At 40.5% G+C, this 72089-nt stretch overlaps 1 protein-coding gene and 2 non-coding genes across 4 annotated transcripts; 1 reads left to right on the top strand and 2 right to left on the bottom strand.

Moving 5' to 3' along the window:
• Positions 1–9488: 9488 nt before the first annotated feature.
• On the bottom strand, positions 9489–54038 carry LOC136886777 (uncharacterized). Of its 2 annotated transcripts, XM_067159583.2 has the most exons (4): positions 53967–54038; positions 41603–41689; positions 34074–34202; positions 9489–12507 (listed from the first exon to the last, which is right to left on the bottom strand). In XM_067159583.2, exons 1-4 carry the CDS (start codon positions 54018–54020, stop codon positions 11386–11388), a joined length of 1392 nt encoding a protein of 463 aa, XP_067015684.2. In that variant the 5' UTR covers positions 54021–54038; the 3' UTR covers positions 9489–11385. The 2 variants fall into 2 exon arrangements, with proteins under 2 accessions (XP_067015684.2, XP_068086813.1); XM_068230712.1 differs by lacking the exon at positions 34074–34202.
• Positions 15379–15455, bottom strand: TRNAS-CGA (transfer RNA serine (anticodon CGA)). The gene has a single exon. It is a non-coding gene; the product is annotated as a tRNA-Ser (tRNA).
• Positions 15768–15844, top strand: TRNAS-CGA (transfer RNA serine (anticodon CGA)). Its single transcript has one exon. It is a non-coding gene; the product is annotated as a tRNA-Ser (tRNA).
• Positions 54039–72089: the final 18051 nt, after the last annotated feature.

Consider the following 72089-nt stretch of genomic DNA (forward strand, 5'->3'; position numbering starts at 1 on the left):
CTGGGGCTGTACCTTAATGAAGGCCACGGTCGCTTCCTTCGCACTCCTAGCCCTTTCCTGTCCCACCGTCGCCATAAGTATTATCTGTGTCGATGTGACGTAAAGCAAATTGAGAAAAAAATACTTTTATTAAATTATACATTCATTTTATTCCAAATTATCAGTGAAGAGGGGGATTTCTCCTCTGACTTGGAGGAAACATTTGCCTCCAAGTCAGATAGATTTTTCCGCCGCCAGTGTAGTGAATTGATATTTTCCGACTCATCGGGTACTCCTAGGAAACAGATTAGTAAAAGGGCATAGTTTTGGCCCTGAAAGTCTCCACTATTCGACCCTCTCCCCGCCGAAAAAAGACGAAGCGTGTTCACGAATCAGGGCTGTTTGCGGCTTGGTCATTCCAGTTCTGGAACTTTGGACTGTTAGCAGTGTAGTCCTGTTGGTTAAAAGTGAGAAAATGTGTGGTGTTTCATTTGATCGAGTATTTCATATGAAAGCATAGCTTTTAATTACACCATTCCTACTGACGTCATTGTAATGAATGGTCATTTCAGTTGGGAAAACCACTAAGGCAGTCTTTCTGAGGATGTAAAAAGGCAGGTGGAGAGTGAGTGTCTACCATTATAATGAAAACTCCCCAATCTGATTGTGACTGATGGCATGCAAGTGGGTCTACCATTACAGTAAAAATTCCCTAAGTCAGTCTTCATATGAGAAAAGATGTTTGGTGACTTCCCCATCGCGTTTCTAGGGTACCGTTAAGAGCTATGCAATGAATTACAATCTTGCTCACAACGTCTACACTAGAATTCCGTAGCGAAGCACGGGTACATCTGCTAGTATCTATATATATACACTGACTGACAGTGATAATGCAACACCAAGAAGGAGTGGTTCGAAAGGGATGAAAGTTGGGGAAAAAACAGAGACGGCACGGACGAATAATTGATGTTTATTTCAAACCGATATGCAGGTTACACAATGCGCACGGCATCGACTCAGTAGGATGTAGGACCACCGCGAGCGGCGATGCACGCAGAAACACGTCGAGATACAGAGTCAATAAGAGTGCGGATGGTGTCCTGACGGATGGTTCTCCATTCTCTGTCAACCATTTGCCACAGTTGGTCGTCCGTACGAGGCTGGGGCAGAGTTTGCAAACGGCATCCAATGAGATCCCACACGTGTTCGATTGGTGAGAGATCCGGAGAGTACGCTGGCCACGGAAGCATCTGTACACCTCGTAGAGCCTGTTGGGAGATGCGAGCAGTGTGTGGGCGGGCATTATCCTGCTGAAACAGAGCATTGGGCAGCCCCTGAAGGTACGGGAGTGCCACCGGCCGCAGCACATGCTGCACGTAGCGGTGGGCATTTAACGTGCCTTGAATACGCACTAGAGGTGACGTGGAATCATACGCAATAGCGCCCCAAACCATGATGCCGCGTTGTCTAGCGGTAGGGCGCTCCACAGTTACTGCCGGATTTGACCTTTCTCCACGCCGACGCCACACTCGTCTGCGGTGACTATCACTGACAGAACAGAAGCGTGACTCATCGGAGAACACGACGTTCCGCCATTCCCTCATCCAAGTCGCTCTAGCCCGGCACCATGCCAGGCGTGCACGTCTATGCTGTGGAGTCAATGGTAGTCTTCCGAGCGGACGCCGGGAGTGCAGGCCTCCTTCAACCAATCGACGGGAAATTGTTCTGGTCGATATTGGAACAGCCAGGGTGTCTTGCACATGCTGAAGAATGGCGGTTGACGTGGCGTGCGGGGCTGCCACCGCTTGGCGGCGGATGCGCCGATCCTCGCGTGCTGACGTCACTCGAGCTGCGCCTGGACCCCTCGCACGTGCCACATGTCCCTGCGCCAACCATCTTGGCCACAGGCGCTGCACCGTGGACACATCCCTATGGGTATCGGCTGCGATTTGACGAAGCGACCAACCTGCCCTTCTCAGCCCGATCACCATACCCCTCGTAAAGTCGTCTGTCTGCTGGAAATGCCTCCGTTGATGGCGGCCTGGCATTCTTAGCTATACACGTGTCCTGTGGCACACGACAACACGTTCTACAATGACTGTCGGCTGAGAAATCACGGTACGAAGTGGGCCATTCGCCAACACCGTGTCCCATTTATCGTTCGCTACGTGCGCAGCACAGCGGCGCATTTCACATCATGAGCATACCTCAGTGACGTCAGTCTACCCTGCAATTGGCATAAAGTTCTGACCACTCCTTCTTGGTGTTGCATTTGCTCTGTCAGTCAGTGTATAAAATAAGAGTTTTGTGTGTACATTGCTCAGAATTTATAAAGGATGGTATTTCTGTATCGGTCGTGTCCATAGTAACAACGAAATGCACTTTTTAATTTCCGTAATGTCTGTCTGTCTGTCTGTCTGTCTGTCTGTCTGTCTGTCTGTCTGTCTGTCTGTCTGTCTGTCTGTCTGTCTGTCTGTCTGTCTGTCTGTCTGTCTGTCTGTCTGTCTGTCTGTCTGTCTGTCTGTCTGTCTGTCTGTCTGTCTGTCTGTCTGTCTGTACACGCATCACGAGAAAACGGCTGAAGAAAATTTAATGAAAATCGGTATGTAAAGTGGGGAAATAAGTCGCTACAATCTAGGCCATAAATAATTTTACTCTCGATGAAAGAAATGGTAGTTTAGGGAGGGCCTTAAATTTAATTCTCAAATATTTATGTTATTAGTGGTCCTATCTTAATGAAAATCGGTACGCAAAGTTGGGAAGTAAGACGTTACAATGTATGCCATAAATCATCTTATTCACGCCGAAAGAAATGATGGTTTAGGGGAAGGCCAAAACTTAAATTCTCAAATACTATGGACAAATACTACATGACTAAAGTTATATAGTATTAAATATCTGATCATTTATGTCGTACATTTTTACCGTACCAGCTATGATAACAGTGATATTCATGATTTTGGATTTTTGTTGCGAAAGTCCATATCAGAGCCAAGTCACGAGAAAATGGGTAGATAGAATTTAATGAAAATCGTTATGTAAAGTCGGAGAATAAGGAACTACAGTCTACGCTATAAATAATTTCGTAAGACGCCCTAATATCAAAAAGTCGAAAGAAAACTAAATGTGAAGGCCTACAATAAAGAAAGCTCATAACTTTGAACAACTATAACATTACATTGACCATTGTTTGTTGTGATGTAGTTTGTGTCTTCTGTTGCCAGTCATGTCCGATAGATGAGATTACTGCTTTATACCGAGTATTTCTTTTTTTTATTTGCTTTACGTCGCACCGACACAGATAGGTATTATGGCGACGATGGGATAGGAAAGGGCTAGGAGTGGAACGGAAGCGGCCCTGGCGTTAATTACGGTACAGCCCCAGCAATTCCGTGGTGTGAAAACGGGAGATCGCGGAAAACCATCTTCACGGCTGTCGATTGTGGTTTTCGAACCCACTACCTCCCGAATGTAAAGTCACAGCTGCGCACCCCTAACCGCACTGCCAACTCGCCCGGTCGTACCGAGTATAACAGCCTGCCTGAATATTGGCGGGAAGTAGCTGGCGAGTTAGATAACTTTCTTTTTAGCATACCATTCCCCTGATTCATACATTTTCTGATACCAACAAACTGGTTCATCATAGCATTGCAGCTATTCAGTCCCTACTCTGAGGCACTGATTGGAATTAGCAGTGTGTATATTTAACGGAATAATGGCAGAGGAGTGTTCACGGCTGTCTGCGGCCTGATCATACCAGCACTGGAACTTTGGACTGTTAGATCGACACCGTAAATACTGTTCGTTAAAAGTGAGAAAATGTACGGTTTTTCATTTGAGCGAGTATTTTATATGATATCATTACTTTTAATCCCTACATTCCTACTGACGTTTTTGTAATGGCCTAAGTTAACTAACTGTAGTTAGGAAAACCACAAAGACAGTCTTTCTTAGAATCCCGTAGCGAAGCACGGGTACATCAGCTAGTCATTTATATACACTGCCTGGCAAAAAAAAAAAAAAAGTTAAGCACCCACAAGGAGTGGTTGAAAGTGAATGAAACTAGATAAGCTGAAAGACCATGTGCCTGTATAGAACTGAGTACAATATGAGATGGAAAAGACAAGACAAGACCGTTGGCAGTTACAAGTGGAATGTTGGCGCCAGGTCAGTAGGGTGTCACACTCCCCCCCAACCCCCAACCCCCCACCCCATACCTCCCCCCTGGTCGCAATGCATGCCCTGAATGGTGTCAAACAGCCTTTGGATCCTCTCCTGAGGTAAATTCATCCACGGTTGTCGCAGCTGTCCCTCCAGATCCCGCAGGTTGGTACTAGGACGGAGCCCCCTTCCACGTGTTCAATGATGGAGAAGTCCAGGGATGTTGCTTGCCACGGGAGGACCTCAACATGCTCTAGGCAGTGCTGTGTGTGGACGGGCATTATCTTGTTAGAACACTGTCCCAGGGTGCTGTGCCATAAGGGGTAGGACGTGCGGACGAAGAATGTCTGTGCCGTATCGCTACGCCGTCAAAGTCTGCCGAGGTGACCTGACCGCATATCCTATGGCTCCCCACACCATGATGCCAGGGATTAACTCTTTCCCACGCATTGCGTAGTAAAGAGTACTGGAGTCGCACGTTGTCTCCCGCGGGTTGCGTAGTAAAGCGTACTCGAATTCCAAACCGACTTCCTCTGCCATCTGTCTGATAAACATATAACTTTTTGGAACCAGTGAATTCCCTGCGCTTCCTAGATACCACTGGCATGCACGGAATCCTATAATAAAGTGTTCTTTTTATACGTTTTCTTAGATAGAACAGACAGCTGACTGAATGTTAACACATTGCAGCAACATGGCTGCTCATGACGAGTTGAATGCGGAGGATATTTGTTACAAATTAGATCAATATGTTGACAAATACAACGGTAGTGAGTTTGAAGTTGTAGGTATGATAATAAAACTGGTATGGGAAGCATTTGGGACAGGATATGAATCTGAGAGAAATCGAAATATGGCTCAGAACAGGAAATGTTCATTCAGGTACCGTCTCCGTTTAAAATATTAGGCCTACTTGTAAAAACATAATTATCAGTTTTAATTCTTCAGTTAATTCTGTTTCGGACTTTGAGCCTCTACTTAAGTACATAATAGCCTATTCCAACTAATGTCAATTTATCTTCCAATCCCATTCAGTCAAAAATTGTTTATAGTTTGTATGTCCGAGAGGAAGCACGATTTGCTATCTAAATATCTTCATCCGACTGATCCCGACAATGAAATAAATTGGGAGATTTAGGGTGAATTCCTGCGTTCTCTGCATTATCAAGAAAATAAGAGCCCCATCATGTCCAGTAATTTAGACTGACTTCAAGAACAAGCAATTTAACATTATGCACAATATTGGATGCTTCGTGATGTATCATTCTGAACGGGGGGGGGGGTGTTGCGTGTAATTAGGTTATCTCATTGTATCATTTTAGAATAACCATAGTGTATTTTCTATTGTTACAAAATTTGAAACTGATATATTAAGTGGTTTTTACAGAATAAATTATTTAGTGAAGGTACTCCACAATTATACCTGACAAGCAAATTATTACTCTAGGTTTCGCCCGACAGTGAGTCAAAGATATTCCGTGGGAAAGGGTTAAGCCTGTGTGTCATTCCACAATATGTGCAGGATCTACCCTCTGCCATCGACGCCGCCAAACCCGCATACGATGGTCATCGGATGTTATGGAGAAGGAGGACTCATCACTGAACATGATGCGACGCCTGTCGTCCCTGGCAAGGCACCACTCCAAACGCAGGCGTTGGTGTTTTGTCAGTGGAAGCCGATGCATAGGGCGGTAGGACTCCAATCCGGTGGATGCAAGTCGTCGAGACACTGTGCAGGATCTCACAGGATGTTGTAGAGTCTCCAGTACATGTTCGCGGATGGTAGGTGCCGAAGTGACGGGATCCCGCAATGCTTGGCGCATCATACGACGGTCCTCCCTCGGGGTGGTGTTTCTTGGTCGACCGGAACCTGCACGACGTGATGGGGTGCCATCATGTACCCATTGAGTCCAAATCGGGCCACTGTGACATCTGAATGACCCACATGCCTGGCAATTGCACAATACGAGCAACCAGCCTCATGCAGTCCCAGAAATGCTGTCAATTTGTGGATAGGCTGTCTAACGCTTCCTACTGTGTGTATAGTCCTCTCTGCACGTCTTGCTTAACTGCCTGACTCATAGCAGTTGACTGGTAACAACTTATCAACAACAGGACGGTGCTATCACGTTACACATTACAGATCGTTGTAAATCTAATAATTTACTCACACATCAATGGTATGAATGTATGACGAAATGGGATTATAGTGGACCGCTCCTTCTGGGTGCTTAGCTTTTTTGTCAGGCAGTGTATATAAGAAAATATAAAGGTCCAATATTACTGCACTGCGGTACCTGCCGCTTAACCATTACAGGATCAAATAACGCTTCACATAGGTCTACTCTGATTCTATGAGTTCTATTTTCTAGAAATGTTGTCTTGTCCAATAGCCCACATTTTAATCAGCACAGTAATCTCCCAGTTCATCTGACTTCGGGAATCTAAAATACCTGCTATAATACAATCACAACAATCAATACTGATCTGCATTTAGGGCAGTCGCCCTGGTGGCAGATTCCCTAACTGTTGTTTCCCTAGCCATTTCTTAAATGATTTCAAAGAAATTGGAAATTAATTGAACCTCTCCCTCCGTAAGTTATTCAAATCCCTAACTCCCCTTCCTACATACGAATATGTGCCTCAGTTTGTCCTCTTGAACTCATATTGTGATGTTTTCTACTCTTAAAGTCACCACTCAGACTTATTCGTCCACTAATGTCATTCCACGCCATTTCTCCACTGACAGCTCGGAGCATACAACTTAGTCGAGCAGCTCGTTTTCTTTCTCCCAAGTCTTCCCAGCCCAAACTTTGCAACATTATTGGAAAGCTGCTCTTTTGTCGGAAATCATCCAGAACAAATCGAGCTGCTTTTCTTTAGATTTTTTTCCAGTTCTTAAATCAAGTAATCCTGGTGAGGGTCCCATACACTGGAACCATACTCTATTTGGGGTCTTACCAAAACCTCCAAAATATCCTCATAACCATGTGCAGAGATCTGTGCCCTTTATTTACAATCCCATTTATGTGATTGTCTTGCTGGAATTCTACAAGTTGAGCTTCACTGGAGCAACCTTTCCCAAACACGAACTGCCTTCCATCAAACTAGTTCGTAATTTCGCTAGCGTGTATAACGTAATTAGAAGGAACACTTTCCAAGAGTTTACAAACAACGCATGCCGACTGGCCTGCAATTATTCGCTTTGTGTTTCACTCCTTCCCCCGTACACTGGGGCTTCTATTGCAACTCTCCATTCATTTGGTATAGCTCCTTCGTGCAAACAGTAATCAGATAAGTACTTCAGATATGGTACTATATCTCAGTAGTATTTATAGGACGAGATAAGGTATTGGAATACTTTATCAAGGGAAATGTTCGATAAATTTTCAAGCTCTTTGAAAATGTTTAAGAAGAGGCTAGGTAAACAACTGATAGGGAATCTGCCACCTGGGCAAGAGCCCTAAATGGATATCATTGATTGATTGATTGATTGATTGATTGATTGATTGATTGATTGATTGATTGATTGATACCGAGCTGGATAGCTGTAGTCGCTTAAGTGCGGCCAGTATCCAGTATTCGGGAGATAGTAGTTTCGAACCCCACTGTCGGCAGCCTTGAAGATGGTTTTCCGTGATTTCCCATTTTCACACCAGGCAAATGCTGGAGCTATACCTTAATTAATTAAGGCCAGGGCCGCTTCCTTCCCAGTTATAGCCCTTTCCTGTCCCATCGTCGCCATAAGACATATCTGTGTCGGTGCGACGTAAAGCCAATAGCAAAAAATTGATTGATTGATTGATTGATTGATTGATTGATTGATTGATTGATTGATTGATTGATTGATTGATTGATTGATTGATTGATTGATTGATTGATTGATTGATTGATTGATTGATTGATTGATTGATTGATTGATTGATTGATTGATTGATTGATTGATTGATTGATTGATTGATTGATTGATTGATTGATTGATTGATTGATTGATTGATTGATTGATTGATTGATTGATAGTACATCAGAGGATTGACCCTACCGTGTTCAGATGAGAAAGAAGAGAGTAACTTTGAAAGCCTCTCCTGATGATCGCGCAGAGCAATGGCTCTCAATCCAGATCTGAGACAGTGATGTAGAATTTAACTGCATTATATGAGGGTCATTCAAAAAGAAACGAGCGGAAGAAGGTGCGGTCCCTATAAGAGCGCAGAGGTCCTAAACTCGCCGCTGGAGGGACACGGGTGCACACAACGTGACGACAGAGCGAGCACGCATGCGTTGATCATCTACTGCATTCAGTCGTGCTGAAAACGGTGAAATGAACGCTTCAAAGCGAGAACAAAGGTGTATACAGCGTTTCCTGACAGCAGAAGGAGTGAGGGGAACGAAAATTCATCGAAGAATGGCACAAGTGTACGGAGAACACTGCATGTCCGTTGCAGGCGTCAAGGCGTGGCAGAAGCGATTCAGGGAAGGACGCATGTCGTTGGCCGATGATGCACGGTCTGGAACGCCGCGCCGCATCACCGACGCCATTGTCCAACAAGTGGATGTCCTCATTATTCAAGACCGGTGAGTTACTGTAGCAGCCATTGCCGCAGAGGTCGGGGTGAGCGTCGGAAATGTTCACGCCATCACTAAGGACAAAGTGAAATTTCGCTAAAACTGCGTCCAATGAGTACCTGACAGTATTCAATCAGCACAGGAAGAATGTCGAATCGACCTCTCTGTTCAACATCTCCTGCGCTGTGCCAAGGAAAGGGATGAGTTCCTGTCACGAGTGGTCGCTGGAGACGAGACATGGTGTCATCACTTCGAACCCGAGTCAAAACAATGAAGTCTCCACTGGGCGCATGCAGGGTCGTCGCCAGGACCACAAAAGAAATCCAAAATGAGCTAAAGAGGGCACTGAGAGGCAAACGATTTACCTCGCACGATGACGTCAAGCAGTGCGTTCGGAACTGGTTCACAACGCAGTCCCAGGAATTTTACAGGTTTTCATTTTATAGCCACCGGCTCGTTTCTTTTTGAACGCCCCTTATATTTTTAAGATTATTAAATAATAGGTATTAAAATAATCCAGGCAGATATATGGGTTGGCAATAATACAAATATTAGATTAATGTATTTATTTACAAAATATAAAAATACAAGTACAATAGAAAAATGTTTTATTTACAAAATAGAAAAAAACTTCGTTAAGATATGATTGGAGTCAGTGTAAAGAAACAGGCATTCAGCAGAAAATTATTTAATAGAGAAAACTGATAACAATGATGATGATGATGGTGGTGGTGGTGGTGGTGGTGGTGGGTGCTTGACATATAAACATATAATCCTTATAAACCGTACGGTTCGGCGAAATGTTAATTTAACCTTTTTTTATTATTGGAAATGTTCAGATTTTGTATGCAATGTTTTTTCTCCTGTTTGAACATACCTAATTTCTCGGACATGTACGACGTAGCCTCCATTTCTCGAGCGGACTCCCAAGCTTTGTATGTTGTGATTCACCTTTGAGCTCGTTTCAGATCAACCAATGAAGCGCCTGAATTGTCTGACACGTGGTATTTCTCTGCGGCCGGGATTTCCCTACTGCAATCTTTTTCAACTGTGGAGCTCGTAGTTGTATATTTGTTCACAGTCACGCTCTTGAATCAGCCCACACCGAACTCCGCCAATCGTTTCTTAACCAGTGTGAAGTGTGGTGTAACATCAAACATGTAACAGTGCAGCGTCTAGTAGTAAATCTTACGGATAACGTGATTTCGTCAGACTTATGAATAAGATTGTGAAGTTACATACAAGTGCAGTGCTTCAATTTCTTGTTGGTTAGCTCATTATGTATTCATTAATTATTTTTGGGTGTTTATTTTGAATGTTAAATAAGGAAAGATTCCAAAAATAAAATAAAGCAGGTCCTTCGACACACCCAAAAAAAAAAACTTTCTGTTAAAACACCCAGAAGGAAACACAAGTTCCGGCAGTCGTGGGAGAGTATAGACAGTATAGGAAGTAGTTGCGTCCTGATCCAACATGTGGAAGAAACGGCAAGTGTATACCAGTATGTTGAATTTTCTTACTTCTGGTAATACGTTTGAGTCAAGTATTCATATTTGATATTATTGCTAATTCTATTGAATTTTAGTGTGTTTTGGGTAAATATTAAGTACTGTAAGGTTTTACGGTAAAGAGTATGGTTTATTTTGAATTTCTGTGCGGTTTTTCAATTTTCGGAGGTTGGCAGTTACGTGCTATCCGCGAAACTTTTAATGACACTTCGTTTTACGGGGTTGAGGGGCGAGAAGGGAGCGGCTTCAGCGGTGCTGATCAAACTGCCAGCTGAACGCAACTGAAATATGAATTGAATCGATAGTATGATCGACATGAACTTTCCAAACGTTATTATCTAAAACCTACAACTGCGTCACACAGACGTACATGTCTCACTGTGAGTTATTTTTATTTATTGTCCATAATAATATCGGCCATAATAAAATAGTTAGACTGGCGTACCTCGTTTTACCAGGGGTGCCTGGAGTTTTGCTTGGGTGAGAAGCAGAAAATGTTTTAATGATCTTAATCGTGGAAACAGATTTTCCCGTATAAGCGGCAGCTCGTTCCATCGACTTGCTGAGGATGAAGAGCAACAGGTTGGTTTTTTTTTTTTTTTCGATATCATAGTAAACTGCTTCTTTTGCTATTACTTTTCTGTCCTCACTGCCCGTGGTGTTCATTTCCGAATAGGAGTTCTAAGGTGTCTCTATGATGTACTTCGATTCTCCTCAGCCATTGCAATAGGTTTCAAAGTTTCAGATTTTACTTATATTCCTTTGCTTTTCTGTATAAATAACAACAGTATTCAAAGTTTTACGATTACACCGCCAGATGTCTCACAACGATGCATAATCGATTCATTTTTGGTGTCAAGAGGTTGCCAATCCGTATATCGAAGATAACCGAGGTCTACCGATTCAGCACTAGGGAGCCGAAGTGTCACTAAAAGTTATGTGGATAGAAAATAACTACTTAATATTTTTGGGCCATTTCTTCGCACATGTTGAGTCTTTTGACGGCTTTTAGATCATTTTATTGGCATTTATGAGGACAGCAAAAACCGCGCAAGAAGCTTAATTGGTGAGTTCAAACGATTGGAGAAAAGTAGTGCTCTGTATGGAATATGGCATTAAACATGGACATCTTAGCGAAGTTTTGCTGTATAAACTATTAAAATAACATTATTTAACCCGCGGCTACAAGAGCTACCCTGCTGACAAAGCCCCCTTTATTGGAAGTTTTACAGGGTGTTGTAGGTTGTGGTGCAGGTGTGGGGGGCGCTGCGTATCCCTGGTGATCGTATGCAAGTGGTGGGGGTGCTGGAGCATATCCCTGGTGATCGTATGCAGGTGGTGGGGGCGCTGGGGCATATCCCTGGTGATCGTATGCATAGTCTTTACCTTCATAATCATAATACTCGGCTGCAGCATCGTAGCCGTACCCATCAAGTGGAGCACTGTGCTGGCTGACATCGGCTGTGGAATAGGGTGTTGCACTGTGAGCTGCTCCAGCAGCGTGGTCAGTGGCGTAATTGGTGTTGTATTGAGTGTACCCAGCGTGGGCATGAGCGGCCTGGTAGGAGGATTCTCCATAATGCACGACAGGTGTCACCTCGGCTGAAATCGTCGCAGATACTTTGGGTGGAGGCAATGGATGGGGCGCCGGCAATGGGTGAGGTGGAGGTACTGGGTGGGCGTCTAACCCTCCGTGAGCGACCACGAACTGAGGCCCTGGTTTGTGTTTCTCAGGGAGGTAGCCTACGTCAGCATAGCTCAGATGAGCAGGAGCCTCAACTTCAAGATCCAGCTGTAACAGGTGATTCTTCTCCTGGGCCAAATGCAATGCTGCGTGCGCTTCTTCCTCCACAGTAGCGTGCTTTCCGAAAGTCTTCAACTCCACTACCTGTTTGTCGAAGCTTAGCAAGCCATCCTCAGGAATATTCAATGCTGGCTTCACTACTGTTCCGTCTTTTGGAATCGCAATCGGACCAAACGCAATGGCATCTTCTTTGATCTGCCGTTTCTGTGCGTTGCGATAAGCGATGCTGAGGGATACGGGGTCAGCCACGAGGGTCTTGGCGTTGTGATATGATCCCACGTGGTTTGTCACGTGAGCATCAAGAACGGCACCAGTGTGGACGCTGTGAACTGGACTTGCGTGAGGATGCACCACCTCTAAATCAAGGACAGGCTTGTGAACACCGTTGTCTGGCGGCGGAGGGTAGAATATGTTCGGAGGACTGTGGAGAAGTTTGGAGTCTTTGTCGCAGAGAGAACAGAAGGGTTTGGCAAGTAGAGCTGGCTTCATCTGGAAAAAAGAAGGAAGGCATTTCTGTTAAACATGAACTTCGATCATCACTACATGAAGCGCTGAAAATAAAAGTAGCTCAAGTTACGTTTAGGGGACACTCCACCCTAAAGCATTTCTTTTTCAAAACGATGCAATGGCAATTTCAGATCTTTGCGGTGTTTACTCTTAGAACTTAAAACGTTTCGGCTGTACAGTGGAACCTCGATATCTCGAATCATCTCGAGGTATCGAAATTTCGAGATGTAGAGAATATATGGCGCACAATTGAATCATATGTATCTAAGGGCTTACTGAATACAGTACTTTTTACAATATTTAGAAATATACTAACAAACACGTACTTTACGGCATCACTGTAATTATAACCCTTATTAAAATAACTTTTTGGAAGATAGAATACAGTACAAGAAACATACTTCCACCGAGCTCGATAGCTGTAATCGCTTAAGTGCGGCCAGTATCCAGTATTCGGGAGATAGTGGGTTCGAACCCCACTGTCGGCAGCCCTGAAGATGGTTTTCCGTGGTTTCCCATTTTCACACCAGGCAAATGCCGGGGCTGTACCTTAATTAAGGCCACGGCCGCTTCCTTCCCAGTCCTAGCCCTTTCCTGCCCCATCGTCGCCATAAGACCTATCTGTGTCGGTGCGACGTAAAGCCAATACCAAAAAAAAACATACTTCCATTAACACATTTGGAAAAAAAAACACGTTAGTTTCTTACTGTTAACCTTCTTTTCTTCCGCATACTTTTCAACAATATTTATTTCTATGAGAAGCACTGCCATTTATATTCGACTGACTTTGTATGTAGGTTCGAAACCACGCATCCAAGATTCGTAAATGGAGCTTGTCATTCACAACTTCCGGGGTTGCTTTCGTACGTGACCGGTAATGAATTCACTCCCGAAAAACAACGAGGCTCAGCCGATTTTCCGATCACTAGAAGTTTGTTTTTCGGTTCCCGTCATATTAGCTCCCGGTATCAGTGCAACCCTTTCTCTACTTTTTAACTGTTCCTCACAAACTATGAGTGCTGTATTGCACAGTCAGTGTTGTACAAAATTCGAGTTACAGTGGCTTTAACGGAGGAAACGTTTGCTTCGAGAAATCGAGAAATTCGTGTAACCGAATTTCGAGTAATGCAGAAATAAATACACGTGAAGAATAGGTCAAACGGCCGGGAGAATGAAGTTACTTCGAGATACTGAAAATTCGAATAATGGAGATTCAAGATATTGAAGTTCGACTGTATTTGAATTACAAATATGTCTTTAAAATATTTTGAAATATGGGCTGCATGACGGGGCATAACACATTGACAGCTGCCAAATACAGTATATGCCGGGTTTCTTCAAATCTGTATTAAAATCTGTAATAAATGTTCACTACAAATTGTTAGTAATTTAATATTTCGGTTAAAAGCAAATGCACGATAGAGAATGCGTGCCACTTTGCGAGATATCGCAAGACATTGATCGCCAGCGCACCTAGCGTCGCGGCCTTGAAACTGAGTGTAGTAGTGCACTATACACTCTGAATTATGCCGAAAGTGTCAGGTTCCAAGACGTCTTTAATTAAAGAGTGGTTACAGGAGTTTCCCCGTTTCACATCGGATGGTAAAATTATATTCTGTGACGTTTGCAGCAAAGAGGTGAGTGAAAGTTGTTTTATATATTTCCCCATAACAAGTTATTATCAATTTAGCGAAATAAACATGGTATTTTAATTGATGCCTATTAAAACACGTAAAACTGAAGGTGCCTAAAAGTATTTTATAACCTACTTGAGAGTATATTTCAGGCAGCTAAAATGATAATTAAGCATCTAAAATCCGAGGTCTAGTAATCACTACCGCATGTTTCTCTGGTGGTTGGAAGTGTAGTGTATTGTTTGTCAGCATGTCTCTCAGTTTAGTACGGGAGAATACGGAAGTTTCCAGTATTGTCTGTTGTGTATTAGTTAAAAGTCCGCAGTTTCGCCCACATATTTCCAACATCTGTTGCAAAACAATTGTTAAAGACAAATTAACACGTTTCCTTGAGATTTCTGAACGCGTTTGGCAGTGAGCCTCTTTCGTTTATTTACATACAGCGCTCAGAACCAAGACCACTACAATAGTATCCGACCTTAATACAAAATCAACACGGCCGACGCATCGGTTGAGTATAAACAAGCCTGTGATACATAAACAGAACCTTCTGATTATTGAATTGAATTGCTAAGTTGTAAATAATAACGAATAGAATACTTTACTTTAGGAAATAGACTAATACTATCTAGGTGTGATTAGCTGCCACCCCCTGAGGCCCGGGTTCGATTCCCGGCTCTGCCACGAAATTTGAAAAGTGGTACGAGGGCTGGAACGGGGTCCACTCAGCCTCGGGAGGTCAACTGAGTAGAGGTGGGTTCGATTCCCACCTCAGCCATCCTGGAAGTGGTTTTCCGTGGTTTCCCACTTCTCCTCCAGGCAAATGCCGGGATGGTACCTAACTTAAGGCCACGGCCGCTTCCTTCACTCTTCCTTGTCTATCCCTTCCAATCTTCCCATCCCACACCAAGGCCCCTGTTCAGTATAGCAGGTGAGGCCGCCTGGGCGAGGTACTGATCATTCTCCCCAGCTGTATCCCCCGATCCGATGTCTGAAGCTCCAGGACACTGCCCTTGAGGCGGTAGAGGTGGGATCCCTCGCTAAGTCCGAGGGAAAAGCCAACCCTGGACAATAAACAGATTAAGTAAGTACTATCTAGGAATAGCCTATATTTAGATAAGCAATATGCGGAAATCGAAACAGACTTTCAACGTATTAGGTCGTGTTACGTACATGTAGTACGTGTTGAAGAGATGTTAAGTACAGAACAAAAATGGCCAGCCGGACACCAGTGGGATCCGAACCCACAACCTCCCGATTTCGCGTCGGTTGCTCTACCAATTGAGCTATGGTGGCCTAGGCCATCTTTGTTCTGTTTGAAAGGATCTGGTAGAGCAACCGACGCGAAATCGGGAGGTTGTGGGTTCGGATCCCACTGGTGTCCGGCTGGCCATTTTTGTTCTGTACTTAACATCTCTCCAACACGTACTACATGTACGTAACACGACCTAATACGTTGAAAGTCTGTTTCGATTACAATGCGGTCGTGAAAATTCAATATTCATTGACATGCCCCACAACGGGCGACTTAAACGCACTCTACAGTGTGCTAGCAGCAGTGCCAGACCTGTAGCTCAGATCCTTTCAAACAGAACAAAGATGGCCTAGGCCACCATAGCTCAATTGGTAGAGCAACCGACGCGAAATCGGGAGGTTGTGGGTTCGGATCCCACTGGTGTCCGGCTGGCCATTTTTGTTCTGTACTTAACATCTCTTCAACACGTACTACATGTACGTAACACGACCTAATACGTTAAAAGTCTGTTTCGATTACAATGCGGTCGTGAAAATTCAATATTCAATATGTGGAAAATTCAAAATATAAGTCTTTTCTATGAACTAGTACCGGTATGGTCCAGGAAAAAAGGTAATATAAGATTGCATTTTAAAATAACAGTCCTGGGGGGGGGATATCTGATGCGTTTCAAAACTATGGCAGTTTCAATTCAGTCATCAATAAATAAACAAATCAGTCAATCACCGACGATCTGAATTTAGGGCTGTCGTCCAAGTTGCATATTAATAATAATAGATTTATTGCAGCCAATGGCCAATAAATACATATACAAATTAATTTTCTTCACTATATCTCACTACAGATTTTGTTTTTTTCAAGCAGTCCTGTGTAAAAGCAAGTTTCTTGAAAAGGACACTAGCCGTCTCAAAATTTACTCCTACAAGATTAGTTTACGAACTTACAAAGGAAACTTTCCTCATCGAGGATCTTAAATTAAGTGGCATATTACGTATCAGTGGTTTACCTAGTCTTTTCTTAAACGATTTCAAAGAAGATGGAAATTATCGAATTGATGTAGATATAGTAGGAGGCACCCTTGGTAAATTATTCCAGACCGTAAATTTTCTTCCAATAAATCAATACTTGTTTTAGAAATACATTTATTTGAATGACCTTTCTATTAGCATACGCTTTTAAATATAACGAGCAGTTTCCCGCTGGCTCCGCCCGCAATGTACAAAGTATGGTGTTGTTCGTTACTCTCCTCACGGATGTATTTGCAAAGTTTCGAGTTAATGAAATAAAGCACATGATATGCTGTGGTAATAGAATGTAATATTATGTCAACAAAACACTTGAAAATACATCACACAAAGAAATTGAATTAAAAGTTCCTTGGAACAACTCTACGCCCCGAACTGTTAAAAAGTAAGTCCTTCAAAGATCTTCGTCGTGGAGACAAATGTACTCATAACTTTTCTCAGAATCTACCAATTTCAGTAGTTATTACCTCAAAAGATAGCGCTTGATTCACTGAGTGTTTTAGACCAAAACGAACTGCGTATCTCAATTAGAACGAAATATATTCTTGCTTCAATGAGAAAAAATGTTGAAGAAAAGAGATGTCAAACTGAATGTGCACTCATAACTTTCTTCAGAGTCAACCAATTTGAATAGTTAAGAGCTGAAATGAAAGAGCTTGATCCACTGAGTGTTCTTATGCCAAAACGAACTCCGCACCTCTATTAGAACCAAAGATATGATTGCTTCAAGGAGACAAAAACTTGAAAAATCCAATAATTTGAGGAAGGCGGAAGTTAAGTGATTTATAGTACCTGATGACAAATCTGTGGATGAATACCTTTCAGTTTAAAAAGAAATGAAGGAAATCGACCGGATAGAATGGCCGTACTGACTGACTTTAGTTTTCATAATATTTTTAAAAATATAGATAGCCTATCTCGTTCAAGAAATTTATTAGAAACATAACCTTGTCACGAATTTCAATTCTCTCATAAAAATGATTCTATAATGTTTCACAAAACTGCTATAGTACATCTGTTTCACTTCAGATAATCAGTAGGAGAATCGTGAAGTTCCTTGGTGGCATATGCATTTTCGTACAAAGCACTTCAACCGCAAATAGTTGGCCACATAAATACAGGATATCAGTTGATACTTGGTCCTCTAATTTAACAAAGAGAATATAATCTTCATTCACAAATAAAATAAATAGCGTCATCATTGTTCATAACCTCACTTTTAAAAACCTCGAAAGGTATAGTAATTGAGAAACGGACTAGGATAGGCACCAACACAGAGTTTTGGCCTTATCCGAAAAAAAAAAAAAGCTCATAAAATTCACGGACTACATCCTCTCTATTCACAAATTTATCCTCGAATGTTTTAATGCACCCTAATAAAGTATATATAAGTACGAAATCAACACGATGCATTAAGTAGGCTACACTTGATCTGAATGTGAGTGCATCTACTGTAATATGAATTACATCCAGGCACACAATACGAGATTTCTGAACGCGTTTGACAGTCAGCCTCTTTTGTTTATTTACATACATCGTTCAGAACCAAGACCATCTACAATAGTATCTGTAGACACTGTATATCAAAATAGTTTTAGAACCAAATTTCAATAAATACATCACTACACTAACGTTTCCTGATCAAACCAAAGCAACAGAAAGAGCAACTGCAACGTGACCTCGAAAATGTTGTGAGATGGACAGCAGGCAATGGTATGTTGATAAACGGGGCTAAAAGTCAGGTTGTGAGTTTCACAAATAGGAAAAGTCCTCTCAGTTTTAATTACTGCGTTGATGGGGTGAAAGTTCCTGTTGGGGATCATTGTAAGTATCTAGGTGTTAATATAAGGAAAGATCTTCATTGGGGTAATCACATAAATGGGATTGTAAATAAAGGGTACAGATCTCTGCACATGGTTATGAGGGTGTTTAGGGGTTGTAGTAAGGATGTAAAGGAGAGGGCATATAAGTCTCTGGTAAGACCCCAACTAGAGTATGGTTCCAGTGTATGGGACCCTCACCAGGATTACCTGATTCAAGAATTGGAAAAAATCCAAAAAAAAAGCAGCTCGATTTGTTCTGGGTGATTTCCGACAAAAGAGTAGCGTTACAAAAATGTTGCAATGTTTGGGTTGGGAAGAATTGAGAGAAAGAAGAAGAGCTGCTCGACTAAGTGGTATGTTCCGGGCTGTCAGCGGAGAGATGGCGTGGAATGAAATTAGTAGACGAATAAGTTTGAATGGCGTTTATAAAAGTAGGAAAGATCACAATATGAAGATAAAGTTGGAATTCAAGAGGACAAACTGGGGCAAATATTCATTTATAGGAAGGGGAGTTAGGGATTGGAATAACTTACCAAGAGAGATGTTCAATAAATTTCCAATTTCTTTGAAATCATTTAGGAAAAGGCTAGGAAAATAACAAATAGGGAATCTGCCACCTGGGCGAGTGCCCTAAATGCAGATCAGTATTGATTGATTGATTGATTGATTGATTGATTGATTGATTGATTGATTGATTGATTGATTGATTGATTGATTGATTGATTGATTGATTGATTGATTGATTGATTGATTGATTGATTGATTGATTGATTGATTGATTGATTGATTGATTGAACTAAACTGATGTTTAGCACATACTCATGTTTACATTTGAACAAACCGACTGCGCCGCCATATTGGAATTGTATTTTGTCACGCTTGGTTGAGGTTATTATCGATTATTATTAGCAGAGTTCGCGAAAGAGGTAAATATGCGCAGTAAGAGGCAATAAAAGCGTTATTATAATAAGAGACATACGCTCTTATAGACTTAATTTGAAAGCATTGCGGGTGTGCTTAAAAAAATAAAAGAACGGACGGTTATATCTAAACCATTCAATATATTATTATGTGAGTGCAATCGAAGGCTCCTATAACACCGGGAAAATGTGATCATTAATACATGTCTTGAATGATTTTCGGGCATTCTTTTACTGTGAGGAAAGTAATGTAATGCCTTGCCTATGCAGCAGAAACTCTTTGCACAATTCTAAACACTCGTGTCTTGCACTCGTGAGCGTAGTCGCCTACAATTGCACGAAAAGAGTCTGAAGCATAATATCTAAGAACGAAGCAACGGATGCAATGGAGACACTGATAAGTTTCAATCTGTGTGAAACTAACCTATTATCAATTTCTTCTAGTATCGTGTTCATTATGGCTTGGTTAATTATGTATCTTTGTTTTGTTATCGCTCTGTACATTTTAAACTCTGCTCTCTGTTGAGTGTGATTAAGGTACAGTCCTAGCAGTTGCCTGGCAAAACGCAGAAACCATCTTCACGCAGCACGAGTGGAACTGCGCAGCCACTTTGCCCTTCTTATTATTATTATTACTCGTCGTCGCCATTTCCCATTTCTATACGGGCTCGGCATTTCCTTCTTTGAGTCTCCTCCGTCATTTCGTTGTATCTTGGGAGTCGTCGTTTCTCCAAATTTTCTCCCTGATTTCCTCTTCCGCAATGTTTTTCTACCTCATTTTCGACCTTCCCCTCTTCTTTTTTCCCTGTGCTTTTAATTTTCCAATTTTCTTTCGAATGAAATCGCCGTCCGTCATGCCCATACCACCTGTATCTTCCTGCTCATCGGTCCCACCCTCTAATGTATTCATTGCTCAGTTGCCTCCTTACAGACCTGGTAGAAATGGGTTCCTGACTGCCAAGATTCAACTGGGCGGTGATCTGACTCACAATAGCCCTTCGAGCGCCTAATATGGTTCGGCGGAGGCGAGGTGATGTCCGTTCGTTAAGCACCTGTGGTCTTCACGTGCAGCGGTTTACACGGGTGGTAAAATTATCTCTGTGATATTGAAGATCCACCCTCGACGCTGTTGACCTCGGGAACCCGAATCCGCGTGCAATCTCCTAAATGCTATGACCCATGCGTCGTGCGCCGATGATAATCCCACGTTCAAAGTCGGTTAACTCGCGAAGTGTTGCTGGTGTCTGTGACAGACTGCTCAGGGGTCATACACACCCCCTCCCATGACTTTTAGCCACTCAGTGCATATTTTACCCTTCACAGCTCACAGTCAATCAATCAATCAATCAATATTGATCTGCATTTAGGGCAGTCGCCCAGGTGGCAGATTCCCTATCTGTTGCTTTCCTAGCCTTTTCCTAAATGATTTCAAAGAAATTGGAAATTTATTGAACGTCTCCCTTGGTAAGCTATTCCAATCCCTAACTCCCCTTCCTATAAATGAATATTTGCCCCAGTTTGTCCTCTTGAATTCCAACTTTATCTTCATTCTGTGATCATTCCTACTTTTATAAACTCCACTCAAACTTATTCGTCTACTAATGTCATTCCACGCCATCTCTCCGCTGACAGCTCGAAACATACCACTTTAGTCGAGCAGCTCTTCTTCTTTCTCTCAATTCTTCCCAACCCAAACTTTGCAACATTTTTGTAACGCTACTCTTTTGTCGGAAATCACCCAGAACAAATCGAGCTGCTTTTCTTTCGATTTTTTTCCAGTTCTTGAATCAGGTAATCCTGGCGAGGGTCCCATACACTGGAACCATACTCTAGTTGGGGTCTTACCAGAGACTTATATGCCCTCTCCTTTACATCCTTACTACAACCCCTAAACACCCTCATAACCATGTGCAGAGATCTGTACCCTTTATTTACAATCCCATTTATGTGATTACCCCAATGAAGATCTTTCCTTATATTAACACCTAGATACTTACAATGATCCCCAAAAGGAACTTTCACCCCATCAACGCAGTAATTAAAACTGAGAGGACTTTTCCTATTTGTGAAACTCACAACCTGACTTTTAACCCCGTTTATCAACATACCATTGCCTGCTGTCCATCTCACAACATTATCGAGGTCACGTTGCAGTTGCTCACAATCTTGTAACTTATTTATCACTCTATAGAGAATAACATCATCCGCAAAAAGCCTTACCTCCGATTCCACTCCAACTTACTCATCTTTATCCAGATGATCCTTCAGCATTGTATTCTGTGCTGTATTTCTTTATCTAAACCTCCATAATTTGCAGTATTGAACCCAGAGTATTTGAGCTTATTGACGTCATCGGAAAATTTTCATTACGGAAGCTAGTGTGAGGAAAGTGTTACCTAGCAACCGTGCAGGCTGTGATGTAAGGCAGTAGTAGTCAAAGAGTGGTTCGCGCACCACTAGGACTGCGTTCACAAAATACGACTCCGAGTAGAGTTGGAGTAGAGTAAAGTATCGCGGAGTAACTAGTAAGGTTAACTCTGAGTAACGCTATTTCGTGAACGCTTCGAGTGAATACAGAGTAACAGAATATGGCTAATCAATTAAAGAAGGCTATTTGTTTTACCATAACCTCATTTGCGAGGAACTTAATGTCTAATTTCCAAGTGGGTTTCTTCATAGCAGCGTGCTATATGAGTTGTTGGTACTACTTTCCTCACCAAGTTGTGCCTTAAAACAGTATCCGTTATTCTTCACCTCGTAGGAACAATCTGATTACATTGATGATGAATACCAACACTTCGGCTCCGCACTTGTGCACGATAAGCCATTTAGGACAACTAGCTACGTAGATTATGTTGTTAACAACTACGACGAAACTGAATTTAAACAACATTTCCGATTGCCCGGATCAGCATTCGAACATCTACTCAGAGTCATTGGCCCTAAACTTTCTAAATCCAAAATCGGGGAACGAGGAAGACCATTGCAAGACCCATGAAAGCAACTTCTGGTTGTAATTGGCTCTTAGCACCTGATTCGTACAGATCGGTTTCGTGAGAGTTATAAACGCACTGTGTGGTATTTCTGATCATAGAATTAAAGGGTCTCATTCAGAAGGTCATCTAAAATTTTTAAAAAAGTTACGTATTATACATTTACCAAGGAAATCTTAGAAAGTTGAGGTTAATAAATCAGCCGAACATTCATAACATGGGTATTCTTATAAAAATTGAATCATGTTATTTCCGCCGATTATTAAAATTGGTACCTATTTTCCCTGGTTTAAAAGAAAATTAATCCTTCTTTATTTCATACATAACGCCCTTCTTTGTCAACAACTAGAAAATAATTTGAATTCATTGCCATGTCAATATACTCGCATTTTAATATTTTTCACCGCCACCAATGAATGTCGAGTTAAATCCACCCACCTATTTACGCGGAGTAAAAAGAGTATATTCTGAGTTAACTCGAATGCATTTTCTGAACACCTTGTAGAGTTAACTCTTTACTTTTGTGAACGGAGAGAGTGAACTCTGAGTTTACTCGGAGTTGGAGAGTAGTATTTTGTGAACGCAACCCAGGAGTCGTCTCAAGGGGTACGCTAAGTTATCTTGGCTTCTGTTTTCAGTGAGTTGAGCCAGCTCATTTTCACTACAATCTTGTTATGATTTAATGGGTTTTTTTTTTTTTGTGTGTATCACTATATAGAGTCCCCTTTCCGAACTATTCGTTCTAACATATGTGTCTGTTTCTATCTCCCATTGTCTAGGTAGGCTATGTAAAAATACTTACTTATAGACTACTGTATTGCCCTTTTTAATTTTTGTTTCGAAATGCACTCATTCACTTGAATTTCTCTTGGTAGCAAAGTACAGTACATAGTGTACCGGTTGGTACACCTGTATACGCCGCACATTTGAATTTTCCGCCTTAAAGTACTCCTCTATAGCTGAAACTCTGAACTTTAAAACTGAATTAATTCAACCGTTTATCAGAAGATGTCACTGTGTTAATTTCGAATTTTTTTGTTTACTAATTATCAAGAAGTGTGGACATTCTCTCACAGATGTCTCTACCAAAAACTATGATCATGCACCCTGGTGCGAAGTGAAGGAACTTTTCTTGAAGACATTTTGTATTTATAAGTTTGTTCTTTCATTTGTGGGTTGGCAATATTAATCTTTCTTTCTGCCAGTTTTGAAATTAGCCAATCGTAAATTTATGTCATTAATTTTTAGCCAATGGCGTCTTTCTTCCCCAATGTTGATGTGTAACTGTAAGCTACCCAATAAACGACTGTGGGTGTGTCTTAATCATTCATGAAAGGTCTCGAATCTTCCCCGAGAGTATAAAAACTGCTGATTTTCCTGGCTCTCCGCCACTCGTACAACATCTAGCTTAGTGTATGGAAGTATAGCAGGAGGCGGGAAGCGCCTCTTTCATCCGCCAGCAGCTCTTCTACAAGGTAATGGCCTTTTAACATCTTTATTTCTTGCTAGCTCAGCAGTTTAGCCCTCGGGGAAGGTCCGAAACCTTTTCAATGTAACCTACCTTTCTAAAAATGTAACTTAGTGCCGGCTTATGTAAAAGTTTCTTATTACTTTAACTGTAAATCGGGGATAGAGAGTGCTTTACCCTCTCGAGCTCCCCTTCATTTTGAGTTCAGGTGACTACGTTTTCATAACCGATTTTCTACTCTTAATGTATTAAAATTTTCTTATACGAGTCACCTCCCTAGTTTGGGAATAGCTCCTGTGACATCGGCCTAGTTCCCCTTAGGTTTTATAACGTTTCATGTAGGAGCGCAAGCTACGCCTCCATTCATATTGGTATTTTGGGCCATTTAATTAACCTATTATTTTCCCTTTAAGGCCCTGTAGGCTGGGTACGAGATACCCCTGTTTAATTCTTGTAAGTTGCGCCTCGATGGCAAGTGATTGTAAAGCATTGTATTGCCTTTAATAGGCTTGAAAGATTGAGAGCGGGTCAGCTCTTTATGGTGTTTTGAAAGGTGCCTCTAGGAGGCTTGACATTTCTAGGGGGGAGCAAGTGCTCCATGTAATTAGGGGTTTTCTGCCCTTTGGTAATTTGTGGTTGTGAGCTGAGGGCTCAGGAATTATAAACTTGGAGCTCGAAGCCCAGAATTTGTTAAGATCCCTTAACTTGTGCTTTCGTTTGTAAAGTTATATTTGTTCCCGGTTTTTTCATTGTTATTTCACCTAGTGAAAATTTGTTAAATCTTGTTGTCTATTGAAAATATAACCTTTATTGAAATTTTAATTCATCTTTCGGACTTGTAGTTAGACCCATTCCAGCCCGCACCTTCTTTCACCTCTGCCTTCCACGGATAACTCCGTAACACATACTATAATAGCAGTAGCAGCCCTAAGAACCACCCCCACCCCCCGCCACAATAATTGAAAATGCCCCCCCTCCCACGTTTCCTGATAAGGAAACTTACAAGTTTATTTCGTAGTTCAGGGTTGTATATTATTACAATGAACAGAAAAGACACAACGATAATAATAACATAATTTAGTTTTCAAATCCGAATGAATTAAAATAATACACTTATATGGTACGAACACACACACAAGAAATGCATATTCCAATTACAGTAATCAAAACACGCTGACCGTCACAATAATAAGAAATAATCTCGTTCCTACGACCAAATCATTTACAGCTCAACCATCCATCGTAGGTCCACTTAGCTACACTGGCTGCCGAGCAGTGTTGCCAACTTATGTTTTCAAGATCCGCTAAATACTACTAAAAATCCGCTAAAATTCCGCCAAGAAATCCGATCTCAAATCATGGGCAATAATAATAATAATAATAATAATAATAATAATAATAATAATAATAATAATAATAATAATAATAATCTGAGGAAAATTCTCAGCCCCCGAAAAACAGAAGATGGATATAGACTAGAAGAGCTTTCCAACATTGCAGCAGACATCCGCAAAAGACGTCTGAAATTTTATGGGCATGTCCGAATACTGAGACTGACACACAAGATTCTCACCTACATAGAACAGCTAAAAAATATTCAGTGGGTTCTGGAAGTGAAGAAGGATCTGGAAAAAGCCCAGATGAACTCAAATGATACCGCGGACAGAAACTTCTATATGAAAAAAATTAATGGATGGAAAGTGCAACCAGAGAACGAACTGAAAAAGAAGACTGGAGCAAAGTGGACGGAAGAACGAGAAAGGATCCACGGAGAAAGGATGAGAGCTTTTTGGCAACTCATAAAACAGAATCGTTAGAGCTTTGCATGATCCAGTGGGTCCATACGCACGTAGTAGTAGTAGTAGTAGTAGTAGTAGTAGTAGTAGTAGTAGTAGTAGTAGTTTTTTTGTTATGGCAGGGGAAAATCTTTTAAAGACACCACTCTGTGTGGGAGTTGGATTTCCACCAACTAAAAACCCCTGCCCTCTTCACTCAGACCATTCTGGAACTGCTTGTCGGCATGACATCAGAATGGAGTGATGTATGTTACTAAGTTCTTCCTTTCTCTTCTTTCTCCTTCATCCCCATAATGCTAGTAGTAGTAGTAGTAGTAGTAGTAGTAGTAGTAGTAGTAGTAGTAGTAGTAGTTTTTTTTGTTATGGCAGGGGAAAATCTTTTAAAGACACCACTCTGTGTGGGAGTTGGATTTCCACCAACTAAAAACCCCTGCCCTCTTCACTCAGACCATTCTGGAACTGCTTGTCGGCATGACATCAGAATGGAATGATGTATGTTATTAAGTTCTTCCTTTGTCTTCTTTCTCCTTCGTCCCCATAATGCTTGTCGCCATTGCCTTTACTGTGTTCCAGGCAAACGGGCTCTCTAACATAATCTGAACCAGATTCCCTGGCGTGAGTTGTCGGCCAAGTTGTTGGCAGGCTTTTCTTCGTTCTTCTTCCCATCGAACACAGTAGAAAAAGGTGTGTTCTACTGTATCCCTTTCAGAACAGTACCAACAACCATCTCCCTGCGTCTTTCCCATCTTCATGGCGTATACGCCGAATCTTCCATGTCCTGTCAGGATCTGCGACAGATAGTAATCTACCTGCCGATGTCTACATTTAAGCCAGTCTCCTATGTTGGGTATTAGCTTTTTTGTCCATTGGCCAACATCGGTTGTGCCATCCCATCGGTCTTGCCACTCTAGTAAGAGTTGGTTCCTCGAGGCTTTCTTTTCCTCAGCAGATATAGTTGCACCCCTTTCATGCCAAAGTTTTCTCTCTGCAACGAGGAGGTCAATGGGAATACTGGCAGCTACAATTTGTAAAGCTGCTGTCGAAACAGTTCGATATGCACAGGTAACTCTGAGCAGCATTTTCCTCTGTACTCTTTCCATAGCTCTTCGGTGAATCTTCCTCCTGAGTGCATTGTGCCAGATAGGTGCAACATAAAGTAAAATGGAATATACTGCAGAGCACATAATCTGTCTCTTAACTGTTCTTGGTCCCCCGATGTTAGGCATAAGTCTGGCTAATGCTGATGCCTTCTTCTCTGCCTTTTGGGTTACTGCCTTCACATGTGCACCAAATGTGCAATTCCTGTCAATAAGAACCCCAAGGTATCGTACAGACTTTCCTGGGATAATCACTGTATCATTTAATAAGAAACGGACATTTTTCCAATTCCTGGAACCTTTCAAAATTACAGCCTCAGTCTTATGTGGAGCCAATCTCAACTTATTATTTACCATCCAAAGGTTAACTCGTCTCAGTGATTCATTTACTCGGAAGGTCAGTTCTTCTACATTCTCTGCTATTACCACTATTGCAAGGTCATCTGCATAACCAATAGATGTTGTCCCTTTTGTCAGCTGCAGACGTAAGACACCATCATATAGAATGTTCCACAAGGTGGGTCCTAGGACAGATCCCTGTGGAACGCCAGCACTCATTTCAAGATCTTCTAAATCATGAAATCGTATTCTTCGTCCTTTGAAGTACTTAACGATTATTTGTTGTAGATACTGAGAAATGTTCATCCTACGAAGTTCTCTCAAAATAATGCTCCAAGAAGCAGTGTTAAAAGCATTTTTGACATCTAGCGTTATCAAGGCAGCCCATTTTTCACTGCTTTCTGCCTGTATTTGAATCACCCTCTCAATAGCTTGGGTTGTGGTTCTACCCTTTCTAAATCTAAACTGGTTCGAAGAAAGTCCTCCCTGTTGTTCAAGTTCTTTCTCCAGTCTAGTTTTAATCAATCCTTCGTAAAGTTTGCTCAAGGTGTTTAATAAGCACAGTGGCCTGTATGCTGATGGATCTAATGATAGTTTCCCTGCCTTCAATAACAGCACTAGCTTGGCTACTTTCCACTCATCGGGGAATTCACGCTTTTTTAATAAATCATTGAAGACTGATAAGATCCAACCAGGTGCCACCTCAACTGCATACTTGATGGCTTCTGGTGGGATTCCATCTACACCTGGTGCCTTACCAGTCTTCATATTCTCTTGTAACTCAACCACAGTGAACGGTTCTGTAGTAGTAGTAGTAGTAGTAGTAGTAGTAGTAGTAGTAGTAGTAGTAGTAGTAGTAGTAGTAGTAGTAGTAGTAGTAGTAGTAGTAGTAGTAGTAGTAGTAGTAGTAGTAGTAGTAGTAGTAGTAGTAGTAGTAGTAGTAGTAGTAGTAGTAGTAGTAGTAGTAGTAGTAGTAGTAGTAGTAGTAGTAGTAGTAGTAGTAGTAGTAGTAGTAGTAGTAGTAGTAGTAGTAGTAGTAGTAGTAGTAGTAGTAGTAGTAGTAGTAGTAGTAGTAGTAGTAGTAGTAGTAGTAGTAGTAGTAGTAGTAGTAGTAGTAGTAGTAGTAGTAGTAGTAGTAGTAGTAGTAGTAGTAGTAGTAGTAGTAGTAGTAGTAGTAGTAGTAGTAGTAGTAGTAGTAGTAGTAGTAGTAGTAGTAGTAGTAGTAGTAGTAGTAGTAGTAGTAGTAGTAGTAGTAGTAGTAGTAGTAGTAGTAGTAGTAGTAGTAGTAGTAGTAGTAGTAGTAGTAGTAGTAGTAGTAGTAGTAGTAGTAGTAGTAGTAGTAGTAGTAGTAGTAGTAGTAGTAGTAGTAGTAGTAGTAGTAGTAGTAGTAGTAGTAGTAGTAGTAGTAGTAGTAGTAGTAGTAGTAGTAGTAGTAGTAGTAGTAGTAGTAGTAGTAGTAGTAGTAGTAGTAGTAGTAGTAGTAGTAGTAGTAGTAGTAGTAGTAGTAGTAGTAGTAGTAGTAGTAGTAGTAGTAGTAGTAGTAGTAGTAGTAGTAGTAGTAGTAGTAGTAGTAGTAGTAGTAGTAGTAGTAGTAGTAGTAGTAGTAGTAGTAGTAGAAGATGTCTGTACTCACCTGAACTGTGAGTTTCACTGGGCGTTTTACTGCCGGGTGCAAACTAGGTGAATCCCCTACCTCAAGGGCAACACACAGAACAGGCCAGTTCATTCAACGGTCTTCCTTCATAGCATAAATATAAATGCTACTCTCTCACAATTTCATTATCTGTCGTCATTCGTCAACTAAGAGATAAGTACCCTTTCCCTATGCATTACAAATTTATGATACCACGATCTCATAACATCAAATCCAAATAACATGTTTTTATCATGTGACTGCTAGCTCCTGATAAGAAATACGGAATAGTTCAGAGACAGACTGGAGTACAATTCTTTTAAAAAAGTAAAATGGATAAAACGCTAAATTCCGCTATAATAAATCTAGAATTCCGCCAAGAAATCCGCTGTCCGCTAAATGGTATATTTCTCCGCCGACAGCATTCTAATTCCGCTAAATTTAGCGAAAAATCCGCTAAGTTGACAACACTGCTGCCGAGAGTTATAAACAGGCTAGAACTTGAATATTTAGAGTTTAGAAAAGGACGATATCTTTGTTATCGCATCTTCGCTGACTACTGAGTTGTCAGAACTGACTAATTACTTCAAAAGCCATGTTCATTGTTGTGAGTGGCAGCAAGGGATGGTTATTATTGGAACAGGTTGGGAAACTCGCATTCTTTTATAAATTACTCCCGTACTACTATTGGCCGTGTTGAAACACCGGATCCCGTGACATCTCCGAAGTTAAGCAACATTGGGCGTGGTTGCCAGGGGGCGTAAGGGAATGGAGGAACGGAAAGGAACTGGCCACCGTAACGTACGTAAACTCAGACTCAGGCACACCTCTGCAGAGGTTCGGACCTGCCTTCGGGCAGAATACACCCTTACCCTTGCCTATTGAGGAAAGAAGCTCTGCACTACCACGGCCTAAGTTTGGAATAACCATCTGTAAAACAAATAACACTGCGTTGTTTGCATTAGCTTTATCAATTTGTCAAATCACTCTTCAGCTGCTGAAGTAAGAAACAGTCATGGGCCCCTCAGAAGCCGTGGTTCCCCCTGAGGTCTGCAGAGTCCTTATCGCCGCCACTGCGTGATGCAGTATAGGGCCAAATTCATGGTCAGCACTTATATATAAGTAGAACCCTTAAATAATAAGGGATCACTTATAGTAAGTGTTCACTTACATGAGTTTACATTTCACAGACAGCACTTAAAAAGCACACACACTGATACAGCAAGTATTCCCTGGAGATGTGGCAATGCTGTATATTATGCCCATGCTTTCTGGATCGTGTAGTTCTTGCTATCGAATAGTGGGATGATATATTGTGTTTTGTTTATCGAAGGACATCGCGCGATATTTGTTGTCATTTTTTAGGTTAAAAGATCGTATATATTGTATTTGGTTATCAGAATGGATAACAAGACAGCGAGCTGAGACGACACCTGCAAGAACTTGTGTCGAAGTAGATGCACATAATACAGAACAAACAGACCGACGCAGTTTCTCAGCAGAATATGAATGACGTGGGGAAAACTTGTTGTGGACAATGCAAACTACGAAAATGCCCAGAATCTAATTTTCTTGATATAATATGTTTATAGTTATCCAAGTACTCGAACCTATACAAATACTCATCCAAATGTAGAATATCTAGCCTTAGAACGCTTTTAATGATTTGACAAATATATCCGTAGCCCTTACGATGTAGTAGGCGTAATTACTTCTCCAATAAAATGTAAATAGTGTAGTAGACTATGTTTTACTGTGCGAGAAACTTCTGATATAATCCAGCAAACGATTGGTTGACTAACCTGATATAATTAGCACAAATCAACCTTAAAATAAATGGTGGTAGTGCAACACGTTCATTTTTCTTATAACTCAGTATTCTATAGGCCTACAGTCTTCATAACTTATCAACTTGTAGCACGTTTCCAGTTAATTAAGCGAAATAATGATGATGGATATAATAATAATAACAACAACAACAATAACCTGAAATTAAGAGGTGGCATAAAATCTCAAAACAATATCTTCAATAATGGTGAGATAGTGAGTCCTCTAGAGGTTATGTTCACTCTCACAAGCAAAGGAACAAGGATATTTATAACTGTCACTTCACTAAAACGAAACCTTCTTTAAATTGTTGGTCACATTACATTTCGATAGGATTTTCCATCTTTATTGTGTGCACGGAAAGCATTTTGTGAATGAAATGCAACTATTCAGCAAAATCATTATCCTCCATCTTGCTGCAACATAAGTGAGTCACTTTGAGAGGTCCACTTTTAACAATAAGTAGGACACTTAAGTAGGTAATATGAAATGAAACCTGGCTTGGCTTATAAGGGGCACTTATGTATAAGTGCTGTCTATGCATTAAATGAATGCAATGAAAAACTCGTAATTCCACTCACGAGAAAAATACATTCCTCCATCTGTTTTATGAAGGCTTGCCGCGTTGTATGAGAAGGGAATAAAATATTCCAATGGTCGAATAATTGAGTTATCGTTAAGCAATGAAAATGGCAGGAATATTTATCCGCAATTGGTGACCGCTCAGTGTACGAGGTTTCCTTTGCCCATTGACGAGATATATACTGTACAATTCAGTATTGTTATTATTGGAAAATAGGATTCGCTTAGCTGCTTAGCAATAGCATGTTCTATCCCAATTTTCACATATGGACGCGAAATATTTACCCTACGTAACAAGGCTAATAGTAAAATCCAGTCAACAGAAATGAAATTCACCAGAACAATGGACCATAAGACCAGGAAAGACAAGATTAGCAATGAATTAAACAGGAAGGGGGCTGGCATCAAAATGGCTGTTACTGAGCTTTTAGCAAGGCGCAGGCTGCAATGGTTTGGACATGTTATAATGATGGACAGAACGAGAACATTGAGGAATTACTTTGACAGAGAAGTGAGACGGAAAAATATGAATAGAGAGGCCATAGAATCGAAAGAGAGACACAGTGAAATCGGAAGTCAACAAGAGGAATTTCAAGTGGGAGGACATAGAAGAAGAGACACTATAGTTTGACAGGAATGGTCAGACAATGTTACCTGTACACCACACCCGGGAAATTGGATCTGGGAAATGATGATGATGATGATGATAATGATGACTAAACCGTCCACTCAGTTCCCTGGTAGTAGTCCAAGCTGTATGGATAAGCTGATCGTGGTGCTCTGCATTGTTAGGAGTGTCAGCTGACCAGGGACGTCTAGGCCGTGGTTCGCCACTGTTGATACGCGCTACTGGCCATCTTACTGTGTTGGCATCCACTTTGCCGTCTTTAGCAACCGTCGATGGATGTCAGTGGGTGTAGTTTTTCGGCAGTGAGAAATTCAATAACAAAGGAGAGGGCAGATAAGTCTCTGGTAAGACGCCAACTAGAGATTAGTTCCAGTGTATGGTACTCTCACTAGGATTACTTGATTCAAGAATTAGAAGAAAGTCCCAAGAAAAATAGTTCGATTTGTTCTGGTTGGTCTCCGACAAAAGAGTAGCGTTACGAAAATGTTGCTAAGTTTGGGCTGGGGAGACGTGGGAGTAAGGAGCCGAGCTGCTCGACTAATCTGGTATGTTTCGAGCTGTCAATGAAGAGATGGTCTGGAATGACATTAGTAGACGAATGAGTTTGAGTGGTGTTTTTAAGATTATGAAAGATCACAATAGGGATGTACTGAAACACTACCGATAGATGTCTCACGTGTAGTACCCGGTATGCGCTTGTCGATCGTCATTTGTTTGTATGTGTTTTTAATAGAAGTTGCCTAGTTAAATGCTGAAATAAAAGTTTTAATATATCGTTACGACAACAAAGATGACAAGAAAATTGTGATGCCTGACTATTGCTGTGTCCTAATGTCCCAAAATCAAGGTCGACCATATTCATACCATCAATTTCCTAAGCAAGATGCTTTCCGTAAAAAGTGGTTGCATGCGATTCGTAGGCAGGACCTACGAAATAAAAATATGACTCCTAATATCAAAGTCTGCTCGAAACATTTTACAGTTGAAGACTGTGTCGTTACTGAAACTGGTAAGTAAGCAAATTAGTACTAATTAAGAAATAATTTTATAATAAGGTGGTACATTCTGAAAAGTTAATATGACCTATTTCAATAATTTTAGGCGAAAGATGAAGACTTCACGAGAACGATGTACCTTCGATATTGTCATGGTATGGCACCGGTACCTTGGAAATAACTCAGAGAGCAAGAAGATATAGAAGTAGAAAAACAGCCATAACACCGTGTGCGGTACGGTACCCTGAATCACACAGTGACCTATGATTTGACACTGGAGCCATCAATTTCAGACTTCCTGAACATTACTTCCAAATTTGAAATTTGTATACCGGTATTTGTCTTATGGTCCGAAACAAGATCCTGAAACTCGTGCGCTACACGGAAATGAAGTTCAGTCGTACTCATGGGCGACCGCAGGATCTTTGCCAGTTGGGGGCACATTAACAATTTTCTTGAATATAAAAACCAATATAACGTCAGCAACATTAAATTGTTTACAAAAACTTCCAGTTATAACATATGTTAGATGACTGTCAGTAATTTCAGTTTATGAAATAATCTGGTATGATATTAAATAATTGAACATCAACATCTTTAGAATTCTAGGGGGGGGGGGCAAGTGCCCCCCCTTGCCCCCACTTGCGGGCGCCCATGGTCGTACTGGATGTAGCCTCAGGTACTGCTGTCACACCAATGTCGTGCCTTATGTACGCCTATAACCGGCAAAGAAAAGGAAAAATACCGTATTAGGAATGTTTTCAAAATGCTATTTGTACTTTAAGAATTCAATCTTAACAAAAACGCTAAAAGAAGGAGTTGCTGCATTTATTCCTTACTGGTACCTTTCAATCAACTCTTACATTTTTTTATATATATTTTTACGCCCCTTTTCTTCAATTCTGCTTCCAAATCCGCAATCGTCATTGCACCTATATCATTTCCCGTCTCGTTGAAAACATTAGCAGAATATGGTAACTCCATTGTAATGCATTTAAAGCAAAAGTTTCGTTTCGATGATCGCAAATGTAGGAATACTCCATATAAGTCTCATGTAAAACAATCGAGCAGCGGAAAGCGCATACCGGGTACTACCATTGCGCTACCTAGCGGACAAGTTTTGCGTGATACATCCCTATAGGAAGATAAATTTGGAATTCAAGAGGACAAACTGGGGCATATATTCGTTTATGGAAAGAGCAGTTAGGGATTAGAATAATTTACCAAGGGAGATGTTCAATAAATTTCCAAATTCTTTGCAATTATTTAAGAAAAGGCTAGGAAAATAGCATATAGGGATTGTGCCACCTGGGCGACTGCCCTAAATGCAGATCAGTGGTCGGTCGGTCGGTCGGTTAGTTGGTTGGTTCACATAGTCGATCAAAACTATGGTTATGTTTTTTTAATCAGACTCCATTTTGATAGCCTGGTTTCCTGTTGCTATCTATCGGACGAAAGCTACACTAACAATACATTGGTGGGAATGTTCAACATTCTGCTCAGACGTTTCTATATAAAACACGCCTTACTCACCGCAGGCACATATGTTTTAGCACAGTTGCAGATGTCATTTATGGGCGTGAATTTCACCGGGCCAGGAAGTTTGTGGCACACCATCTTGGGAGCATGTGGATGAAACTTTAATGGCTTCGGAGGTCTCACCTGAAACATGAAACATAAGATACGACTGTTAAGATGTTTCTACAAAAGATGGCGGTAGCTTGTCACTATTGTAACGGCTGCAGGGTTTGAGGCTTTCCTAGACTTAATTATTAGATCAAATCTTCATTTTCCATTATTAAATTTGTTATTCTATACAGCCTCCAACTGAGCGGCGAGTCAACACAGCGCCATCTTATAACAGAGTATAAGTGTGACGTCGCATATTTATCACAAATTTTACCTTACTCTGAAGCGGTATTTCATCAAAACTACGCATCAGTTTTTCATTTTTTATTTTGTTTATTTTTATCTGTTAATTAAGACATTAAACGTACTTGTACGTTGAATAATCTCGGAGATATACGCGTTCTCCCTAAGAAGGAGGAGAAGTAGAAGGTATTCTTCTTTTTTTTTTTTTTTTTGCTATTTGCTATTTGCTTTACGTCGCGCGGACACAGATATGGTGACGATGGGACAGGAGAGGCCTAGGAATGGGAAGGAAGCGGGCGTAGGCTTAATTAAGGTACAGTCCCAGCATTTGTCTGGTGTGAAAATGGGAAGCCACTGAAAACCATCTTCAGGGCTGCCGACAGTGGGGTTCGAACCCACTATCTCCCGGATGCGAACTCACAGCTGCGCGCTCCTAACCGCATGGCTAACTCGCCCGGTGAAGAAAATATTAAAATCGTTTCAAGACTAGGTGTGCCGAAATCGTGACCTAAGAGATTTTTTCTTTTATACTCGACGATGCGGAAATATAAATATTATGTGCTAGAACACTGAATCTTAATGAGGCTCACTAGAGTTCAAATTTCATTATGATACAGGTTCTCAATCAATCAATATTGATCTGCATTTAGGGCAGTCGCCCAGGTGGCAGATTCCCTATCTGTTGTTTTCCTAGCCTTTTCCTAAATGATTTCAAAGAAATTGGAAATTTATTAAACGTCTCCCTTGGTAAGTTATTCCAATCCCTAACTCCGCTTCCTATAAATGAATATTTGCCCCAGTTTGTCCTCTTGAATTCCAACTTTATCTTCATATTGTGATCTTTCCTACTTTTATAAAAGCCACTCAAACTTATTCGTCTACTAATGTCATTCCACGCCATCTCTCCGCTGACAGCTCGGAACATACCACTTAGTCGAGCAGCTCTTCTTCTTTCTCTCACTTCTTCCCAACCCAAACTTTGCAACATTTTTGTAACGCTACTCTTTTGTCGGAAATCACCCAGAACAAATCGAGCTGCTTTTCTTTGGATTTTTTCCAATTCTTGAATCAGGTAATCCTGGTGAGGGTCCCATACACTGGAACCATACTCTAGTTGGGGTCTCACCAGAGACAAATATGCTCTCTCCTTTACATCCTTACTACAACCCCTAAACACTCTCATAACCATGTGCAGAGATCTGTACCCTTTATTCACAGTCCCATTTATGTGATTACCCCAATGAAGGTCTTTCCTTATATTAACACCTAGATACTTACAATGATCCCCAACAGGAACTTTCACCCCATCAACGCAGTAATTAAAACTGAGAGGACTTTTTCTATTTGTGAAACTCACAACCTGACTTTTAACCCCGTTTATCAACATACCGTTGCCTGCTGTCCATCTCACAACATTTTCGAGGTCACGTTGCAGTTGCTCAGAATCTTGTAAATTATTTATTACTCTATAGAGAATAACATCATCCGCAAAAAGCCTTACCTCCGATTCCACTCCTTTACTCATATCATTTATATATATAAGAAAACATAAAGGTCCGATAATACTGCCTTGAGGAATTTCCCTCTTAATTATTACAGGGTCAGATAAAGTTTCACCTACTCTAATTCTCTGGGATCTATTTTGTAGAAATATAGCAACCCATTCAGTCACTCTTTTGTCTAGTCCAATTGCACTCATTTTTGCTAGTAGTCTCCCATGATCCACCCTATCAAATGCTTTAGACAGGTCAATCGCGTTACAGTCCATTTGACCTCCAGAATCCAGGATATCTGCTATATCTTGCTGGAATCCTACAAGTTGAGCTTCAGTGGAATAACCTTTCCTAAAACCGAACTGCCTTCTATCGAACCAGTTATTAATTTCACAAACATGTCTAACATAATCAGAAAGAATGCCTTCCCAAAGCTTACATACAACGTATGTCAAACTTACTGGCCTGTAATTTTCAGCTTTATGTCTATCACCCTTTCATTTATACACAGGGGCTACTACAGCAACTCTCCATTCATCTGGTGTAGGTCAGAGTTCATATTTTCATTATGATACAACTGTTTGACCAATTAGGTAAGGATAGCGTCGCACCTACGCACAACGCACTAGCTTCGCACTTGTTTCCAAAATCAAATATGTCGGACACACATGTTAACATCAATGCACTTTCTACTTGCAATATCACACGTCACATTCCCGCTAATTCATTTCACCAACAGACTGTACAATAAACAATTTGTATTTGAAATAAAGCTAGCAACGCTTTGAAAACATACGACATTGTCAAGGTCTCTGATTCACTCACGGAAAATCAATAACCCAGCGCATGCGCTCTGTTCAGTGTACTCAACTGTCAAGCGACATATCGACAGAAATTTATGAATATTTAAAACTAGATTTATAATTATCGTCGAGCATAAACAGTCGTATGCAACTCGCTTCGCTCGTTTTATAAACATTATCGTGTCTCAATTATTGCCATTACAGGCTTGTTAGAATTAACAATTTGCTTTACGTCGCACCGACACAGACAGGTCTTATGGCGACAATGGGATAGGAAAGGACTAGGGAGTGGGAAGGAAGCGGCCGTGGCCTTAATTGGCGTATGCCCTAGCACTTGCCTGGTGTCAAAATGGGAAACCACGGAAAACCATCTTCAAGGCTGCCGTTAATGTGGTTCGAACCCACATGACCCAAAGCGAACAGCCGCTTTCTCGGTCAGAAACAATTGAATCTATACATTTAATGTTTGTTGTGGTTATGCGCGCGGTTTGTCCCCCCCATGGGAGGTAAAATTATCTATATATATAAAATAAGAGTTTTGTCTGTACATTGCTCAGAATTTCAAAATAATGGTATTTCTGTATCGGTCATGTCCATAGTAACAAGAAAATGCACTTTTTACTGTTCCGTAATGTCTGTCTGTCTGTCTGTCTGTCTGTCTGTCTGTCTGTCTGTCTGTCTGTCTGTCTGTCTGTCTGTCTGTCTGTCTGTCTGTCTGTCTGTCTGTCTGTCTGTCTGTCTGTTTGTCTGTCTGTCTGTCTGTCTGTCTGTCTGTACACGCATCATGAGAAAACGGTTGAAGAGAATTTAATGAAAATCGGTATGTGAAGTCGGGGGATGAGCCGCTACAATCTAGGCTATAAATTATTTTATTCACGCTGAGTGAAATGGTAGTTTAGGGAAAGGCCTAAAATGTAATTCTCAAATATTTATTAGAAGTGTAGTCGATGAATGCTAGATAACTAAGGTTATATAGTATTAAATTTCCTATTATTCATGTCTTACACATTGTTACCGTACTGGCTATGATCACCAAGATATTCATGAATTTGAATTTTTGTTACTAAGTCCATATCAGCGCCGAGTAACGAGAAAATGGGTAAACAGTATTTAATGAAAATCGGTATGTAAAGTCGGAGAATAAGAAACTACAGTTTACGGTATAAAATATTTTACAAATCACAGAGTCGAAAGAAAACTAAATGTGTAGGCCTACAATATAGAAAGCTCATAACACTGATCAACAATAATATTACATTGACCATTGTTTGTCGTGATGTGCTTTGTGTCTTCTGTTGCCCCTCATCTCCGGTAGATAGGATTACTGCTGCGTACAGAGTATTTTTTATTTGATTTCCGTCGCACCGACATAGATAGGTTTTATGGCGACGATGGGATAGGAAAGGGCTAGGAGTGACTTAGGCCTTAATTAAGGTACAGGCCCAACATTTGACTGGTGTGAAAGTGGGAAACCACGGAATACCATCTTCAGCGCCGCCGACAATGGGGTTCGAATTCACTATCTCTCGGATGCAAGCTCACAGCTGCGCACCGCTAACCACACGGTCAACTCGCCCAGTCGGACAGAGTGTAACAGCCTGCCTGAATATTGATGGGAAGTAGCTGATGAATTAGATAACTTTCTTCTTTAGCATGCCATTCCCCTGGTTTATAAATTTTCTGATACTACTGGTACGTAACACACTGGATCATCATAGCATTCGGGCTATTCAATCCCTACTCTGAGGTACTGATTGGAATGAACAGTGTGCATATTTAGCGGAATAATGACAGATGAGTGTTCATGGCAATCTGCGACCTGGTCATCCCAGCTCTGGAACTTTGGACTATCAGATTGGCACCGCAATCTAACCGCAGCACTGTTCGTTAAAAGTGATAAAACGTGCGGCTTTCCATTTGATCGAGTATTTTATATGATAGCATTGCTTTTAATTGCTACATACATACTTACGTTTTTGTAATGACCTATGTTGATTTCAGTTAGGAAAACCACAAAGTCAGTCTTTCTGAGAACCCCGTAGTGAAGCACGGGTACATCAGCTAGTATTTTTATAATAATGAAGATTAAGCTGCCGCCTGCTGCGGCCGCAAGGCAGCAGATGTAATTTAGACCCTAGATAGTAAATTGTGTGGCTGTGTGAACTGCGGCTAAGTTTACCAACACATTTCCAAGTAGTTTCTGAATGACAGCGGCGAGCTGAGTTTCTTTAAAATAATGTTCATACAGTTCATGAATTGTAGATATGAAGGGTAAGAAGCTTGCATCTTGACACCTATTACCACATGGATCAATTGTACTGCCCAGATTTCCTACACTCTCATTCTTTAAAACGAAGTGAAATCGATATTTCCAAACGTCATGACAGCATGGTGGTATGAAATATATACCACCTTTTCAATTCATTCTGGGGACGTGGCATGATGGTAAATATCTACTACCACCACATACCTAGTTCTCTGCTTTGCGGATAGGGTGAGCGCTATGCTCCGTTCTTCTTATTGGCTGCATATGGGTGTCCTTACTTCAGAGAAATGAGCATCGGAGCGTCACCGTTGTTTTTTACCGGATTGTGGCTGTAAAAACCTATGTTTGTGCGGTTTATTTCTGCTGAGCATTTCACTACATATTAGAGCTAAGGTATATGAGAATCAGTTTACTGTCCTTTTGAATGTCCATGTTCCTCGCTTGGGAATAGTGGGTGGTATGTTTTATTTACCACCATGCCTGTACCACCTAAACATGGACCGTGAATGCTATAGCCAAACGTACTGTGTGGAGATGAGAAGAATGCAAGAATGAGGAATGTGGCCTGCAAGCACGAACTTCCTGTTCTGCCCAGACAGATCGGCTCTTATCTGCTACACGAAAACATTGGCTCACACTTTGCAGTTTGCTGGATAACAACTGACAAGAGCGAAGAGCTGCCAGTGGAAGATAATATAAAGTCGTCTGGGTAATAGCGGAGTTGCTATGGTAACCACTGAGTCACTGGCTCTGCTGGTGAAAACCCCTATTCCGTTGTGATGGTTGTTATTTCAATTAGTTTTATTTCCACTCGCTCGTGAGTTTGTTACGCTCCGTTCTCTAACGTCAATTTCTAACGGAATTTCAGATAATTTCGCTTGAAGGACGAATGACGAAACTAAAAGACAGTGAAATAGAGACAATTTTGTGTGACGTTCCATCCAATGAAGAGTCTGTAGTAGACAACAAGTTCCGTTGTGCCTCAAGTGAAAACAAAACATGTTTCCACGATTTTCACAAATTTGAGGACAGTGTTGCTGGTATTTAGAGAAGCAATGTAATTTTTCTGTAAGAACATTTTCTTTTGTTTGTTTCGATATTATATTTGTGTGCTTAGTTTTTTCCTTTTTTGTAATAAATGAACACAATTTTATCAAATTTATCATTGTATTAATTAAATAAATAAATAACAGTAAATAAGTAATAGCAAAATAAGGTACATTTGTAATTTTTAGCGTATATATAGGTTGAAATTTTTACAGACCAACTGGCATGGTGGTATGCTATTTATACCACCTCATACCACTCACACCAAAACACTAAGAGTTTCAAACTCACTCTTATGATACTATTCTAAGTGCATATAGAAGAAATAAACATGTTATGAACATTTTCATTACAAATACACATATTGTGCTTCAAAGAGTTAATGAAAGCCCAGCATAGCAAATTCTTCTGTTGAACGGATATTTTTTCAGTTAAAAGTCTTAAAGGGAACCGGGAAGTGTGAAACGATAACAAAGTAACTTCCGATGTTTAATTATAAATCTCAGAAACTAAGAGAGGAATCTCCTTGAATGCTCTTTTGATATATTCAAAATACATTCATCATTATTTGGGTTGAATATGAAGCTTCTATGTTTAATATTTTGTGTCAGAAAGAACATTATAAAACTGATATTTAAAAAAAAATGTTAAAAATTCCTTTACCTGATGTACCTTTTTCTGGGAAAATATTCAAACCAGACGCAAAAAACTTTGCATCCATAACATTTAAAACTTTCTTGAGCTGATGAAGTAAAATTATTGACCTATTGTTTACAGAAGTTGAGAAATTATTCATTTTTATATCCTAGCTGAAAACTGAAATTTTCTCTAAAATTTTCAGTTTTCTTCAATAGCTCTTCATGAACTAATCAAGATATCTGATAAAATTTGCTTTCACAAGCAGATCTGTATACTATCTAAGTGGCTACCAAGTTTCAAATACATTGATGTGATAGTTTCCGAGAAAAGGGTACACAACATTTTAAAATATATAAGTTACGGAAAATCCAAAACGAATATTTGACTGGTATCTGGCATTTAATGATATTCAGCATACAGAGTTATGTTTACAACTAATTTTATTGCCTCAAAATATAACTTCAGCACAATAATTGATACACCAAATTCTTCAGGAAAGATTAGAGATTTTTAAAGCTCAAAAACGAAAATTGCCATTTTTGAGCCTCTCACACTTCCTGGTTTCCTTAAGGGTTTTCATCGAACTTAAGTGGTACAAGAACGACTAAATTCTCTTGACATTATTTCTACTGAATATGAAATCTTGCAAATAAAAGAAACTTTTGAGAAAATCTCAATGATTTCGTTGCAATAAAGTAAGGAAGGAGAATGTTCAAAGTAATGTTAAGTTTGTTTAGATTTAACATGTTCTTTCACATTGTGTCGTGCTGTATTATATTCTTAAGACGCAGACTTTCATGACCACTAATTGGCATTATAACATACAAATTTGGGGAGAGTATTTACAACGATATAAAAGGTAATAATGTGTATGCGCTAAGTGATTTTCGCGTCAAATACGAATGCAACTACTAACGATAAAAGAAGTGAAGAAGAACTTACCACAAACTTTTCACAGCCGCAGCCATCGATTGCTAAAGCTTTCTTTAAGCCACAGTCGCACAGTTTCTTCTTCAAATGAGCAGAGACCTGGAACAAAAATATATAAATTACAGCGCTGAATATCTTCTATCCTAGGCTGACAAGTTGTCCCATATTTTACGGGATCGTCCCTTATCTATGTATTACAAAAGTTTACTAATTTCTTCATTACCGGTACTTTTCTATTCTCTCCGGAATTGTCTCCCGGTGAATCATCAGACATTGATAGGTCTCTTAAGTTCAGCCAACGTTGAGTAATTCATAAAATCAAATCACTAAATGATCAGTCTACTAATTGCAGGCGAAGGCTTACAATACAGTCTGTATTTAGCAGGTTGCTAAGCGACTAACACTTTTATTAATATTCTGATATAACTAGTGGCTCCGCACCATTCGTTATAAATAGGTCAGAGAACTCGTCTTGATATGCCTGTTGTAGTTATATTGTTTTGCCTGCCCTTTTCAATAGTTGTATAATAAGTAATAAGAAGCGCGTTATGGTATGCTGCAGTTCATAGTCAGAATTCATCCATTCTGACGTCATTATGCCGTCTGTTTGGTAAAAAAAAGGACTATCCAAATATTTGCATTTTTATCCTGAAGTTCTTGATATTAAGCTTGGTATTATGTCGTTTATTTTTAATCGCAGTTCTGCTATATAGAACGGTTGTCTTGTGAGCTCACAGGTTAGTGTCGAAGGAGCGTTTTTGCCAGGCAGAGAACTTTTTAAAGATACATGACCTTCACTCTTTCTCGTGTAGCTAGTCTATCCTTCGTTAGGTGTTCCCAGATAATGTCTAAGGCGTATGTCATGATGGGGTCTGTTTGTACGTAGACTTTTTTCTGTTAGCAGCATGTAAGTTATAAGAAAGCTCTGCCATCTGTTGCTGGGAACGGTTAGAGAATCAAAGAGTATCTAGCAGGGAATATTATTCTTTCGTGATTAAATGAAGTCTATACTCTCTGGCTTGACAGGTAGTATTCAAACATGTCTGCATGCTATGACATTACTAAGGATGAAAATCACATGTCAGAATATTAATAAAGGTGTTAGTCGCTTAGCAACCTGTGAAGTACAGACTGGAAGGCTGTTAATAAAGCACAGGGACGAACTCTTGAAAAAGTGGCTGTCTAGTTACCCGAACCATGTTCAGTCACGACCAATTGTATGTGGCACTTTCTCAGGCAAGATCATTTGAAAATATTAAGAATCAGACACGCGCGAATGATCGAAACACAGTGAATATTGTATGGACATAAGAATTATAAACTACATTACGAATGAATCAACTATTATGAACCAGTATTCGATGATCATAAAACTGTTCAAAAAGGACAGACAAAACAATATGTCTACGACAGGCATATCAAGACGACTTATCTGACCTATTTATAACGAATGCCGCGGAACAGCACAGGTCATCTAGTTTCCCTTAAGAGTCCCGTGGTCCCGACAAAATACATACGTGACGCATATTGTCCCGGTTTTATTAATAGTCCCGTATGTTTTGAGATAGCGTGCCTTTTTAAGTAACATTTAGCACAACCAAGTGGAAAACAAATGTGGCCATACCAAAGAGTAAAGAAAACATACCAAACTAAACAAGACACGAATTTTGAAGATCTTTGGTCACCATGGTGACCAATCTGCAGTTGTGCGACACAGTATGAAGAAACACAAGCTAGCTCTTTCAAGTAAAACTTCGTCTCAAAATAGGATGGCTTTTGTAATAAAATATGAGAATAGTGCCATTATAAACTGTGAAAAAAACAAACTTATCTCTGCTGAGAAAGGTTTGCTTTCTTTCCATGCGATGAAACTTCAGGTCAATGGACTGCACTGCTGCAATCATCAGGGAGCTGTCTACGAGTTCGAGAACCAAGTCATTCTATAATAACGAGTGTGCTCCATATGCAGTGTATCAAATGTGTGAGGAGTTGAAAAGTGCGAATAACATTTCAGTTACGCTGGACACTTCTAATCACAAATATATAAAATTGAGACCAGTGCTTGTTCGATATTTTGTGCCAAGTAAGGACATTTAGGTAAAGATAATTGACTTCCAGAATAACAGATGAAACTGCTGATGTCATCACAAATCTTATCAAGGAAGTTCTTAATAAATTCCATCTGAGGGATAACATTGTTGCATCATGTGACAACAAATGTAACGCAAATGTTAGAGGTGCAGGGAGAAGGGGACAAAACAACATTTTTGCAAGAGTAAAACCTTTGCTGAAGAGCAGCATTCATGGTGTACGTTGTCCAACATACATATTGCATAATGCGGTACAAACCAGTGCTGATAGTAGAAACCATTGTAAATAAAATGCATTTCCGCATTTACACCATTCGTGTTGAACTGAAAGAGTTTTCCCAGTTTGCTGAAAAACAGGCGATTCGTAGTGTAAAGAGTAGATGGCTTTCCTTGTGAATACAACCATCGATATTTACGAGGGGCTAAAATCTTATAGATCTTAAAATATTTCTTTAGGGATCTTCAAGCACGGCTATTTTATTCAGAGCCAACTGAAAGCGCTTTCATCAACCATAAAAAAATATTGAGGCAGCAGATCAACCAATCAATCAATCAATCATTACTGATCTACATTTAGGGAAGTCGCTCAGGTGACAGATTCCCTATCTGTTGTTTTCCTAGTCTTTTCTTAAATGATTGCAAAGAAATTGGAAATTTATTTACATCTCCCTTGGTAAGTTATTCCAATCCCTAACCCCCCTTTCCTATAAATGAATATTTGCCCCAATTTTTTTTATGTTATCAAATTAAGTTTTGGAGGAGTTAGAAATATTGACAAGAAAATCAGATTAAGAAAAGATGAGAACTTTCAAACTACGAAAATTCAGTCTATGATAAGGGGGCTACATTGCAAGAGGATGCCTTGCTTAAATAATCTCAATTCCTGGAAATTTCAAGTTTATTTTATGACACATTAATTACCTATGTTGAAAAATGGGCTTAACCATTTCATGCGCTGAAACCATTTAACTGGGTACAGCTCAAAAATCATCTTCTTCAGAAGTCGGTTCAGTGAAGTCTTAAAACTTAGCCGAGTTTGGTGAAACTATTTTGAAAGAAATATGTGAAGATGAGAATTTTGGGGAGGTTAACATGTTAAAAATCTATGTGAAGTAAAAAACCATGAACTAGAAAAGTGTCTTGGTGAAAAGTGGTCTATCATGATAGACAAGGTCGTTACGATTTTATTTATATAGATAAGAGTCAGAGAGAAATAACGAAAATCAGTGTTTACTCTGTGGAGAAGAAGTGGAAGAAGCGAATATATTAAGAGTATGTAGGACAACCAAAGCACTTAGAGTTAAATATGTGGGAAGTAAATATAAAACAAAAATAGAAAGTGAAAGAGAATTCTACACAATTTATTTATTTCCACTTTCTCCAACTGAATATTGCCCTTGAGGACAAAGTATACCAAAAAAAGGCAAGATGAATATTAAGAGTAATTGTGAATTGAGTACATACACAGGCCACATTTTACATAATATGTTATTGCATTAAAAATTTTGGTGGATATTGTTCTTTAGGATTTGGATAGAATATTTCAAGGCAGTCACTACTACTTCTCTTATTAATGCCTCATCGATGTTAAATGATTTCCAGAACTTGACGAAAAGAAGAGGAATTGTTCCTCTAGCGCCAACCATTAATCCTATGATTTCCATATCATCCAGTTGGTATTCTTGTTGATAGAACGGGATTGTTGGCTCATATGTTGTTTTCTTTTCCTCATGTACCTCATTGGGTTGTGTTTCGGTTGTCTCGAATCTGATCGTCGGATTTATTGTAAAGTCCTTTCGGTGGTCTTTGAAGGCATGATAGCGGATGAACTGCAGATTAACCGTGAATCCGTGCGACAAATCGTTACCCAGAAATTAGGAAAGAGGGAAACGTGTTCTCGTCTTGCGCCACATCACTTGACTGACGATCAGAAGTAGGCACTTTTAGAGGCTTCACAGGATTTTGTCGAAACGCCGCATGCGACACCAAATTTCTTGAACTGTATTGTCACTGAGGATGAAACCTGGTGTCTCAGGTACGACCCTGCAACGAAACGGCAAAGCATGGAATGGCGTTCTCCGAGCTCCCCTCGTCGAAAAAAGGTCAGAGCCGAAAAGTCACATATCAAACTCTCTTTGAAAGGAAAGAGATTTGACGATATTCCTGACATCCAACGAAACGTGACGAGGCTTTGAAACACCATTCTAAAGGAAGCCTTCTTGCAAAGTTTCCAGGACACGTATCGCCGATCTCAGCAGTGTATAGTTATGGGAGGGGACTATTTCGAAGGACAGTAAGGTCACTGTCGTGCATTGCTCATCTATGTTGATAGTACTTTATTGGCACAGGTTGTAAATGGTTGTCGTGTCATTAACTTCTGTCCTTAATTCAGCCATTAAGTACAAGTGAATTGAATGGTAGGACACTCCATTAGACTTGTGACACAAAAATAAGCATTAAATAAGCTAACGGAAGGGGAATATATATGTTGTCCTAGACAATATAGCATTGTTAACGTCTAGGACTAAATAAATTAGATGTATTGTATGTATGTTTAGTCCTCAGCCCGAAGGCTGGTTGGATCCTCAACAGCTCTGCCATCAGCTGTCATAGATGGCCTAGGCATCACGGAAGAGGCGTACTAGGGAAATGAGGAGTGTGGTAGTTTCCCGTTGCTTTCCTCACCGAGCCAGAAGTTGCAATTACATATCAGTCTGCCAAGCCCACTGAAATGCATACACCAACCGAGCCTATGAGCAATATTTTCACACCATTCAAAGCAGGGACTGGCTGCAGAAGGAATGGCATTACTAGCATCACTCATACCTCAGTAGATTTAGTGTAGTAATAGTCAAATAATTATAAGATGAAAATGTAATGAATGTGTCGAACTTAAAGGATTGCAATAAAAGAGTGCTTGCTCCCTGTCCAGTTTCAGGCAGGTTGTCGGATATTTGCGGTCACTGAGATATACTAGTGTCCACTCACAGAAATTCCCTAGCATTCACAGGAGATGAGATTTGAGGTCAATGCAGCAGGGGGAGGGCCTCATTAACTTAATCTCGAGGTATCTCCATTATTATTATTTTTTGCTAGTTGCTTTACGTCGCACCGACACAGATAGGTTTTATGGCGACGATGGGACAGGAAAGGGCCAGTAATGGGAAGGAAGCGGCCGTGGCGTTAATTAAGGTACAGCCCCAGCATTTGCCTGGTGTGAAAATGGGAAACCACGGCAAACCATTTTCAGGACTGCCGACAGTGGGGTTCGAACCTACTATCTCCCGAATACTGGATACTGGCCGCACTTAAGCGACTGCAGCTATCGAGCTCGGTTTCCTGCTCTCTCCTTCTACATTAACCTTCTGGATAAAATGTGATGGGAATCAGTACTTTAAAACATATCATAGAGGCGTACTAGGGAAATGAGGAGTGTGGTAGTTTCCCGTTGCTTTCCTCACCGAGCCAGAAGTTGCAATTACATATCAGTCTGCCAAGCCCACTGAAATGCATACACCAATAATCATGGAGATAATTCTCGAGTTTGGAGGTTGTTCATTAAATAACCAATAACCATTAAATAACCAATAACCAATAGGACTACAGAAAATCAAATGACGTCATCATTTTCCTCGTTTCATTTTACGTTAGGTTTTGAATTTGTAATTATTTTAATATTTTTATCGCAGATGGAACGCAGAAAGAATCCGTTTTTTAACGTGTTTCAACTATGCGCCAATGTTAAGATTGCTACTCAAAAAACCGTCATCTGATCTAATCCATGTTTCAAAAAACATGACATGACCTGTTCTTATCCTTCGGACAGACCCAGGTGACCATGCCATGTTAACTTTCCCTGTACGTTCTGTACATATAAGGATTGTAATATGCACAACGATTTGCCCTGGTAGTAACTGTCAACTCCATTACAGAATACAACAGTAAATACTTACACCAGGAAGTTTCAATATAGAGTGGCGTTTGTCTCTAATGCGCGCGAGAGAAGAATGTTGATCTAGAACGAGAGAGCAGGAGCCCAGGCAGGTTAGCGGGGATACCCCGAGATTAAGCTAATGATGCCCACTCCCCGCTGTAGTGACCACAAATCTCCTGTGAATGGGCACAAGTACATCTTAGTGACAGCAAATGTCCGTATACCATCGGGAACTAGGAGATGGAAGTATTCTACTCTTACTCTCAATAAATGCGCCTTTTCCAGTATTTCTCCACAAAATAAACAATGCTTCTCGTTATGATTCTCTTTCAGATCCACACCACATCTCTTACATCTCTATTTGAAAGCCTTACTTTCCTTATTGACATATTTTGGATAATTTCACAGAATTCCGATAATCTTCATTTAGTCTTTCATTCTGCCATTATCATCCGATTCTCTCAAAATACCCTTCTTTCTAATCGTTACTTTCTTGCCGAATTTCTTATCTTTGTTCTGAAATTCTCTACCCCAGTATTCTCCCATTCCTATTCTTTCGAGCATCCTTTTCACATTGTTTAGCCAATAATCATCATTTTAATGTTTAATCTGGTGTTGTTATGCTTATTTATTTCAGCTGTCCGAGGAGGCGCGTATCTTGCAGCTACCGACGATATGGGGGATGGTTTGCCGTGGGCCACCACAATCACATTCCGGTGACCTTACGCAGTTCCTCTTGTAGAGTGAGTCCTGCATCTTCCATGGCTGTGCTAAGCGAGAAAAGATCTCCTTTTCGATTATTCTTTTTTATTATGATTAGTAATGTTATAGTTACAACATGTACTAGAATTAGTGAAGACCATCAAGTATACATACGTTTTTCATAAAGTTATTTTCAAGTAGTCAAATTTTTCATTAATTTTCATTTGAAAATATATTTTTTTTAACTTAACCATTGAAGCTAGCTCGATAAATATTTTCTTCTTCATATTCTTCTTATGTATGAAATATACATCCATGCAAAATTTGATCTTAATATCTTAAAATATTTCAGAGTTCTCAGGTAAACGGTTCCGAAAAACAAAAGTTTGCTGGCGAGATGTAATGTTTACAGTGCACTATGTCTTCTGGTATGGGCTATATCAAATTTGTTACTTTCATTCGCCTGTCTCAGTCTCATCCTTGGCTTTGACAATATGAAAGTGACTGAGGTAAGTTATGAGTGATGCTAGTAATACCCTTCCTTATGCAGCCAGTCCCTGTTAAGAATGGTGTGAAAATATCGCTCATATGGTCGGTTGGTGCATGCAATTCAGTGGGCTTGGCAGACTGATATGTAATAGCAACTTCTGGCTCGGTGAGGAAAACAACGGGAAACTACCTCACTCCTCATTTCCCTAGTATGCCTCTTCAGTGACGCCTAGGCTATTTATGACAGCTGTTGGCGGAGCTGCAGAGGATCAAACCAGCCTTCGGGCTAAATACCCAACATACAACAACACACTGGTAACGAGCCACAAACTTACCGATAAAGGAAATATTAACAAAACTTTTGCACTGTTATAGAGAGAAAAGTTCAATTTTATATGAAAAAATACATTAAAAATTCGCATTTTTGGTCGGTCAAAGGTGTCGGTCCCCCCTTAATGTTAACCAATATTTGACTACCTTCCTAGCTATACCTGCTTGAATGTTGATATCTTCACATATTCTTCCAAGTCCGCTATTGGTTCTGCATTCAAGACCTGTTATTATTTTACAGAATGTATTACTTATTAGCATTATGTTAATAAAAATGTAATACATCAGAAAAACGCACTGCTTGCCTTAACGTTTCAAGTTTCTTGGAATTCGAAACTTTGGAAGATATCGATACTTGATAACCCTATGCTCCTATTGATCTAAGAAGCGTAAGCATGACCTTCACACAGATAATGTTCACCAAATTTCCTCCTAATCCATGAGAGCTGTGATTCTTCCACATCGTCCAGCTTATAAGGTCCAGACTTGAGTATGGCTCAATTATTTGGAACCCAATAATCACAAGGAACCTTCATAAATTGTTCAAATATACTCAAGGAATATGTTGCGAATAACTTGCACCACAGACGAAATTGCAAATATTTGATTTTTCTGTATAAAATAATTAATTATAAAATTGATGACTCAAATATTATCTTTCTATGCACCATAGAAACTAAGTAAAAGTAAGGTAAGGGTGTATTCTGCCCGAAGGCAGGTCCGAACCTCCGCAGAGGTGTGCCTGAGCCGGAGTTTACGTACAATAGGGTGGCCAGTTCCTTTCCGCTCCTCTATTCCCTTACCCCCCACTAACAGCGCATAGCAACCCATCCAAATCTTGACCACGCCCAATGTTGCTTAACTTCTGAGATCTCACGGGATCCGGTGTTTCATAGAAATATCTTCTTTCTTTCAAAGGCCAAGACTGAAAATCATAAGAACTTCCCAATTAACAGAGCAATGAGACTTTATAATGAAATTCATCCCTAGGTTGATGCGTTTAGTATTACGGAAGCTACATTCACTTCGTTATGTAAACACTGTGTCCGCCTCTGTGGTGTAGTGGTTAGTGTGAATAGCTGCCACCCCCAGAGGCCCGAGTTCAATTCCCGGCTCTGCCATGAAATTTGAAAGTGGTACGAGGGCTGGAACGGGGTGCACTCAGCCTCAGGAGGTCAACTGAGTAGAGGTGGGTTCGATTCCCACCTCAGCCATCCTGGAAGTGCTTTTCCGTGGATTCCCACTTCTCCTCCAGGTAAATGCCGGGATGGTACCTAACTTAAGGCCACGGCCGCTTCCTTCCCTCTTCCTTGTCTATCCCTTCCCATCTTCCCATCACCCCGCAAGGCCCCTGTTCAGCATAGCAGGTGAGGCCGCCTGGGCGAGGTACTGGTGATCCTAGTTGTAATCCCCGACCAAGAGGCTGAAGCTCCAGGACACTGCCCTTGAGGCAGTAGAGGTGGGATCCCCCGCTGAGTCCGAGGGAAAAGCCGACCCTGGAGGGTAAGCAGATTAAGAAAGAAAGAATGAAGATTTTTTATGTTTTTATTTTATAACTTGCCTAATTATAGGATTGCCACTTGAACGAAGTTCAATATTGTGTTCACAATTTACCATCACTGCTTGTACTGTATGTATGTATAGTGAGTGGTCAGCCCGAAGGCTGGTTAGATCCTCAATAGCTCCGCCATCAGCCGTCATAAGTGGACTAGGCGTCACTGAAGAGGCGTACTAGAGAAATGAGGAGTGAGACAGTTTCATGTTGCTTTCCTCACTGAGCCAGAAGTTGCTATTACATGCATTCTGCCAAGCCCACTGAAATGCCCACACCAAGCGACCCTCAAAATCTTCTATACCAAAACCCACTTCATTTCTAACATTATACATCTTCTGCCTACCCAAGGTAGAATCTTGAAAGTGGAAAAATTCAAATACTTTGGTGAGTGGGTTGAATTCAACAATTCTGAGAAGTTCGCCGTCATAACACGTATCAACAAGTTTGAAACAGACTTTCGACTCACTCAAAACATATATAACAAAACGACCATCTCTCGAAATGCAAAAATTCGGCAGTATCAAACTGTAATTCGACATGAGGCATTATATGCAACAGCCTGCTCGAAAAAACTGGCAATTAAGGAAAGGAGGATTATCCGAAAATTTCTTGGTCCCAGTCTCAAAGATGGTGTTTACAGACTTCGAAGCAACTTAGAAATATACACCCACACCGAGAAGATATCAAGCGTAATCCGGAAAAGGTGGATTTTTACGACGCCTCTTCAGATTGCCAGCTGAAAGAATCTGTAAACGTTGCTTATTCTACTTCAGAAGTCTCGATAAGGATCCTTTAAAATATGGAATCACAGAAACAGACAATCAACTCCGAGTATCACTCAAACACATAGACAGGTTCATCAAGAAGAAGGGGTACGATGCGCATTGGTATCACCCAAATATCACTATAAAATTTGTCACAAATGGAACATAATAATTGCTTTTACACATATCAAGTGAAAAATCCCTGGCAAATTAAGAAATATTTGATTTTTGGAGAATATTATGTATACGTACTTTACCACTTTACAAGTACATTTGGTGTTGCACTCACAGTGACACACGTGTCTTGTCTTACACTTTCAACGATTTCCTGTGTGATATCTGTGTTCACTGAAGTTCTTTGCTTTCGTTTCATTGCTTCACTTGTCAAACATCATCATTTCATGAATTGTATCGCGATATACAATATTTAATAGGCGACAAAATGGTATGGCCAATGTACATAAGAAAAATTCAGTGGACTGGTGATTTATTGGTCCAGGGATCGAGCTACTTTCGTTCGAACAGAAATAAAAATATTTATTGGTCCAGGGATCATGCTATTTTTCTGTTGACCTCCATTTTGCTGTTTGAACTGGCCGCTCTAGTCATATGGACAAAGATAATGAGAATGTACAGACATAGCACTCCCATTCCACGGTGCTAGCCCTGGACCTGAAGAAAGTAACAAAAGACTGCACCAGCAGCGCAGTACGACATAAACCAGTCCTGTCTACAAGCCTTAAGTATGTTTTCATATTTCTCAAATAACGACGGTATTTCTTAATTTGCCAGGGATTTTTCACTTGATATGTGTAAAAGCGGGTACGATGCGCATTGGTATCACCCAAATATCACTGTAAAATTTGTCACAAATGGAACATAATAATATTCTCCAAAAATCAAATATTTCTTAATTTGCTAGGGATTTTTCACTTGATATGTGTAAAAGCAATTATTATGTTCCATTTGTGACAAATTTTATAGTGATATTTGGGTGATACCAATGCGCACTATACCCAGAAGAAGTCCCTACTCGACTGAAGCATGCCCATTCTGATGTATGGAAGAAAACACACTTGCCCGCAAGAAGACAAACAGTTGAGATCTCGAGGTCCTTAGCGCCCCTAACGATGAATAATAATAATAATAATAATAATAATAATAATAATAATAAACCAAACGAAACACCATGAAACTACAGCCCTTGAAGGGCCTTGGCCTACCAAACGACCGCTGCTCAGCCCGAAGGCCTGCAGATTAGGAGGTGTCGTGAGTTCAGCATGACGAATCCTCTTGGCCGTTATTCTTGCCTTTCTAGACCGGATAATAATAATAATAATAATAATAATAATAATAATAATAATAATAATAATAATAATAATGGACGGAAGAACGCAAGAAACAGCATAGCGAGTTCATGGAAAGATTTTGGGAGAAGAAGAAGAAGGGAAAAACATCATCAAGCTAACAAGTTCAACGTACTCTGTAAACGGGCATAACGAAGAAATAATAATAATAATAATAATAATAATAATAATAATAATAATAATAATAATAATAATAAAAATTTGGTCCGCCTCTGTGGTGTAGTGGTTAGTGTGATTAGCTGCCACCCCCGGAGGTCCGGGTTCGATTCCCGGCTCGGCCACGAAATTTGAAAAGTGGTACGAGGGCTGGAACGGGGTCCACTCAGCCTCGGGAGGTCAAGTGAGTAGAGGTGGGCTCGATTCCCACCTCACCCATCCTGGAAGTGGTTTTCCGTGGTTTCTCGATTCTCCTCCAGGCAAATGCCGGGATGGTGCCTAACTTAAGGCCACGGCCGCTTCCTTCCCTCTTCTTCTTCTTTTTTTTATTTTATTTTTTTTATTTTGCTTAACGTTGCACCGACATAGATATGTCTTACGGCGACGATAGAATAGGAAAGGTCTAGGATGTGGAAGGAAGCGGCCGTGGCCTTAATTAAGGTACAGCCCCGGCATTTGCCTGGTGTGAAAATGCGAAACCACAGAAAACCATCTTCAGGGCTACCGACAGTGGGGCTCGAACCCACTATCTCCCGAATACTGGATACTGGCCGTACTTAAGCGACTGCAGCTATCGAGCTCGGTCTTCTCTCTTCCTTGTCCATCCCTTCCAATCTTCCCATCCCCCGCAAGGCCCCTGTTCAGCATAGCAGGTGAAGCCGCCTGGGCGAGGTACTGGTCATCCTTCCCAGTTGTATCCCCGACCCAATGTCTCACGCTCCAGGACACTGCCCTTGAGGCGTGTCCGAGGGAAAAATCGACCCTGGAGGGTAAACAGATTAAGAAAGAAGAAGAAAGAATAAAAATTTGAATCCTTATATTTGGAAAATATATCACACGATGTCGAGAAAGTCGATATTTGTTTTCGGTATTGTCAGCGAAAGTATAGATATTGAATGAACTATCGATAGTTTAGTACATCAAGACGTATGTAGGCCTGTGGTCGGGATCGGCCAGAAAAAAACACACACACACAATCAATACCTTACCATGAAGACAGTAACAGCCAACAGCAGCACGACGAAGGATATTCTTTGGTTCATGATATGTAAACTTGTGGAAGCGCCTTGCTCTAAAACGCCGCCAAGAGATTATGTCAAGGCTTTATACTCAAAGTTTGTTTTGCTTATCAATCAAATCACTATTCAGCTGTACAGGAAGCCACCTTGCAGAAGTGTTGCTTACGGTGAATCACCGCGTTAAACCCACGACCTTTGGAGGTGTGTATTTAACGGAGATAGCACGATCGTGCGTCAGCAAGAGTGGATTCTGTTCTTGAACACAGCGCGCGTCGGCACATTTATTAAGTGGTAATCAGTCATTCAATAATAAGCCACGAAGCAACACATTTCCGATGAAGGCCACAGTACTACAGGCCAAGGATTATTATTATTATTATTATTATTATTATTATTATTATTATTATTATTATTATTATTATTATTATTATTATTTATTTATTTATTTATTTATTTATTTATTCATTTATTTATTTATGTCTTAATCTGTTTACCCTCCAGGGTTGGTTTTCCCCTCAGACTCAGCGAGGGATTCCACCTCTTCCGCCTCAAGGGCAGTGTCCTGGAGTGTGAGACTTTGGATCGGGGGATACAACTGGGAAGGAGGAACAGTACCTCGCACAGGCAGTCTCATCTGCTATGCTGAACAGGAGCCTTGTAGAGGGTTGGGAAAATTGGAAGGGATAGACAAGGAAGATAAGTGGGAAACCACGGAAAACCACTTCCAGGATGGCTGAGGTAGGAACTGAACCCACCTCTACTCAGTTGACCTCCCGAGGCTGAGTGGACCACGTTCCAGCCCTCGTACCACTTTTCAAATTTCGTGGCAGAGCCGGGAATAGAACCCGGGCCTCCGGGGGTGGCAGCTAATCACACTAACCACTACACCACAGAAGCGGACTATTATTATTAATAATAATAATAATTTGTTTACCATCCAGGCTTGGTTTCTCCCTCGAACTCAGCGAGGGATCCCACCTCTACTGCCTCAAGGCAGTGTCCTGGAGCGTGAGACTTTGGGTCAGGGGGATACAACTGGGAGGGAGGACCAGTAACTCGCCCAGGCTGGCTAGCTGAACAGTAGCCTTGTGGGGAACGGCAAGATTGGAAGGGATAGTCAAGGAAGAGGGAAGGAAGCCTTCGTGGCCTTAAGTTAAGTACCATCCTGGCATTTGCCTGAAGGAGAAGTGGGAAACCACGGAAAACCACTTCCAGGATGACTGAGGTGAGAATCGAACCCACCTCTACTCAATTGACCTCCCGAGGCTGAATGTAAACCGTTCCAGCCCTAGTACCATTTTTCAAATTTTGTGACAGAGCCGGGGAATTGAACCCGGGCCTGCGGGGGTGGCAGCTAATCAAACTAACCACTACACCACAGAGGCGGCATTATTATTATTATTATTATTATTATTATTATTATTATTATTATTATTATTATTATTATTATTATTATTATTAGCCTATTTCTTTCTCCGTTAGAATCTTCCACGGATCACGTGACAATTTCAATGCTTCATTCGTTGTTGTTCCTTCTTCTCCCTCCATTACTTCTTCATCTGATCACTGTGCCTCCTTTTCCTCTTCTCGGGCCATTTTGAACCAGTTTTCTTTCCCTCTCGACCTTGGAATCCTTCCACTTTTAACACTTTCTTTCTAAAATCTCTATCACCGAGCTCGATAGCTGCAGTCGCTTAAGTGCGGCCAGTATCCAGTAATCGGAAGATAGTGGGTTCGAGCCCCACTGTCGGCAGCCCTGAAGATGATTTTCCGTGGTTTCCCATTTCTCACCAGGAAAATGCCGGGGCTGTACCTTAATTAAGGCCACGGCCGCTTCCTTCCAACTCCTAGCCCTTCCCTGTCCCATCGTCGCCATAAGACATATCTGTGTCGGTGCGACCTTAAACAAAATAGCATATATATATGTAGCTGCTTCTTCTCTTATATTGTTTCTTTCCAAATCTTTCTTGACTTCACATGAATCCGGGTTGTTGTTGACTTCTTGTTCGAAACATGTTTGAAGATCTATTCGCTTAACCTGTTGTCACCCATTCTGTATCAATGTCCCAAAAATATCAATCGCCTCTTCCGCATTGTATCTGTTATGTTTTCTATGTTCTGATATATGTCATCATTACTTCTTGGTTCCCAAAGTTCTGTAGTTTTTAGCGGACCGAGTATTTTCCGTATAAGTCTTCTTTCTAGTACCGTACTTCTAAATTATTCAGCTGTAATTTCGTACTAGACATTCACTCGCGTATTGACTACTGTCTTGTAATGTTGTATTCAGAGGTTTTTAGAGAAACACTTCTGTAGTAGATAGGGCCAAATTTAACTGCTGCAACGCATCTGGGCCCAAATAATTTTGCGTCCCCTTCCTTTAACTTGATAAGACAAAATTGTAGTTACCATTATTTCACCAGTCAATCACTCCTGATCTGCATTTAGGGCAGTCGCCCAGGTGGCAGATTCCCTATCTGTTGTTTACCTAGCATTTTCTTAAATGATTGCAAAGATATTAGAAATTTATTGAACATCTCCCTTGGTAAGTTATTCCAATCCCTAACTCCCCTTCCTATAAACGAATATTTGCCCCAATTTGTCCTCTTGAATTCCAACTTTATCTTCATATTGTGATCTTTCCTACTTTTAAAGACACCATCCAAATTTATTCGTCTACTGATGTCCTCCCACGCTCTCTCTCCACTGACAGCTCGGAATATACCACTTAGTCGAGCAGCTCGTCTCCTTTCTCCCAAGTCTTCCCAGCCCAAACTTTGCAACATTTCTGTAACGCTACTCTTTTGTCGGAAATAGCCCAGAACAAATTGAGCTGCTTCTCTTTGGATTTTTTATCTCTTTTTTTCTTTTTTATCTGTAGTCTATATATAAAATGAGAGTTTTGTCTGCACATTGCTCAGAATTTAAAAAGAATGGTATTTCTGTATCGGTTGTCCCCACAGTAACAAGGAAATGCACTTATTTATTTTCCATCGTATCTGTCTGTCTAAATGTATGTATGTATGTATGTATGTATGTATGTATGTATGTATGTATGTATGTATGTATGTATGCGAGTACGCTCGTCACGAGAAAACGGCTCAAGAGAATTTAATGAAAATCGGTATGTAAAGTCAGGGAGTAAATCGCTACAATCTAGGATATAAATAATTTTATTCACACTGAGTGAAATGCTCTTTTAGGGGAAAGCCTAAAATTTAATTCTCAAATATTTATGTTATTAGTGGCCCTATCGATAAATAATACTACATAACTAAAGTTATATAGTATTACATTTCCGATCATTTATGTCTTATACATTTTACCGTACCGGCTATCCTGAAAGAGATATTCATGAATTGCGATTTTTGTTGCTAAGTCCATATCAATGCCGAGTCACGAGAAAATGGGTAAACAGAATTTAATGAAAATAAGTATGTATAGTCTACGCTATAAATAATTTTATAAGATGCCCTAATATCACAGAGTCGGAAGAAAACTAAATGTGAATGCCTACTATATAGAAAGCACATAAAGATCAACAACAACAACATTACATTGACCATTGTTTCTTGTGATGTGCTTTGTCTTCTGCTGCCACTAATCTCCGATAGATGGGAGTATTGCTGCGTACCGAGTATAACAGCCTGCCTGAATATTGGCAGGAAGTAGCTGGGGAGTTACAGTAGATCTCCATCTTCTTTAGCATCCCATTCTTCTGATTCATACATTTTCTGATACTACTGGTCCGTAACACACTGGTTCATCATAGCATTAATCCCTATTGACGTCCGAAACGGGGGAGGGGCTTTCGGTAAGCTGTTTCCAATATGGCGGCGAGATAGTGACGGGAAGTAAACATGACAGTGATCGGGTGTGCGTCTGTAGGATTTATTAAGTATTCAAAATGTCTTTGGTGTCGTATGCGCAACTGTTGAGAGTTGTCGGAGATTTCACGCGTCCATTGGTGGAAGGGAAAGAAATATTCAAGTGTAATTACTTGATATGTGTAGGTAAAATGTTTGAAACCGAAGATGAAACTGGTATTGTAGCGTTGTGTTTACAATCATGCCACATCGATTCAAAACCGCACAAAGTTAATGTTGTCTTGAACAAGGGGGTGAAAATGTGAAGTGGAACTGTATATGTAAAGAGGGTTTGTCAGAGAAATGTTACCGTTGACACGCTGATTCACCTTAACAGTTAAGCTACTGTAATTTTCCACTATTAGAGGTTATGGAGTAATTTCTTGTTGATTTGGTCCATGTCAAAGCCTTAGCCAGGTGACGGGGTAGTTACCTGTTTTATAAACTGTAATCTTGGGGAAGAAAGAAAATAATAATTCTACTAAGTAAATGTTGTAAAGCAAATAAATCCTAAGCTTTATACACTCTTGTGTTGGAACAGCCCACATAAACTTAATGTTCTTCCATTTTTACCATCAGCACAAAATTTAGAACTTAGAACCGACAATAATAAGTATAAAAATTATAACTACCTACAGAATATGTAGACCAAAGTTGGAAAATTATAATTTAAGAGTACTATAACCTCTACAGCCACAGCTGTTTGGGGTTGAAGTATACTTGGTTTGTCCAATTCTACCAAATAATTAGGTTATGGCTTCTAATTTAAGATGACCGGGCAAGTTGGCCGTGCAGTTAAGATCGTGAAGCTGTGAACTCGCATCCGAGAGATAGTGGGTTCGAACCCCACTGTCGGCAGCCCTGAAGGTGGTTTTCCGTCGTTTCCCATTTTCACACCAGGCAAATGCTGGGGCTGTACCTTAATTAAGGCCACGGCCGCCTCCTTCCCATTCCTAGACCTTTCCGTTCCCATCGTCGCCATAAGACCTATCTGTGTCGGTGTGACTTAAAACAAATAGCAAAAAAAAGTTAATTTATGATGGAAAAATACTACATATTAAATGCAGCGCTTAATTACTGCCAGTTAAAGATATTACTCACATGTAGATAGTTAATTTACTGTCGGCTGTTACACATATGAAGAAGTTTACAAAAAGCGGATTACATTCTATGTGCGGCACAGAAGTATTAGGCTACAAGTTTATCAGTATTTTTGATGTAGCTAAATCTTTGTGAATACAAATTAGAGACAATAAGTATCAATGAGTACAATAAACAGTACCGATACCTACGCTGTGGAAAGAAGTCGTCTTCACAAGAATGCAGACTGCACACTGTCATATATCGCGTAACGCGTTTTCCAATTGACAGCGCGGAAACCCATCTTTCTCTCTGAACTTTTTGTACAGGAAAGTAGTGAACAGATTTCGCATCCGTTTTATACGATTTGCAACCGTATACAGAGCAGTACCTCCTGAAATTTGACAATTTTCTTTCTGTTTCCATCACGACGTCAATGCTTCGCCATGTAAATAAATCTCACCAGTCACTATGTTGCAGCTTCAACATTCTACCGCGTGGCTGCGCCATCCAACTTTTCTGACGTCAATTCTGAGGCACTGATTGGAATGAGCAGTGTGCATAGTTAACGGAATAATGGTAGAACAGTGCTCGCGGCTGTCTGCGGCCTGGTCATTCCAGCACAGGAACTTTGGGCTGTTAGATCGGCAGCGTTGTACTGTTCGTCAAAAGTGAGAAAATGTGCGGTTTTTTTCATTTGATCGAGTATTTTATTTGATAACATTGCTTTTAATCGCTACACTACAATCCTACTGACGTCATTGTGATGACCTATGTTGACTTCAGTTTGGAAAACCACAAGGACAGTCTTTCTGAGAATTCCGTAGCCAAGCACGGATACATCAGTCAGTAATGATTTTTTTCCTATTTGCTTTCCGTCGCACCGACACAGATAAGTCTTATGGCGACGATGGGATAGGAAAGGCCTAAGAATGTGAAGGCCGTGGCCTTAATTAAGGTACAGCCCCAGCAATTGCCTGGTGTGAAAATGGGAAACCACGGGAAACCATCTTCAGGGCTGCCGACAGTGGAGTTCGAACCCACTATCTCCCGGATGCAAACTCACAGCCGTGTACCCCTAACCGCGCGCCAACTCGCGCGGTAGTAATGAATAAAGTAATACAGTAGAATGCCTCCAAGATAAAATATCAAATATTAATACCACTAAATAATAATAATAATAATTGTTGTTGTTACGAGGTTACCCGTGGAGCAGAAAGAGGTTAAAGAAGATGCCGGGGTGAATGGGTCTAACTACAATATCAAAATTAATTTAAAACTTGAACCGAAGGTTATATTTCTTCAAAAGACAACAACTCAACAAATAACAATATGTCAGGTACAAAAGCAATCTTGAAACAAGACAAGGAAAATTCAAGATTAGTGAACTTTTACAAATTCTGGGCTTCAAGCCCCTAGTTTTACAATTTTACAAAGGAAGAGGTATTATTTAGTGAGGTGCAGAAATCCCCTAATTCAAGAGCACCTCCTTAAATCACAATATCTAGCCTCCCAGAGGCACACTTTACAGTTACAAAACTTGAAAAAGAGCTAACAGGCTCTCAGGTTTACAAGCCTACTTCAAGGCAACATCAACTTACAATCACTGGCCTCTCAAGGCACAATTTACAATTTTAAAATTATTTATACAGGGGTATTTAATACCCAACCTACGGGGCCTTCATGAAAACAGAACAGGTTAAATAACTGGCCCAAACAAAAAGGAATGGAGGCGTACACAGCGCTCCAAGATAATGCAAAACCTACAGGGCTCTAGGCCGATGAAACAGGGGCTATTCCCAAACTACTGAGGTGACTCGCATAGAAATTACTTTAACACATTACAGAAGGAAAAACAGTTACAAACGTAGTCACCTCAAACCAAAATGAAAAAGAACTCGAGAGGGTAACTCACTCCCCATCCCCAATTTACAATTAAAGATTTTACGAAGTTAAAAGAGAAGTTACATTTTAGAAAAGTAGGTTACATAGTAAAGATTCGGACCTTTCCCCTCGGATTAAGCTGCGGAGGTAGCTACAACAGGAAAGATGTAATTTCATGTAGCCATTACCTTATAGATGATCTGCTACCGACGAAAGAGGCCGCCCGCCTCCTGCTTAAACACACACACACATAGAAATATGATGATCGATTGGCCAAGAAATGTGAAAAGCCGCAGTTTATAAACCCTCAGGCGAAGGTCCGAGATCATTCAAGACTAAGCCAGCCACACCCTCTCAATTTAATTGGTTAATCTCAAAGTTACACTCAGAAGCGAACAAGAAGCCTGTGATAGGTTGAAAATTAATTACAGAAATTTTTCATTGACCAGATTCAAAACTGGCGGAGAGAAAAAGGAAGTATTGCCAACCCAAAAATAAATTAACATAGATCAGTTAGGGACAACCTAGAAATACAAAACTTCTTTAAATTATATGTTCTTTCACTTTGCACCAGAGTGCATGATCATAATTTTTAGTGGTGTCATCTGTAGAAAAAATGGCCAAACTTCTTGATGCATTGGAAAACAAAGCAAGGAGAAAGTCACTCAGTTTAGGAAACTGCACAATAACAAAATTACATAATATTTCGGTGGTGAATCTTTTGATTCAAGTTCTAAGTTCCTGTTGTAGTAGTTTCCACTTTAGTTCCATAGATGAGTTCATTTAGGCGCTAATTTTGAATGCGCGGCGTTGAGGTGTACCTCTCGGTACAATAATAATAATAATAATAATAATAATAATAATAATAATAATAATAATAATAATAATTCCAACTGAGAGACCAGACACCTGTCAACTCCACACAATTCACGACTCCGTCTTTTAAACCTTAATTTGTAATACGATGAGAGTGAAAATTCTCATGTTCCGTCAAGCGCTAATTTCCGTGTTTCTAATCATTGGAGCCAGTTTTTCCAAATTGGGATATCCATGCAAAGCGTTTGGAAGGAGCACAAAAACAGATCGCTGGCTGCAGGAATAAATCAGATTTTCGCGTTTCATAATGCCTCCATTTAAAAGACTTTCTTTCGAACAGCACTTTCGTCGGAAATGGCTAATTGTCTCGATACATCCGCATAGACATACAGAAATGGTCCTGATTCTGTTTCACTCCACTTTTAGTATAGTAGTCTCTAGTAACATTATTCGCAAGCCAAAAATAAGGGTAATCGTTGTCTGTCTCCATGGGTAAGTGGTTAGCGTTCTGGCCTTTGGTCACAGGGGTCTCGGATTCGATTTCCGGCAGGGTCGGGAATTTTAACCATCATTGGTTAATTTCGCTGGGATCATCACGACGCGCAGGTCAAATCAAAAGACCCGGCACTAAAAGCCATACGCCATTTCAATGGTATTCGTTTGGTTTAAAAAATAACTTCTCTTGGTACTAGATCGTCTTCACGACTTTCACTTACAGTTCCAACAGCAAACCAGTGGAAACACAACTAAAACTGGGCGTACACTCGTCAAAGTTTTCTGTGTCGGTACCGTTATTGCATGAGAGGAAGTTGTTTGAGTTATAGTTTGAAACCTGTGGAAAAACAAGTCTAATTTTGGTGTTTGAGAGAAGAATTCGTTTTCACTTCTCCTCTTCTCTTCTGCTAATCTGCTATCATTTGCGCCACTTACCGTAATCGTTTTCAACCATCCATGTGTACGTAACACGAAAAACAATTAATAAAACTCACAGAATGAATAAAAATGGCCTTCACTTTCACGGACTTCTCCGCAACTCTTGGTGTTATAGAAAACTAGCAAATGTACCCGTGCTTCGCTACGGTATTCTACATTGTGTACGGATATCGAAGTAAATACTGTACGTGCAGTAAATAAGATTGTTTTAAAATTGCATGCCTCTTAGCGTTATTCGAGAAATAGCATGGGGAGATCCCCATACGTTGTTTCCAATGTAAAGTGTGGGTTGCGGAGTTGTGATGATAACGGCAGGTTCACTTGCCTACTGCCATTCACAATCGAGTTGGGAAGTTTACATTAAAATTGTAGGCCCTATTGCCTACTGTGCGGTCACAATCGATTTGGGGAGTTTTCGTTACAATGGCAGGCCCCCTCTCCTACTTCCAGACAGATTACAGCTGAGGACTTTGTATAATAATGGCAGGCAAATTCCCTACTGCCAGTCAAAATTGAGTTGTGGAGTTATCATTATTATGACAGGCCCTTTTTCCTTCTGCCAACCAGTTAATGCCAGTCGCACAGCGTTGATGTGTTTCCATTAAAATAACAGGCCACTATGCCTACTGCTAGTCACATTTTATATGAGTACATTTGTTTATAAAGGCGGGCACCATGGCCTACAGCCAAACACAATCGGGTAGGCGAGTTTTGAACAAAATCGCATGCCCCCCTTCCTTCTGCAAGTCAAATCGAGAAGTGAATTATTCATTACAATGGTAGACCCTCCTTACTAATGCCAGTTACACAGGAGTTGGAGAAGGACCCCATTCCTACTGCCAGTCAAAGTCGGTGTGGGGAGTACTGATTAGAATAGCGGACACACGCTTTCTCGATCGCTACAAATCGACATCAATGAATATACCAGGTGGCTCAAGAACGCTGTACTTTCTACTTATAAATGTCCCGCATGCACAAATGATGAATGGGATGTCTACCAACTGATTTTCACAGGCGCACTACTGCCAGCGGGTAGGTTATGTCAGAATATGAAGAGATAAGGACCAGCCTGTCACTCGCAGCATGTTACTCAGCGCTACTGGTCTAATGCACCCCTTGCAATAGTAAACATCGTTTTCCACCGGATATTTCTAGGCTGATGTATGGTACAGCCGCACTATATTTGCTGTCAGCATATCGGCAATGGATAGTGTGTTCAACAGCGACAACTACACAGACATTATTTTAATCTGGACAACCTGGTCGGAATGCAGCCGAAGCTCTAAACAGACGTAGGCCATTGCCCCCTACACACGTATTTCACCGAACAGTATTAGTTTTTGTTTCATACAAGCAACTCTATTATCGAGTGGAATGTCTACACATGTATAAATTAACAAGTTATTAAATTTCCTTTTCTGCATCTTTGGCGTGTTTACAAACAGTAGCGGCGATTAGGGGGTGAGGCAAGGAGGGATAGTGGCACCCTCCCCCAACTTTTTGGAGTAAACATTACAATTTTTTCCACTTTAACCAGGAATTATATTTTAAAAAAGCTATTTGTACAAACCTTGTTGTCTTATCTGCTAATTCTTTCCTTTATTTTTTAATTATTAACATAATTATTGCTGGAAATACGCACAAAATGCCGTTCGTCGCCGCTAACCGATTTGTATAGCGCTGCGGCAAGTAGTGGAGACTTTGCATGTGCTGTGAGGAAGGGTAGTAGGGGTACATATTTTTTTTGACAAGGTCGTGGACACCGAGTTATAATTCACCCGCTTGCCGCGCGCATCCATTAGTCTGGCAGCCTCGTTTAGTGTCTGTTAGTTTCTTAGTGTGTATTCAAATACTAAATTATTTTAATTGCATAATCATGCCGTGCTTCTATTTAATTGCACCGGGCGAGCAGGCCGTGGGGTTAGGGGAGCGCAGCTGTGAGCTTGCACGCGGGAGATAGTGGTTTCGAATCCTACTGTCGGCAGGCCTGAAGATGGTTTTCCGTGGTTTCCCATTTTCACACCAGGCAAGTTCTAGGGCTGTACCTTAATTAAGGCCACGGCCTCTTCCTTTCCACGCGTAGCCCTTTCCTGTCTCACCGTCGCCGTAAGTCGTATCTGTGTCGGTGCGACGTAAAGCCAATTCTTCTTCTTCTTCTTAATCTGCTTACCCTTCAGGGTTGATTTTTCCTCGGACTCAGCGAGGGATCCCACCTCTACTGCCTCAAGGTCAGCGTCCTGGAGGGTGAGACACAACTGAGGAGGATGACCAGTACCTCGCCCAGGCGGCCTCACCTTCTATGCTGAACAGGGACACAACTGAGGAGGATGACCAGTACCTCGCCCAGGCGGCCTCACCTTCTATGCTGAACAGGGACCTTGGTGGGGGAATGGGATGTTTGTAAGTTGTAGTTAGACAACTAAGAGGGAAGGAAGCGGCCGTGGCCTTAAGTTAGGGACCATCCCGGCGTTTGCCTGGAGAAGTGGGAAACCACGGAAAACCACTTCGAGGAGGGCTGAGGTGGCAATCGAACCCACCTCTACCCAGTCGACCTCCCGAGGCTGAGTAGATCCCGTTCCAGCCCTCGTACCACTTTTCGAAAATATCGTGGCAGAGCCGGGAATCGAACCCGAGCCTCCGAGGTGGCAGCTAATCACACTAACCCCTACACCACAGAGGCGGACCCTTAGGAACATCCTCAGCTACTTATTTCATTCCTTGGGTGAAATTTTTTTACAAAGAATTATAATCTTCATTAAATTGAAAATAGGTAAAATTGTGAGAGTAAAAGAAATAAGGCAGAAGAAAATAAAAGTATGAAAATTAAAAGATAAAAGAACTTGGGAGGAATTAAAACAGGACATCCCTATATCAAAAACGGATAGTGTTGCACCTTGGAAAGAAGGTGAAACTGCATTGTCTTTTTATGCCTAGTCCAAACGGACTTTTTAAAAGGAGATGCAGACGGAAGCGAAAGACTTCCTCCCATCGTCATAGGAAAGTTTGATAAGCCCCGATGTTTTAAGGGCGTCGGGTACTTTCTATGCAAATACAAGGCTTCTGAAAATGCTTACAGTACAGTAATCCAATGAAAAAAGTACTTGCACAGGGAAGTCAGCATAGACTTCTCGACTCTGATTTTTTTCTTTTTTCTTTTCATTGCATGAGGTTATGTTTGTCAGCGAGTTATCCAACGGCATTATTTGAATTCTGTAAATGCACCTTGTTGGATACATTGTGGTATAGTTCTTTTCCATTGCATTTGAAAGGTTTAAACTGTGAATCAATGTTAATTGCATGCAGTAACGGATCTTAGAAGATTTTTTGACACGGCAAGGGTTGGACCACATTTAAAAACACATGTGTAAGATGTACAGAGAAGATTTGTGGCAGAACTTTGGCAGAAGTGAAGGAAAAGGAGACACCTTGGTGGAATTAAAATGTGGAGGAGGTTGTTAAACAAAAGAAGAAAGCATGGCTAGAAAGGAACAGGGATAGGAAAGGAGGAAGTAAGATATTAAGTATTAGGAAATTAAAAGTACCGTAAGTATAAAAAGGTGGTAAATGAGGAAAAGAAAAGAAAATGTTGGGAGAGATTCACACAAGACATGGGAAAGGATATAAATGGTGAAAAAAGAATGTTGTATGGATTGATAAAAAATCTCCACAAAAGAAGTGTGAAGGATGAGAGTAAAACTGTAATAAGAAAACCCAGAGTAGATAGAGAACAGGTGGAAAGACTATTCTGATAAACTCCCGAATGTGAGAAATGATGCAGAAGAGAGTGTAGTGGTAAATCAGGATGATCCAGAAATGGACAGTGATATCGCAATGGCAGAGCTGGAAATGGCTGTTAAACAAATGAAAACAGGAAAAGCAGCTGGGACGGATGGAATGTGTGTGGTAATTATAAAAAGGCAGCAGAATCTATTGGTCTACATTTGTTATATACGCTACTAGGTTAATATGGAGGAAAAAACAAGTACCTGATGATTGGCGTGAAGGTGTAATAATACAGTATTTAAGAAAGGTGACAGGAAGGTAGGTGACAATTATTGAGGAATTTCTCAGTTGTCACAAGCAGCCAAAATACTGGAGAGAACAACAGACAGAAGGATGAGAGGAAGGGTGAAAAGAAATTTAGAAGAAGAACAGTATGGATTTCAAGAGGGCATCATCATCATCATAGGCATTTATTCGTCAACGAATATGTAGTATATAAATACAATGTCATTTGGACATATTAATTGTGTCATCTCAGATGGCTGAACAGTCCGATTCTGGATGCACAGATTTTATTGCAGTGACAGCACACACTAGCAGTTGCAGCAGATGGTTGTGTAAGAATGCCATCCCTCGCATTCGCTCGTTCTTTCCTGCGGTTCCTCCTCTCAGCTTTTAATCTTCTCCTATCTTTTTCTAGATGTTCAACTCCATTGTATACAATGCTACGCCATTTGGGCCTATCCTCGGCTGTAGATTCCCAGTTGATCGTATCAATATGACATCTTTCAAGATTATACTTTAGAACATCCTTATATCGTTTAAGCTGCCCTCCATGGTTATGCTGGCCATTCTTTAGTTGGGAGTACAAGATTTTCTTTGGGAGGCGTGTATCTGGATGCGGACGATATGACCAGCCCAGCGTAGCTGATGCGTGACTATCTTTGCCTCTATGCTTGTAGTGCTGGCTTCTTCGAGGATGCTAATGTTCGTTCGACGATCTTGCCATTTAACTTTCAGTATTCTCCGCAAGCATCGTTGATGGTATTTTTCCAGGCATTTTAGATTTCTCCTGTAGGTTGTCCAGGTCTCGCAACCATAGATAAGAGTAGGAATTACAACAGCATTGTAAACGTACAGTTTGGTTCTCACACTGATATGATTGTCAAACACTGTTCTTAGGAGACGACCGAAAGCCGCACTAGCGCATCTTAAACGATATTGGATTTCTGAATCAATGTTTGCACATGTCGAGAGATGGCTTCCAAGATAAGGAAAATGATTTATGTTTTGCAGAGACTGGCCATTGATTGTAATAGTCGGAGTTCTCTTATTGGAATTAGGCGCTGGCTGGTAAAGGATCTTAGTCTTATCAATATTAATTTCCAGTACGATACTTTCATATGCTTGATTAAAAGCATTGAAGATTGATTGCAGATCTTCCTCTGTGTTGGCTAACATTGTCATCTGCGTACTGAAGCTCTATAACTGACACTGAGGATACCTTGGTCTTAGCTCGCAGTCTGTTAATATTAAACAGATTTCCATCAGTTCTATGCAGAAGTTCTACTCCTGATGGCAGTTTATCATCCATAAGGTGTAGTATAGTTCCAACAAATAGTGAGAACAATGTTGGAGCAATTACACAACATTAAACCCTATATTTACCATGGGATTACTGATGGAAAAACAGTGGGAATGTGGAAAAGATCTGGTGATGGTATTCCTTGATCTAGAGATGGCATACAATAGTGTTAATAGAGAAAAGGTGTGGGAAACCCTGGAAAGAAAAGGATTTGGAAGACAATCAAGGGAACTAGTGAAAGTAATGTATAAGAATTGTTTCAGTTATGTCCAGACTCCAGTGGGGAGAACAAATTGGTTTAGAAGCCAAACTGGACTAAGACAGGGAAGTTTACTGTTGCCGCTTAATAGTTATAAGTTAAAATGGTTATGGAAGAAATTTTAAAGGAAACATATGTAGGGGATATGAAAATATTGTTGTTTGCAGATGACATAGTGATCTGGGGAGTCAACAATACAGAAGTGCAAATCTGACTAGAGGCTTTAAATGACAATATTGAGAAATACAGAGGGTTGCCCCAGACGATGTTGACATACCTTTAGTCTCAGATGATTCCTTTTCTACAGACCCGGTTATGCTCAATGCAAGAACCGTGGGCACGGACTAATCTCAATTTCCACTGTAGAAGACTTCGATGGAGCACAGGAAGAGGAATATTGTCCAATACCTCTTAGCACACTTTCCAAAGACACTCAATAGTGGTGCGAAGTCTACAAGAAAGCCCTCTTTTCAGGAGACCAAAGGCACAGAAATCCACTGGCGAGGCATCTTGAGATTTGACAGGGATGTCATTAAATGGTATGGTAAGGACACCTGCCTCTGCTTCTTTTTTATCGTAGTAGGTGACTGATGATCAGGCAGTATGACTGGATGCTTTATCCATGTGTATCCCGACATTTGAAGCATCCTCACTGTACAGCCAAGGGATATCTTCGTCGAAATAGGGGTCCATGACATTCTTCTGGAAATAGGTAGTATTAATCACATATTTTGGCACTCTGAGGATTCTAAGTTTATCCCGGGCACAACATCCTGCCACTACCATGAATCCCCTAGCAAACTTTTCTTTGTTTCCCTTGACGAAGTTTGAGTGCCCATTTTAGCCGGCAGTAAATTTCCCGAGGCTTGCTGGTATCATGCATATAAACCAAAGCTCCATCCAGGGTAACAACTGACTGTCATTTATCCCTTGCTAGGTAGTTTTCGTATAATTTCGAGGCATAAATGAAGCGTTCTTTAACGTGCCTTGCTTTCAAAGCATCTCCACGTGCCTTATGCTACTTTACAGATTCAAATCTTTAATTATATGGTAGACTGTACCTTTAGATGAGCTTGTGTAGCAGGCAAGGTGTCTTAAGAGTTTCTGGCGAGAAAGCATTCTGATGTAATTTTATCACACTGCCTACAGAGGAATTACTAGTGTTGAGACCTTTTATTTTACACTGTTTGTTGTACAATCCTAGATAATGAGAAATTAGCATTGGAAAGGCCAATAATGTAGCCTTGATATACCGTATTTACGCGAATAATCCTCGCACCCTAACTTTAGGTAGGCTTATTTTGAAAAAAAAAGAAATGCCAACTTTGACGCAAAAAACCACATCCCAATTCCGTACTTCAAATTTGTTTTTAATGTGCGGTATTATTCGCGTAAAAATCCCACACCCTAAATTTAGGAAGGGTGATTTTGAAAAAAAATGGCAACATTGACGCAAATAAAACCCGCACCCCATTTTTTTTTAAATGTGCGGGTATTATTCGCGTAAATACGGTATCTGCGATTCGGCAGGCCACGAGGCAACAATGGTATGATCTGTACACGCACCTCTCTAAATCACGCTGCCCAGCCAGAACAAAAAAACATGCAACTGCATGCTGTATTAACTGGGACAACCCTCCGTACGGTATGAAAATCAGGTGGAGAAGAGCAAAACAATTGTTATGACAAGAGGAGGAAGAGAAGGGAAAGGAATCTTTAGTACCAGGGAACAAAACCTTGAGGTTGTTGAATGCTTCAAATATCTGGGAAGTAAAATAACGCAAGGTGCAAGGTTGGATAACGAGATCAGCAGAAAGGTACAAGCGGGAAATACATTCTACCAGAATGTAAGGAACCTGGTGCGAAACAGAGAAGTTCCTATGACACGAAAAAAAGATAATGTACAAGATGTACTATACCCCTATATTAACATATACATCAGAGACTTGGATATAGACAGCAAGAAACGAGAGTAAAATTCAGGCCAGTGAGATAAAGTTCCTCAGGGGTATGGTAGAGAAGACAAGGAGAGACAGAATAAGAAATGTTGAGGTCAAAGGGGAGATAGGGGTAGAAAAACTGAGTGATAGGATGGGGAAGAATAAATTGAGATTGTTTGGAAATGTTATGAGGATGGAAGGACACCAAAACAAGTGTTGGAGGCTAAGATAGAAGGAAAAAAGGGCAAGATGGATGGACTCTGTCAAGGACAGTACAAGAAAAAGAAGACTGGACTGCAGTGCAATTACTGAAGAGGAGTGGTGGAAGGAGAGGCAGTGGTGTAGAAATGCCATCAACACAGTGACTAGCAAGAGCTGGACAAGGGAAAATTAAACTGATGATAAAAATAAAAAAAACCATCTTCCAAATTACTTATACTTAAATAAAACTACCAGTAATAAGGAAAGGGAAGGAGAAGGGGGGAGAAGATAAATGGGGGCAGTGGGGTGATGAAAGGAAGATTAGTTTAAAACTTTCCTAATTACTTGATTAGGTCTTCAAGTTGTTACAATTTACTGTAACTACCGTATTTAAGCGATTAATACCCGCACCCTAATTTTAGGAAGGCTCATTTTAAATAATTAAATGAACTAAACTTCCTCCCATTGAAAGAGTAACATATGCATTAACCAACATTTCATATCACTCCGCGAGGTCCACGTGATCCTTACGCAAATATGAACGTGTAAATTTACGAATATAGCTGCTTTGCCTGAACATATTTGAGAAATACATTATCACTGCTATAAAATACATTTGCCATGAAAATTATCAAGTAGGCCTAGGCATTTCATTAGCCTGAACTTGCAGTAGACTCGATTCACTGTAGATCGAAGATTTGTTGTCTCTTGTATCACTAGAATCCACTCCTAAATTACTTACAAACAAATTTGTTACACACCGTGTCAAGAACACTTTTCAGAAGCGGTATTTTCTTTATGCAGATATTAACAAGACCGGTGGTAGATAATTCTTTTTCGTGCAATGTAAACAGTTGAAACAGACATACCAGCGAACTTGGATATGGTAAAACCTCGTTAATTCAAAGTCGTTGGGACAAAAAAAATCGGACTTCGAGTTACGTGATTTCGAATTAACAGCCAACTCGTACTTCAGAAATGCCAACCCTTGCCGCGTCAAAAAATATTCCAAGATCCGTTACTGCATTCAATTAACATTGATTCACAGTTTAAACCTTTCAAATGCAATGGAAAAGAACTATACCACAATGTATCCAACAAGGTGCATTTACAGAATTCAAATAATGCCGTTGGATAACTCACTGACAAACATAACCTCATGCAATGAAAAGAAAAAAGAAAAAATCAGAGACGAGAAGTCTATGCTGACTTCCCTGTATAAGTACTTTTTTCATTGGATTACTGTACTGTATGCATTTTCAGAAGCCTTGTATTTGCACAGAAAGTACCCAACGCCCTTAAAACATCGGGGCTTATCAAACTTTCCTATGACGATGGGAGGAAGTCTTTCGCTTCCGTCTGCATCTCCTTTTAAAAAGTCCGTTTGGACTAGGCATAAAAAGACAATGCAGTTTCACCTTCTTTCCAAGGTGCAATATATATAGAAGAAAAAAAATAAAGGTTGAATAAAATAACACTGCCTTGCAACCGCCACTCCCTAGCACCCCACCGGCCCCCGGTCTGCGGATTCTGCTTCACACTGCCTGTTAAGTGATACTGTGGCGTTCCTTAAAATTTTGAATACAAAATAATTATGATTTCACTCGAACTTAGCAGTTATTACACAAACTATCAACACACCGAAGTGTGGGAAAGTGCGGAAAGTTACCTCTGCACGTTCCGGAAGACGCATTCTATTGTGACACGGAGAAATTTTTAATTTAAATTACTGAGTAAAATACTATTTTTTAAAATGTAAAGGCAGTTTCAAATTAAAAGTCTGAATTGTTTTCCGTTCAAACATCT

Source organism: Anabrus simplex, chromosome X (assembly GCF_040414725.1).
Source record: "Anabrus simplex isolate iqAnaSimp1 chromosome X, ASM4041472v1, whole genome shotgun sequence".
Taxonomy (NCBI): Eukaryota; Metazoa; Arthropoda; class Insecta; order Orthoptera; family Tettigoniidae; genus Anabrus; species Anabrus simplex.

What these genes read in the sequence shown, in the direction of transcription:
- LOC136886777 (XM_067159583.2), bottom strand. Translation starts at nt 54,020, where the DNA reads ATGAACCAAAGAATATCCTTCGTCGTGCTGCTGTTGGCTGTTACTGTC. An exon ending in TGGCTGTTACTGTCTTCATG is followed by an intron (nt 41,690 to 53,966) that starts GTAAGGTATTGA and finishes TTTTTGTTCCAG; the next exon opens with GTCTCTGCTCATTTGAAGAA. An exon ending in GCGGCTGTGAAAAGTTTGTG is followed by an intron (nt 34,203 to 41,602) that starts GTAAGTTCTTCT and finishes TTCATGTTTCAG; the next exon opens with GTGAGACCTCCGAAGCCATT.